Below are 72,089 nucleotides of genomic sequence, written 5' to 3' on the forward strand. Positions count from 1 at the left end.
ATGATCCCTTCCGGGGGATTCAAACCCAGGACATATCAGTCTCGCGCGCAAATGATCAACCTCTAGACCACTGAGCTGGCCGGCGTCCAGAGATGTTACTGTTTAGCCTCAACTAATCCACGAAATTAAGCCACCATCCAACATTGTCTTCAATGAGTTACTATCTCACAGCACACCCGGTTGAACCCCACTGGTCATGTCATCTCACTAGAACTCCAGGAAATACCTCTTGAAGTCAGTCACCAGTGAGCACGTGATGATTATAATGAAAAGGGGTTTGTGGACGTTGTAGTAATTTAATAGTTGAATTCACAAGTCAAATAAATGTAGTCCTGTGTTGGAATCCCGTAAACGGAATCGTGGATGCGTATTGCTAAGGAGTCCCACAATAAGACGAAACGACCGTCCAGTGTTTCCAGATTTTCTATGGTGATATAGCTTCAATTGACTTATGAATTCAACTTCAAAATAATTGTTTACTGCTATTCTGAGTTAAATAATAAAGATGGAAGCTTTCTAGTTGTGAAATTTTCTCTGTGTCGATTTCATCTTTATCAAAATGTGTTGAATAAATTCATTGCATAATAAAATACTGAAATGTGGGCGAGAATGATAATGATTGGTTGTCTGCTTAGACAGACTTGTAGATAGTCCGACAGGTATCAGATGAGTTATATATTCCCCTATCCTCATTATTATTACTCACCTACTTATAATTGATTTTTTATTGTTGTTGGATTGTGTCGGGTTTTGATGTGGACATATATTTACATTGTGGTCAGGTTAATCACGTGTTCTTGATCTGAGTTTTGTTGAAGTCCTGTAGAATAGACACTGAGAGGGAATCTAGTGTAGATATTTGTCTAAGGTAAATTAACGTCCCATATGTGTAAACGTGGAAACCCAACCGTCATAACATTAGACGAAGTAAACCGAACGTTATAACAATTGGCGACAAGGTGAAAAACGAAGAACCAAGGGTACAAAACCACAAGTTATAACAAATACATTAACAATTACACTAGAAATTCATTTTAATACTGACTATTATACACAATTGAATAAGTTTTGAAGCTGATGACCTGAATAAGTAAATCCACTAGTGGGCCGTCTTCACAGGTATAACATTGAATGAAATGAATGTGAATTAGTTAATCTATATATAGTTGAATAAATTAGATTTTCTGATAAGATTAACTGTATAATTGAATGGTGATAGTGATGATGTGGAGGAGTTTAATTACACTTATTTGAATAGTTGATAATGAATGATGTTGTATAGAGAGAAATGAAATTTACTGACCATAATGGAATCGGTAATCAAGATTGAATGATTTTTAATCCTATGATGACATAGAAATTGAGTTGTTTGTTACCCGTTTAAACAAATGGTGTTTGTGCATGTTTTCAGATCATTTGTTAACCAGAAGAAAAAAAACATTAAAAATACTGGTATCTAAGGCTCATTTAAAGGTAATATAAGAAAACATTAAAATTATTAATTAGCTCGATTATTTTATATTAATGGGATAAATGTTTATTTAAACCAGTTCTTATAAATATACACAGTTGTAATAAAATATCATGTTCTTAAATTTAATTTATGTGAATTGTAAGAGTGAGATGAAACTTCCAGAACTACTACAACCATCATCAAAGATGTACAAGTATTTATAAACAATTGTCTATGCAAGATATTCAATATCCGTTTACTAGATATCATCAGCAACAACCCACTGTGTAGGAAAACAAACTAACTTCCAACTGAAGAGGAAATTAGGCGGCCTACTTGAATATCTGGGCTACCTGTTCCTCCGATCTAGATATTTCATCAAGTTGTCTGTTTTGTTGTTTGTTTTAGCACATCATTATGTCTGTTGTGCTCACAATCTATTCAGGCGCGTTTATGAAAAGTTTACAACCTTTCGCTATACGGGATACAAAAAGGTACAATCAGCGACATCATGGTGGCTGGCAATATGCATTGAAACGAATGAACATTAATCAAATGTGGATTACCGAACTCCTAACATCTAACTGGTCATCATTCAAAATTTATCGCCACAATCGATCAAGATATAAGAAAAGGAAACTTGTTGAAATAATTTATGCTGAGAATTCTATGTTGTACCAAAAATATAATGTTGAATAAAGCTAATAATAATAATAATAATAATAATAATAATAATAATAAATAAGAGATTGGAAACGGATTGGACATGCATTATGGAAATCTCTAAACTGCATCACGAGGCAAGTGCTTATTTGGAATGCTAAATGGAAACGGAGAAGAGGAATACGGAAGAATACACTGGATTGATGATCAGAAGCAGAAATGAATAGGGTGAATAATAATTGGAAGTAATTGGAAAGGATTTTTGAAGACAGTTTTCGACGAGGAATGCTGGTGGGCAGCTTATGTTCCTCGACGAGGGGTAACTGGACTAAGTGAGTAAGTAGTTTAAGAATGTTTTTTTTAGTTAAATTCTGTAGAAAAGTATTGTAGGAACATTTCTTCATTGTAATACTTATGATAATATTAGTTACTTTGGTTGTAATACTGGGATATTCATTGATATCCATGCTAAGATTCTTTAAAATAATCCTGATTACTCAATAATATTCTTTCTTCGTTGATTTCTAATCGTTCATTGTGAATTTGTTTACATTATTATCTAATATAAGGATTGGTTTCTTTTTTTTAGGATGAACATAATGTATACACTTCGTTTTTTTCACTTAACATTCAATTACTTCCATTAACTTAAAATACTAATTTTGCTGCAAATAATGATATCATTGTAAACAATTTCAATAAAAGGTATCTATTTGGGAAGTTTATCAGTGTAGTTTGATTGTTTGTTTGTTTTTCTAAAGATTTACACTGTATAACACTCTTCATTACTATTCTTTATATCCTTTCAAATTAAACTATTAAGTTAATGTATTGTTTTTACTGTGCCATGGTTCTCTGTTGTGTTTAATTGTGCCAATTAACTTATACATAAATTTTTAATAGAGATTATATTTTATAAAGTATATACATAACTATGCTAGTTTTCAATGGAATCGCTAAATATGTGTGGTGTGTATTACTGAAGTCAATATATGTATAAATAGAATTCATCATCAATCGAAAGTACAATGTCTGGCGGTAAAAGATTAAGAGGATCAAACAAAACAAAAAAAACGAGAACAAAGAATGATTGCTGTTGAAATGAAGTTTGAGACAATTGATTGACATTTTACAAATTAAATACTTGTTGTATGGTTCTCAGATACTGTTAAAACGTTCTGTAATACATTCGATTATCCCCATTTGTGTTCTCATTCACTACAATATACTTAAACTTCACAACTTATATAACTTGATCACTGCATAATAATTAGCAATTATAATGTTATTCAATTACAGTTGTTGTTGTTTTTTTCTTTTGGCTATCTGATACAAACCCTAATTTTTACATAATGAATAAGAGCTTAAGGCAAATTAAGTGTTCTGTACTTCAAGTAAACTGAATCATTGTAATACATTTAATACTTTCCATAACTAATTAGTATGTAAATTATTGTTTTGATTAAAATGCAAAGATTATTTTATATTTGTATATACCTTATTGATATAGTCAAATAACTTTAATGCATATTTGATCGTATGTAATTGTTTATCTTTATTATTTACGCGTAATACCGATTATTTGATAAGAGTTTCCAGCACTAATGATCAGAGAATGATGTTTGTGTGTGTGTGTGTGTGTATTTATGTACAATTTGTTAAATAGAGCAAGAACAAACCGATTGCATACAATTTGTTAAATTAATAAATAAACACTTAACCAATAGAATAGAAGTTTCATTTACACTGTTTACAGATATTACTTAAAACAGGGGCATAAGTCAGTATCACTTATCAGTAAATTCTTTTATCTTTTATCATTATTATCTAAATTATAAAGTGGATAAAGAGTAATGGCTCAACTTGTTTTTATAGTAAACATTTCATGTTCTCATTTTTATACTATTCATTCTACAGGATAATTTGTGAGCCATATGTAAAGAACTTAGAGCACTTCATTTCTATCTGAAATTTATATTGATTATGTCATTCGAAGCAATGATGAAAGCTCTATGACCAAATCATCCAGTTCAGAGGACAAAACTATAAAAAATAAAAAATAACGATAACAAATTTGTATATAAAAAAAATTTAGTCTATTTTGCTGTATGTGAAAAATTAAAAGTTAAATATGCACCTTAGAAGTAAATTGTTAAAAAAAACGCTCCCAAAGATGGATTGTGGCTAGCAGTGGGATCCTAGATGTGCGTTTCATCCTATTTGAGACTCGTCATTTGGATGAACCCACATCTCAGAGTTGATGTTTACTCCAAGACTCGAATCCAGTACCTTTCGCTTCAAACGCCATCCAAATAGGTCGAAACGCGCATCTTGGATTCCACTGCTAGTCACTATCCATCTTTGCTTAAAAAAGCTTGTGACTTAAGGCTGTATCGAGACAATCCGCACAGGATACACATATGCCAACATGGAACTGGTCAATTACAGTCCTAAATAACAATGGGAAGATACAAGTAAAACAACACCAAGTGAATTTAAAGAGTCCCCATTTTTGCAATTCATCTTCCCTAAATGTCATACACATAGTTCCCTTTATCATTTTGAATAGAGCAAGAACAAACATTCTAGCAGAATAGCATGAAATCATTTTTATTTCGTTGGTTCTCGTCAGCTGCTTACAACCTGTGATATTTAAAATCATAATTTTTTAGTAAAAGACAATATAATAATCAAACGCTTACTTATGCAACTGCATACTCAAAACATTTTATTTTGGATTGAAATATTCCTTAAATGTAGTGTTAAGATCTTGTGTACCTATTTTCTATGTAGTTGATGTGAAGATTTAGTATAAACTAATAATTATTGTCTATTTTGAAAGTGAAGTTTGACAATGAAATATAACACTATAATTTATTACCCTGACTAAGATTATACAAGTCATAACTCAAAATCAAAACCTATTGTATTATATGAATGTAGTGCTTGGTTAAAATGTAACATATAACTAAGAATTTATAAATGAGAATATAGTTTTTGACATAATATCAGAGAATATATATTAGTTAGGAATGAAATAGAAAATAGTACAAATGCTAAATATACAACTAGAAAAGTTCATTCATGATAAGTAAGGAATAGATGAAGAGAATGTATTAAAAACTATAACTCCGCCTGTAGCTCTTCTAGAGTTACTACCGGTCCCAAGCCCCGGTAAAGGAGGAGAGTTGGACATGGGGTTAGTGACCCCATCCTGTAGAAAACTAACTCGCTAAAATAATGTTAACCAGAAAAAATAATTCAAACCATTTGAACTCTGCCCTGGAAGTTAGAAGGTCTTCATTTAGAAGAGTTATGATGCCTCATGATGAAAGCCGAGTTCCTTCAGGAGCCACGAGGACGATGCCCCTTCTAACAACCACAGCAACAATTTTTATAGGTACATGGAACGTCCGAACAATGTGGGAAACCGGGAAGACCAGCCGAATAGCAACGGAAATGATGACATACAACTTGACAGTACTGGGAATTAGATAAACCCATTGAACCCAAGCTGGACAACAAAGGCCAAATACGGGAGAGATGCTGCTATACTCCGGTCACGAAGAGAAAAATGCTCCACACACTCAGAGAGTAGCACGAAATGCACTTGTAGGATGGGAATCAAACTGATCCAGAATCATCAAAACATCACTCAAAACAAAGAAGGAGGAGATCACAACGAATATTATCCAATGTTATGCACCCACCAATGATAGCAACGACGACATTAAAGATCAATTCTACGAGCGGCTGCAATCAATCATAGAGAAGTGCCCAAGAATGGAACTCACCATTCTGATGGGAGATCTAAACGCCAAAGTCGGAATAGACAACACCGGATATGAAGATATTATGGGACGACATGGACTGGGAGAGAGAAACAGAAATGGAGAAAGATTTGCAAATCTGTGTGCGTTCAATAAATTGGTCATAGGCGACACAATATTTCCACACAAACGTATACACAAAGCTACATGGATCTCACCGGACCATACTACAGAGAACCAGATAGATCATATTTGCATCAATAAAAAATTCCGAAGGACAATGGAAGATGTGAGAAGCAGGAAAGGAGCTGACATAACTTCAGATCACCACCTAGTTGTGGCCAATTCATTACTAAAGAAGAACTGGACAACTGGACAAACAGCATTACAAACGTTCAATACAGCCTTACTTCGAAGTACTGACAAACTCGATGAATTCAAGATAGCTCTCAACAACAGGTTCCAAGCCTTACAAGATCTACTGAAGGAAGAAGAAACTATTATGGAGGACAACTGGAAAGATATCAAATAAAGAATTAACTTCAACGTGTCAGGAGGTTCTGGGCCTCAAGAAGCATCATCACGAGGAATGGATCTCTATAGAAACACTGGACAGGATCAAAGAAAGGAAGAACAAGAAAACAGCAATTAACAACAGCGTAACACGAACAGAGAAGTCCCAAGCACAAGCTGAGTACATAGAAACAAACAAGAAAGTGAAGAAGAGCATTAAGGTCGACAAGCATAAACACGTGGAAGAACTAGCAACGACGACGGAAAAAGCTGCAAGAGAAGGAAATATAAAACAGCTTCACGGTAAAACGAAGAAACTAGCAGGGAAATATGGTAAACCGGAGAGATCGGTCAAGGACAAAGAAGACAGGTCAATCACTGAAATTCATCAACAGCGGAACAGATGGGTAGAATACTTCGAGGAACTCCTGAATAGGCCGGCTCCAATGAATCCACTGAACATCAAAGCAGCACACACAGGTCTTCCTATAGATGTCAATCCACCAACAACGGGAGAAATCAGAGTGGCCATTAGACCAATCACGAATGGGAAAGCAGCAGGACCCGACAACATACCAGCTGAAGTACTGAAGTCAGACATCGAAGTAACTATAAACATGCTTTACCTTCTATTCAAAAAGATTTGGGAGGAGGAATAAGTGCCGATGGACTGCAAAGATAGACACCTCATCAAGATTCCAAAGAAAGGAGATCTGAGCAAATGTGAAAACTACAGAGGCATTACACTACTGTCAATACCAGGGAAAGTCTTCAACAGAGTGTTTCTGAACCGGATGAAGGATGCAGTAGACGCCCAACTTCGAGATCAACAAGCTGGATTCCGTAAGGATCGGTCGTGCACAGACCGAATTGCAACACTACGGATCATCGTCGAACAATCAGTTGAGTGGAACTCATCACTATACATCAACTTCATTGATTATGAAAAGGCATTCGACAGTGTAGATAGGAGGACATTATGGAAACTTATTCGACACTACGGAGTTACTGAGAAGATTGTCAATATTATCCGGAACTCATACGACGGACTACAGTGCAAAGTAGTGCATGGAGGACAGCTGACAGATGCATTCCAAGTAAGGAACGGAGTCAGACAAGGCTGTTTACTCTCTCCCTTCCTCTTTCTTCTGGTGGTCGACTGGATTATGAAGACCTCGACATCTGAAGGAAAACATGGAATACAATGGACAGCTCAGAACCAATTGGACGATTTGGACTTCGCAGATGACTTAGCCCTCCTATCACGTACACACGAACAGATGCAGATAAAGATAGCCAGTGTAGCAGCAGTCTCTGCATCAGTATGCCTTAGCATACACAAGGAGAAAACCAAGGTCCTCAAATACAATACAGAGAACACCAATTCAATCACTCTTGATGGAAGATGTAGAATCCTTCATATACCTGGGAAGCATCATCGATGAACAAGGAGGTTCAGATGCAGATGTAAAGGAGAGGATTGGCAAAGCAACGGTCGCATTCCTACAATTGAAGAACATATGGAACTCAAAACAACTTTCAACCAATATCAAAGCCACAATCCTCAATATGAACGTCAGGGCAGTTCTACTGTACGGAGCTGAAGTTCTGAGAACTACGACAACCACCATCAAGAAGGTACAAGTATTTATAAATAGTTGTCCACGCAAGATACTCAACATCCATTGGCCGGATACCATCAGTAACAGCCTTCTGTGAGAGAGAACAAACCAGTCTCCAGATGAAGAGGAAATTAGTAAAAGACGATGGAAATGGATGGGACATACATTATGCAAATCATCAAACTGCATCACGAGGCAAGCCCTAACTTGGAATCCTGAAGAGAAGCGAAAAAGCGGAAGGCCAAAGAACACATTACGTCGGGAAATAGAAGCAGATATGGAAAGGATGAATAAGAACTGGAAGGAGCTGGAAAGGATTGTTCAGGACAGGATTGGATGGAGAATGCTGGTGATCGGCCTATGCTCCTTCACGAGGAGTAACAGGTATAAGTAAGTAAGTAATTAAATACTATCATAATCATTCATGGAAGCAAAAAGTAATTTTCTATTAAAATTTTGAGCGTCTTAAACAATAAACAAAGGTAGTTTCAAAACGTGTTACACATAGTGTTTGAATTTTTCACATGACCTAAAAGTAGTGTTCTTGATCCCAACTGATTCTTCCCTGAGGTATACTTTTACCCGAAATCAAGTTAATAATTAAAAATAGTCAAACTTATTAGCATGTATGTAACCGAAGTGATAGAAACTAAATATGGTGAATTCATTGTGTTCTGTAATTGATAATTTCATTTTAGCTTTGCTTTAAAATATTGGGAAAGGGTTAAAGATACAGTTATATATTAATTCAGTATGTTATTTCTTTCAGTATAACAAGAGAAACGGTAATAAAAAATCCTACATCGTTAACAAATGATTTCTTTAGAATGCATGATACGTTTTGTATAACATTCATTTGTACTCATTTAATGTTATATTTCGTTTTGTATCATTTTGGTTTGACGATTGTTGGTGAATGATCAATGCAAATAAATCTGTGTACACGTAAGTGTATCTGTTGACAATAGGAGATTGTAATGTTTGGTTAGTGAATAAAATCATTTGCCAACAATACTTTCATGAATTGACGTATACCACAATTTTTATTCTCAAGTTCTGTTTAGAGTTATAGCACATTATTAACAGCTTTATGGAGTTTTAGTCAACAGAAAGTAAGTTTTCAATTAAACGGTTACCCTGTAGAAACATACACAATCTACTTCAAATACTGATGGCGCCCACTTAATATTTTGTAGAACAGCGTAAAGTAAATAAACTGAAATGATAAGAATATACCTTTACTTACTTACTTACTTACTTACGCCTGTTACTCCCAATGGAGCATAGGCCACTGACCAGCATTCTCCAACCCACTCTGTCCTGGGCCTTCTTTTCTCGTTCGATCCAATTCTTGTTCATTTTTCTCACGTCTATCTCCATTTCTCGGCGTAATGTGTTCTTTGGTCTTCCTCTTTTCCTTTGGCCTTGAGGATTCCATGTGAGGGTTTGTCTTGTGACGCAGTTGGGTGCTTTCCTCAATGTGTGTCCTATCCACTTCAAGCGCTTCTTCCTAATTTCTTCCTCCATTGGGATCTGCTTCGTTCTTTCCCACAGTAATATACCTTTAATTTCAGTAAATTTATTTCCATTTCACACAAATTGACGAAAATTCCATAAACAGAAAACTTATTTAAGCGGTTTGCATAATAACTCAATGTTTTGCTAAATTATTCATCTAAAAAAAGTATACTAAAATTTTGGTATTGAGTTTACCTTATGTGAAAATTTGTGTACAACAACGAATAGATAAATAAATATTTATCGACTATAAAATGTCAAAAAAACTGATTAATACTAGTTGAACAAGTAATGGTTATTATTGTTGTATTAGTTGAAACCATCAACTTGGAGCATAATTCATAAGAATATATTTTACAGAAGCTCAGTGTTTTGAATGTTATGATCATTCAACTTAATGGCTTCAGTATTAAGTAAAATTGAAACATAGTTCAAAATCTAATAAAATTGTAACGATTCAACAATAATCTTTATCATTACACTTAAAACAGATTTTGGCCACAAAATCCTGTAAAGATGGAATCACTTTTGTCATACACTTGGTAGTTATGAAAAATTCAAATTCATAGTTTTCCAGTTACTCACAATCATACAAAATTATCCAAGAAAGTGAGTTGTATTCTACAGAATGATTTGACAGTTTACTCTGAAAAAGGTGTTTTATGTCAAATATACTTGCCTATCTGGGTTATCAGAGAACAAGAGATGCTCAACGTTAAAACTTTTTCACAGTGACAATAAGATTGAGAGCTGTAGAGTATGGTCGATAAAACACGCAAAAAGTAACACAAAATATAAGATCCCGAAAAGGTGATATTGCTTTAATATCATTGAACGCTCTGAGTTAGATGACTTCATTATGGGACTTTCATTTTCATTCTAGACCATACAGTTAGCAACATCATATAGAATCGAGTTTTCTGGTTATTCCATGGGGGTTCGCTGTCTAATTTAATTGGAGAAATTATTTAATTGAAAGCTCGGTAAAGGGTATACCGAAGTTTTAGGTCCTACTGCTAGTCAACACATTTCAGAACATTTAAAGAGATTGTGGACTATAGTCGCTTAGTAATATCAACAATTTCTGCATTTCGCTTACGTTTATAAAGGGCATTTTAGAAAGTAGCAATGTTAGCCCTTTTCATCTTACCAATGAATGTTATTTCATGTGTCTAAACTTAACATCATCTTTTATTTTAATATATCCGAATGCATTGTTGTTATATCCTTTTAATATAGGCAACAAAAATGTTTCTAAATCTATTCCCTTCACCATGGAATCGATAAATGACTTTATATATGCAGTACCTTTAAAAAAAATCAAACATGGAATGCAATAAAATGCTTTTCTAATGCAACAAAAAACGATGAAGTTTAAAGCAAAATATCTCGTTAATGTACAACGGTGAGACTACAATATACGGACGAAAGAATCACGTAAAAGACAACAGGTCTCGGATTTTGGCATGGTATTCATTCGTCCATTTGGGTAAATAGAGTTATGGCATTAGAGGCTATGTCAGTTCATGAGGAAAACCCTAAATCTAATTCCTAACCTTAACCATCAATTTCAAATCATAATTCTACTTCTTCACGCTGGTTCATAGGACTCGTTTGGTCCTGGTTATTCAATGGACATTCTCAAGGTCACTTCAGCGTCGCTCAAAAGTCATCCATAAATTAAAGTCTCACCATTAATTTTATACTGGACTAGGAATTGTATGTTTTAAAAATGAATATCATAATCAGTGTCATAGTACAAATTTGTTATCATTTGTTAGCCGTGAAGTAGTTGGTTATCTACCGTAGGCAGTGGAAGGTGGTCTCACAATATCATCAAAAGACTGAAGTTAGACATATAGGCTGATGGATGTTGGCCTGATGGTTTGGAGGTCAAGGGTTTGGGACAAGGTAGGAGGCCCTGCGTTTAGTTCCTCATAGTGTGATCGTGGATGTACACCGTTGGGCAGTCGCACACTCGAGTCCAGATAAGTCGTAACAAAGAAAAATAAAATACGCAAAAACAATGTGATAACCACTCTGGATAATGAATTGGCCATTAACAAGACATGTTATGCAGCTCAAGTTGTAATTATTGAAAAGCCAAGGTATACGTTTCACCAAAAACCCAAACAGCACGTAAGTGATTGTGTCACATCCCACTGTGTTTATCAATTCACATATATGTGCAGAAGCACGTACATAGTGAGGAGCAATCGTGATCTGCAAGTAAGGGTGGCGGAACACACACTCAAATGGCTGCAGAAACAAATGGATTCCAACAGTCGAATAAGATAACCGGGTAGACAGACATCTTCAATTGCGAAATATTTGGTTGAGTTCGGTCCTAAGATTGATATCAACTCAGACTTTGTAGTGTTGTACAAAAGCCTATACTAAGGTTTAATGAAGCCTTGGCTATACGGAAACTGAAACCCCCTTTATGTGTTCAAAAACAATTTATTCTTACCCTTAACCTACCCTGGTAATACTGGTTTATTATGCAGAGTGGTTATCACATTGTTTTTGTGTACTTTATTTTTCTTTGTTACGACTTACATTCAATCTGTCTAGTTGACCTTTGAGTTTTGTTATAAAAATGTCTTAACATGTATATGTGTGATCAGATTGTTGGAAATGTATTGCGCAAATATATCACATCATTCTGATAATCTTTATTATTATTATTATGAGTGGTTTCATTCAATATTAGATTTTTGGTATTATATTGAATTCTCAGTACAAAGTACTTCGACAAGTTTCCATTCCTTATTTCTTGATCGATCCTGACGATAAATATTGAGTGATCGCCAGTTAGATGTTAGCAGTTCAGGAGTCGACATCGGGATGATGTATATTCTTTTGGGTGTATATTGCCAGCAACCACAATGTCTCTGATTGTGCCCTTTCCTGACTTGTACAATGAAAGGTCTTGAAATTTTCATAAATGTATCTGAATAGTTTGTACAATTAATTGACACAATGGTGTGTTGAAACGAACAGGAAACGAGATAACTTGTTGGAATCTCTAGATGGCAGGAAACAGGTAGCCCATATATTCAAGCAGGCTGCCTCTATCATAACAATCGTCTTCTCACTGTATGATCGAAATTTATCAAAGGGACTAATTGTTTGAAAAGTCTCATACTAGAAAAAAGTAGCTGGCAGATGTTCCCTGGTTCTAAATGGTGGTCTAGCTAAAATCATTTTGTGATTTGTACTATGATTATTTTTATTAATGAGTTTTTTCTAATTTAGATTTTTTAATAACAGAGCAAAATCTCAGACTTTTTCTAATAAAAATCCTGATAATGAAATGATGAAAATTGAGATTGAATGTAGTCAGTTGCATAAATATTTATTGTGAGGACGGCCCATGGATAAACTCGAGGAAGCTATAAGAAACTTATAAAGAGCTGAAGACATTCCATCTAGTCATCTTTTGGAAGAACATTCCCTATTGGATAAATGCTAAAAACCATTGTATGCGGATTGGATGACTATAATGATGAATTCACTTTGACTAAAACCGATAAATGCCTGAGAGTGTTGTACCATATTTGACACTGTTTAGAATAGCATTCCTTCTCACAAGTCTTCTGTTTTCTCATTTGTGACTTGGAGGCTTCTAGCGTTCGGGGGCTTAAGTTGTACGCGATATATCAAGAATCTAAACTTTAGATATAACATCTATCAAACATGTTCAACTTATCTAGGAAGTATTCAGGTCATTAAAAAAATAATAATGACCTTAATACACTAGAATTTACAAATAAAGTAATCGTATCTTTTTGATAATAATAAGATTCGTCATTTTCGTTTATGAAAAAAAGATTTTTTGAATTTATATCATAAGTAATTCGATATATCAATTATTTTACGTTTCATATTCATTCATCTACCCATCAGGTCAAATTAAGATCTTCCATCAATTATCATTCTAAGGTGAGTAAATCATGAATAAAATCAACTAAAAACTGAATGGAGCTTTACAAATCATAGTCCTAGCTGAGAATATGGCTTCATTATGTCCAATTCTATATTCAATAATGCAAATGAAAGTAGATAAATATCCATCGTATGTCACCTTCAACTCCGTAAATTAATTTATATGTATGTTCTGACTCATATACGTTGAAAGGAGAGGAAGATAAGGGTTCTACTCTGTTAATTGAACATATTCTCAAGGACCTACACCTTCAAGAAGAAAAATGATTCCTATTTCGATCGCTAAACACGGGATACGAAGCAGACTCAACAAATCTGTTTAAGGTATTAAACGTGAGTAAGATTAAATATCTGTCAACAGTATACCCAAGAATATGTCTAAATAGTTCTAGGATAAAGTATACTATTCATTATACATTGATCATTAATTTTAAACTAGAAAATTCAAATTGATCTGAGCTTCTATTAGAAATTTAGGATATTTCATGGATGAATTGAAATTTAACTTCTTGAATCATCTAAGCATCAACATGTTGAAATAAATAACTACATTGATATTAAGTTAATTAAAATTGAATTAGTTTACTAGTCTACAGTATAATTGAATATAAGTAATAAAGTAGTAAATTACATCTATTAGAAAGAAAAGAAGCAAAAAAGAAAAAGAAGTTGATAAGTCTTGTCGACTGAACGCTATATTCGTTCCTAAGCTATTCTGGTAACCCACAAGCTAGAACTAAACAAAGACCTGAACACCAGAGAGAAGATGCAAGATATGAGAGAAAATACTTTACTCCAAGGTTCATTCTATTACAGAAAATATAAGGTTTTTATGATATGCTTAAACGTCCTTGGGTTGCTAGAAGATTCTGGAATGCTACTAAACATAGTAGCAGTGTAGCAACCAACCAATCAGAACCACTACGTGTGACGTTTCGCTCCTTTGCCATTTCTGGTTAAAACTTCAGATGAACGCTGATGGGAGGAAACGCTTCTTAGTGTTTCCTGACCCTTGGCTTGACCCTTCGCGAGAAATTTACTGGGTCATCCCAACAGAAGTGATCTGTTTAGTCACCTACAACGAACTTCAGAATAATATCTGTCAACTTATCTAGTACAAGTTTAATATCCTTGTTTATTTGGTTTCTATTTCAATGGAAGGCAATGTACTGATAATGGTTTTTGATGAAATACGCTAATCAATGTAAGAATTCAAAGTTCATCAATTCTATACCATTTTACTTGTATCTAATTTTAGCTTGTTTAAATTATGAAACTATTAATCTCAAGTTGTTCTTCTTTTAAGTTGATGTTTAAGGAGAAATTAATGTGTCAGATTAAAATGATTTCAAGTTCTCAATCCGTTTGTCTCAAACTTATTATTCGTGTGTATTTCTTTTTGTGCTTTATTAATACTTACTACTTATTAATAGTGAGTAATTCAAGTTAATTTCGATATTTCTATGTTTTGTTCTGACAGATCACAATGAGACTATAATTTATGGACGAACCGATCAGATTTAGGACACCTAAATAGCATCTTGATATTTTGGCTAATGTCAGTTTGTGATGAAAACCCTAAATCTAATCTCTAACCATCAATTGTAAATTACAATCCTTATCCTTCACACAGTTTTAAAACCCTCGTTTATCCCTAATCAGTAGGTGGACATTTTCAAGACTACTTTAGCGTTGCTCGAAGGCCGTCCATAAATTATAGTCTCAACCGGACCAATAACTGCATCGATATATATATATATATATGTATACATGTGTTCGGTCGGTTGTTTTATTTCGAATTTCAATTTTCTTTATTCACTAGGTTTCTCTGTTCAGAATATTTAATAAATCTTTATTTATCTTGAACCATTTCTTTGATTTTTTTTTGGAATTTCAGTACCTTTTTTTATTTTCACTATTTATTGATATTACTGTCTGAGAAGCAGTACACTGTATCTGACTTATTTTATGCTTTTCGACTTTTTCTTGTCTGATTGGTTGAAGGACACGACTTTATCCTGATTTATGTTGCAATTAATCCGCAGACACTGTGATTCAAGTTTTCTATTACTTATTGTTTAGACAGATTACTGAACAATATCGAGAATCGGTCGAAGTTAAGTATATAAACTATCGACTGTTGGCTTAGTGGTTGGAACGTTAAGCTCTTGCTTCGATACCTAGAATTTGAAGATTTCATCCAAGGTGGTGTCATGATTATTGACTGTTGAAAAATTCTACTTCAGGATAAAATAACTATCCTGTGTTTACTGCATCCAGTGGTTTTCAAATTCGTGTCGGTATATGTTATTAACAATGTACTTTATATTTTGTTTTCAATAACAGTACTGTAATTCGAGACAAGCCCAGTCATTTGATTTCAAAAATGACATATAGAACTTCATTGTTTCGCTATAGTTCTTGTACGGACATCAGGAAATTATTAAGTCACTTAACTGGTAAGGAAAACTATAAAATCCCAAAAGAATGTTGAAGTGAGTTATGGAAAATTTATATTAGGAATGTTTTTATTCTTCTTGTATTTTTTAAGATTTTCAGTGACATGGTGGTTTAAGTAAACTTGGAAGATTGATTATACATTTACAAAGGAAATTTATTGTAAGAAAATACTTTAATTTAACATTTCATGAATTCCATAAGATATAAATCAGTATAAATTATTTTTAAATGAACGTTTGATTATGTAATTATTATATACGTGTTGTGTTTGTCTAATCCTTAATGATGATCTAATTCTATGTTTCAAGATGCACTATGGTTATTATTCTAACTAACCCAAGAGCATTTATCTTTTAGTTTCCTGCTGATTTATTTTTAAAATTTGACTTCGTCGGATTTTGGTCGAAATGGTACTTATCAAGTATCCAACTTCAATGAGAATGTTTTATCTAACTTTCAATCTATAAGTGTGGCTTGAAATTTTTTAAAGAATTACTAAGTTCAGAATGGATTTTTATTGGATATTATAGTAGATTTAATAGTTGAGATCATGAGTCAAGTGAAGCCAAACCACTATGGAAAACCTGGAAGCAAATAACGCTGTTTCGTCCTATTGCAGGACTCTTCAGCAGTGTGCGTCTCGCAAAATTCAAACTCAGGATCTATCAGTCTCACGCGTGAACGCCTAACCTCTAAACCACTAAGCCGACATCCAACGGCGTTAGTGTCTAACTTCAACTAATCCATAATATTGAGTTACAGTCAAAAGTTACCGTCAAAAGAAATGTAAGTTTGCAATTTTAAATCTTGAAAACTGTAATACAAAGTTTTTGTGTGGAAATAATATCGTAAATGTTATGAAATTATAATTGAATGGAAACACTTGTTATTAGAACAGAAATTCAATTGTCTGTTCTGCAAAAAATATGATTATGTTTTACGCACAAATTATTATAGCACAGAAAAGAAAGCAAATGTGTAACATCACACAAAATGAGATACTGTCTATCATGCTACTGAATAATTACAAGTAGATAAATAACATTAAATTATTTTTTCACACTTTGGTCGTTGGATAAATATGATAAGGAAATTAATTATCGTCGCATTTTGTAGATTGTAAATTTGAGTCAGGCTTATCTGATGAAGTAGCCTTCAATTTTTCTGGTTTAATCCAATTACGAAAATTTCGATTAGTACCACTTGTATTACTGGTACTTAACGTGAAAATACTTGTCCATTCACACGTTGTCATTGCTTTTCTTTTCAGATTGCTAGTAGTTGTAAATGTGAGAGCAGCTCCTTGAGCACTACTAACTAAGCTAGCTGCACGTCCAATTAATGGGACATCAGGTAAAAGACTGGCTAAAATTTGAAATATCCATACAATTCCTAAAATAATCGATAGATTAAAACATATTTTCAACATTTTTCTACTTTGTTTCGGAAAATCATTTGTGCCTGATTCACTTCCTATACCTGTTGATACATTTAATTCATTTTGACTGAGAAACCATATGTGAGTTCCAACAATGATCAATACAAGACAGTTGAATGCTAATAAAACTGTAGTTGGCGCCAGAAACCATAAGAAAAATGCTTCATTTATTGTAAACCATGGTCTTGTACAATCCTCTGGTGGACAAAATCCTGGTGTCAAATAACTTAATATTTTTTGACTTTTTGTACATATTGATTCATCTACTTCATTATTCAACATTTTAGCGACATGCTGTTCATGTATACATTCATTTGGATAAGTTTTCTCATTGATGACAATAGCCGGTATCACAAAACAGAACGGTAATATGGTTGATAGTAAGGAAGAAAAGACGATACTTTTCGTTGAACCGGGACCAGTACGTTTCGCTGATTGAATGACCATACTCTAAGAGAGGATAAGAGAAAATTTCAATAACAGTTTAGAATTTATAACGACAAATTATAAGTATTCAGTTGTATTTTTCTAGGTTGTTCATGTTCAATGTAAATAAGTAGCTTGTATTTGAAATTCATCCTAAATGTTTGAAATTCAAAATTAACGATTAAAATAATGAAAATAGAATACATTCTAGCTGTTCTACTAAGTAAAAAACTTTTCAATCTCATGGAGAACATCAGGTTCCTGTAAATTGAAGATATACTTATCTAATGAGCTCCAACATGAGATGTAGGTCTTGGACTTTCTACTTTACGATTTAAACAGCCTAACATCCACAATAATTTTTAAAAAAAACTGATTACAGCATTCCAACTATTTCATGATGTTTGAAAACTGATCTTATCATGCGGAATGTTTTGTGAACCTGCAAGTAACCAAAATCTACTCCCTATTTATTTCTCCCTAAATTTGTGACCGTGACTGAATCAGCTCAAATAATGAGTATCGTTTACATATTTGGATTTCGGAATCAAATAATGTGGTTTACATGAAACATTAGAAATATTGGTACATAACGTATCATATGACTTAGTAATATATTATGTATCACAAAGATGTATAAGAGTTACTCAGGATTATACGGAATAAACGTCCTGGATTCCACTGCTAGTCACTATCCATCTTTGTTTATAAAGCTTGTGACTTAAGACAATATCGAGGTAATCCGCAGAGAATGCACGTATGCCAACAAGAGACTGATCAATTGCAATCCTAAACAACAATCGGATGATACAAGCAAACAACATTAAGTGAAAGTCATTGTTTGAATATTTATCGGGACAATTGCATTGTATTTAATTTTAACATGATTTGGTCGTAATTACATAATTAACTAAGTGTCTCAATTTTCTCAAAGGCATCACCATTGTATCAAAAGCTGGATGAACTGGCTATACTAAAGGGTGGAATATTAGGTGAATGGCTAAGTCCAAAGTTTTACTAATTTCAAACGATCATTCACACATTACTGAAAAAACTTTCTTATTGTTTCAGACTAGAACAAATAACGAATGAATGTCTCAAAATTTTTCGGACTTGTTACCAGTGAATAGCAGAAAAAAGCTTAAAAACTTAATCTTCATGTTTGTGTACTGGCTGTATAGCCAGAAACGTGATCCAACATATTATATCCATTGGTTTATGTAATACATTCATAATAAAAACAAAAGAACAAGTAAGAAAGTTGAATAAAAGTTTAATGTTGACAAACAAGTGTAAAACTGCTCAGTCCGAATGTAACAAAGATAAGGAATTTAAATTTCTTAAGAATTGTGTGATCTAAGTACCTGAATGGATCTTTTAATGCTGAAATGAACCTGCACGGACTAGATAAACCGAACGACTGACACAACAATTCAACAACAGTTCTTAACGCGACTGATGTCAGAAAGAATTCGGTAATTCAGAAGTTTGATACCTAAGAAAAAAATCTGTAGTAGGATAACTCTGTATATATAGCAACAAAACATGACATTGAGACATAGTGAAATTAACAAACTAATCATGAGAAGAATCGGTTAAACGATATCAAAGTTCAGTGAGGATATGTTAATTAACAAAACGTTGTCACTGTTATCTTTTACGAAAGAATTAACATTTGTCAAGAGAAAACCTAGGTAATCTGAGGTCTTCTCAACAGGAGGAATAACCATCTACCTTTCTTAGATATAATTTTTAGTCGAAGGAATGATCAGATCTAACTATATAAAGTTTCTTAGATATTATGAACCTTTAGTTTACTTAGTTTCCATTAAATACAACAGAAACTGAACATTATATATATATTTAATAACTTAGTTCTAGTTTTGTATAACTTAGCAGTATTCAGAAGAGGGAAAAGTTTGAACTTACTGCTTTTTAAACAAGAAATGTATATTTAATTTATAGGGAACAGTCCAATCATATTCATTATTCAACTGTTTTTTACATTCATGATATAGAGGGATCACTACTTTATGTTATCATTCGGATGCTGTCTCACTAAAGACTTGAATAAATCTATAGATTAATACCTTTTATTGAAACTGCGAATTATTCATTGGGAAATGAGTCACTAATTAGTACTAGTAACAGAATTCGATTGAGGTTATCAACTTATATGATACATTGAGATAGATACATTGAGACAGGTATTCGTAATGTATAATTTAGGGTGACTGAAAATGTTCTTAATTTATTGCAGATATAAGTGTAAGCAACCAGACACAGAACGCATATTAAAACTAGCTAACGTGGTCATCTAAGAATAAACTTTAGAAGATCAAAGAAAAGTAACGTAAATTTTCTAGAAACAATAATTATATGGAAAGAAAAATGGATCATATACTTACATATTACATAACAATTTATGCATTACATTTACTTTTGTATTAAGAATCTTTCTATTAATGTCAAGGTCAATGTAGATAGTATTGATACCTAATTAATTATTCTTATCATTTTTTTCTGTTCGTTTCCATTGATTCAACTTGGTCATTTTCATTCGTTCACATCTAACCAACATACTGAATTATTACGTTATCCTTTTATTTTCAATGTTGAATGCTAATGTGTTTGATAATTCAAACAAATATTGTATGCAATGATAGATAGTGGCTAGCAGCGGAATCCAGGACGCGCGTTTCATCCTATTTGGACTCAGTAGCTAAGTGAGTAACGCGATGGCGTTTGAAACGAACTCAACATCCATTGGCCGGATACCATCAGCAATAGCCTTCTGTGGGAGAGAACAAACCAACTTCCAGCTGAAGAAGAAATTAGGAAAAGACGATGGAAATGGATAGGACATACGTTACGCAAATAGTCAAACTGCATCACGAGGCAAGCCCTAACTTGGACTCCTGATGTGAAGCGAAAAAGAGGAAGGCCAAAGAACACATTGCGTTGGATTATAGAAGCAGATATGGAAAGGATGAATTACAACTGGACGGAGCTAGAAAGGATTGCCCAGGACAGGGTTGGATGGAGAATGCTGGTGAGCGGCCTATTCTCCTTCACGAGGAGTAACAGGCGTAAGTAAGTAAGTAAGTAAGTTTGAAACGAACGGTACTGACTTCGAGCCCCAGAGGGAACATCAACTTTGAGATGCAGGTACATCCCACTGACGAGTCACAAATAAGACGAAACGCGCATCCTGGATTCCACTGCTAGTCACTACCATCTTTGCATATAATGCCTGTGAATTAAGGCTATATCAAGGCAATACGCACATTATACATATATGCCAACAAGAGACTGATCCATTGCAGTCCTAAACATCAATGGAAAGATTCAAACAAACAATACCAAGTAAATTCAAAGAGATATTATTATATGCATTTATTTGAATGTCTGTTAGAAACATATCCCTGGTATGTTACATATATTAGACATATCTGTTGACAAATTACATAATCAACCAACATGAACATTTAGTCTGAATAATTTACTACTTCAGATATAAAACATACATCATATTCTACAATGAAAACACTAAAAAAAAGTAATTTCTTTATTCCTATTATTATTAGCTTGATACAATATAGAATTCTCAGCACAAAGTATTTCAACAAGTTTCCGTGTCTTAGTTGTTCATCGATCCTGACAATAAATATTAAGTGATCGCCAGTTAAGATGTTAGCAGTTCAAGGATTGACATCTAAATAATATATATTCTTTTCGCTACATATTGTCATCAGCCACAATATCACTGATTAGACATTTTGTATTTTGTACAACGAAAGGTTTGAAACACTTCAGAAACGCACCTGAATAGGTTATGCAATTAGTAGTCATAAAATAAACAAAAATAGATAACTTGTTGAAATATCTAGATGACAAGAAACAGATAGCCCAGATGTTCAAACAGGCCACCAATTCAATATAACAAAAGTTATTTCTATTCATAAATATGATCATAGCAACAACAACAAAAACATCTATCCATTTTGTTGTAAATTTTAAAAAGATGTACAATAATTATTGATTTTGGCAAACTTTTTTTTCCTTTTAAGGTAAATTAGCACTTTATATAGAAATTATATAATAATCTTTTTCTGTCTTAAAAATTACACAAAAGTCGATAATGTTATTCAAACAAAGAATATTGTGTACTTTTACAATAATCAGTAGTTAATGTTTCGAAAAAAAGATGTTCGAAACTTATTTAATAAATGAAGTATACGATTGTTTTAATTACATTAATTTAACAGTCCATAATCTGAAGTGTAAATTTATTCACCGGTGTTATTTAGACAGATATGGATTTTCAGAATGAGGATTTGTAATTTAATGGTTGAATTCATGTGTTGATTTAAGCAAGACCACCATGGAAAACCTGTAAGCATTGGACTGCTATTTCGTCCTAGTATAGGACTCTTTGGTAGTGTGCACAAACAACCCCGCACGCGGGATTTAAACTCGGGGATTATAGTCTCGCGCGCGAACGTTTAACCCCTAGACTGAGCAGGTATTCAACAGCGTTAATAAAAATATATAGCCTCAACACTTCATATACTGATATTAAGACATAACTGCTGAAATATATCTAAACGATACTGTTAGATGTTTTGGTTGATCCTAGAATAGTATTTGGACTATCATTGAACAGAATAGTAATAGATCTATTGGACTTCAAATTTCAATAATCCTAATTTATGATCTACATCTTTTTATTTTCTCTGGAGTTCCGGTGATTACAGGTGTTAGATTTGGATAAAGTTTGTTACTAGTATTTGATATTAGCTACTGTCTCTGATAGGCATAATGATTTTTGTCTGTGGTTGCTGTAGCACATTGTATGTTTCAGCCTTCAATCCTTTTCAGATCCTTAGCTCGTAAGTAATATTAATTTCTTTCATATGATAAGAGGCCCTAAAAATTTTGTTCAGTGAAAATCATACTTGTCAACACGAATCAACTCACAAAATAAATTAAACGATTATCTAGACTCGTCGAATTAAATAAATCTTCAAGCTAATTCTCTGATTATGACAGTGCTCAAAATGAATTTTTCTTTGAACTGGTTATAGGCTTTTATAGGCAAAGATGGATAGTGACTAGCAGTGGAATCCAGGATGCGCATTTCGTCCCGCATATATCTAGCCATGTCAATTTATTGACTAAGATAAATCATTTTATCAGGATAAAAAATCTATTATCAATTAGATGAAAATAACAAACATAATCAATTTGTTTAGTATGCTTATTAATCTCTAGTTATATTAGACTACATGCTCTCTGTTTTCCTTTTACTTTCTCTAGTTGCAGATAGTTATCATTAATTCGTTCTGGTACAAGAAATGATCTTAAATACACCATTCATAAATTAACAGGCTGTCCACTTAAGAAAAATTTAAAAGTTCCCGGCTGATGCATCGGATTGCTTTAATACATGTACTACCTAAACAATTACTGAATTAGTATACTTAAAACTATCCTATATCACATATTTGTTCACTACATCTAATGTTACTATTTATATCAAATTGATCATGCCTGTAAATTGGCATGAATTCTGTAATTATTATTTTCGGAATATAAATGGTATCTAATAATATCTTACAGAAGGGAATTAAAAAGAGGAAAAAATTCAGTGAAATACCTTAATGTACAAATAAAAACATCAACATACATTATTTTTTAACCAATCAAATTCAAGTTACATTGTTATAGTTAAATCATAGTGGATTTCCATGGTGGTCTAGCTTCAACTGACTCATGATCTTAACCACTGAAATTACTATAATATTCACAAAACCCATCTGATATTAATCAACATATGCTCACTAGTGACTGGCTTCGCGAGGTATATCCTGGAGTTCTGGTGAGAAGTAGTGACTAGTGGATTTCAACCAGGTCTGTTGTGAGATAGTAACTCACTTAAGACAATGGTGGATGTGTCGCTCAATTTCGTGGATTAGTTGAAGTTAGACATTAATACCGTTGGATGCCGGTTCAGCGGTCTAGTGGTTAAGTGCTCGCGCGCGGAAACAGTACGTCCTGGGTTCGAATCTCACAGGGGGCGAGGTCGCGGATGCGCACTGTTGAGGAGCCCTACAATGGGGCGAAACGGTCGTCCAGTGCTACCAGGTTTTCCATGGTGGTTTAGCTTCAAGTGACTCATGATCTTAACTACTGAAATCATAGTAGATTTGTTCATTATAAATACTTGTTGACTATAACGTCATTTCATTTATTTGATTTGTTACCAAAATTTTGCTAAATATCAAAAATATTTAAGAATGAAAAAAATTTTTCTTTTTCAAAAACCGTTTGAAATTTTTCAATTGATTTTTTTTCAGTAGTTGAGATCATAAGTCAGTTGAAGCTAAACCACCATGGGAAACCTGGAAACACTGGATGGCTGTTTCATCCTAGTATGGAACTCCTCAGCAGTACGCATCCACGATTCTGTCTCGCAAGATTCAAACATAGGACCTACCCTTAACCTCTAGACCACTGAGCTGACCTGCATCCAACAGTGTTAATGTCTAACTTCAATGTCTAACTACTGCAATCTCCACAAAACCCCTGTTTGATTATATTCATCATTTATGTTGACATTTCAAAGTACATGAAATAAAAAGACATTATAAGTGAGGTAGGTATCATTTACAAGGTTTGGCTTGATAATTTTGAATAAATTGTGCATTAGGTAGATTTTTATCAATAAATTATTATATATTTGTAATATCAGTAGGGAGTTTTGTGGAGATTTTACTAATTTAATAGTTGAATTCATGAGTCAATTGAAGCGTAGACCACCATGAAAAATCGTTCAGTGCTTCCAGATTTTCGATGGTGGTCTAGATTCAATTGATTCAACTATAATATTTGTAATAATCCAATGAATAGAAAAATTTGATTTCCTTATGTTTCGTGATTCAATGTTAGCCACTTCTTCAGAGAATAAATAACCAATACAAAATTAATCCAAAATTCAATAGGACAAAGGAACCACTCAGGAATATTCATGCGTTGTTTATTTATTATAAATGAAAAGTTAAAACCTAAATACCTTACCACTCTATACACAAATTCTGTGTATAGTTTCTAATTAATGGAAATGTGTATTTTATGAATGATTAGACTATTCATTGAATAGTATATTTTGATTTATTTAGCAAAACCGGAAGTTAAATATTTGAAGCATAATTTTTGTACTAGTTTGATATTATAAAGACAATATAATATGGTGGTAATTCAATTTAGTTATAACTTCCGGTTTATTAAAATATTTCACCATATACTACTTGTTATTCATTACCAAATGATTAGTGAAATTCAATGTTTGTTTGTTTCTTTCTTTCTTTCAATTAATAGTTATGGAAACTATAAGGTTCGTAAAAGCTTTACAACTTTAATACATTTTGTAAACACGTAAATGTATGATATTCCCGGAAACTGAAAATTACAAAATGAAAAACAATAACTGTACACTTATTAGTAATATGCTTCATATTCTATTACAGTTTTAAAATTTTGTTATAAGAATTTTCTAATTTTTCTTTGAGTTCTTCTTGACACAAAGCTGTATAACGTAATTACTTGACGTGCAATTCATCTTCCGCTGATAGATTGTAATAGTTTAAGAGTATTTAGTTCATAACAAACTTACTTACTTACGTCTGTTAATCCTTGTCGAGGAGAATAGATGGCCCGACAGCATTCTCTATCCAACTCTGTTCTCTGCAATCTTTTCCACTTCCATCTAGTTGTTATCTATCCTTTTCATGTCTGCTTCTAATTCCCGATGCACTGTGTTCTTTGGACTTCCTTTTTTTCCGTTTCTATTCAGCGCTTCAGGTAAACTCTTGACTCATGATGCAGTTTAATGATTTCCGTAATGTATGGCTTATCCACTTCCAACGTCCTTTCTTACTTTCCTCTTCAGATGGAAGTTGGTTTGTTCCCTCCCACAGTAGGCTTTCGCTGATAGTATCCGGTTAACTGATAATGAGATTCTTGCATAGACAGTCGTTTATAAATACTTGGAAATTTTTGATGATGGTTGTAGCAGTTCTCTAACTTTCAGCCCCGTATGGTAGAACTGTCTTGACGTTTGTATTGAAGATTCTGATTTTGATGTTGGCTGAAAGTTGTTTTGAGTTCCATATGTTCTTCAATTGTAGGAATGCTATCCTTGCTTCTCCAATCCTTTCCTTTACATCTGTATTGGATCCTACTTGTTCATCGATGATGCATTGCAAGTATGTGAATGTTCCCACCTCTTCCAGAGCTTCTCCATCAAGTGTGACTGTATTGATGTTCTCCGTGTTCATAACAAAGTCATATCATAAATAAATTTTGTTACAAACTATTGTTAAATAATCAATATAGATTGGTAAACATACTTAAATCTAAGTTTTTAAACCTACTTAGAATCATTGTATATTAATATAATAATGAACTAATCAGTTTATATACTCACGCGAAACATTCTATACTATTAGGTATATACATAATAGATCTTCAATTATTTTTCCTATTCATTTTGATTAACAGTTAACAAGTTGAATATACTATATGATCAACCTTCTTTTTAACCATCATTTGATGAAAATAGATAATAAAACTTTTCATCAGTATGATGTAACAAACGTATCAAAAGGTTTGTTACAGTAAAATATTTTTAATTCGTATAGAATTATAACTTTAGAAAGAAAAAACAACCACAGCAACAACAGCAGCAACAACAATAACTAATTCTTCATTTCATTTGTCAATTTTCAATTAGTATCTAATGTGGAAAAAAAGTTCTTAGAATTTTCTAGACATTTTTTTATTCTTAGTTAAACAAATAAACTCATTTTTCAAACTTATCTAAATATAAAAATGTACACCTACACACACACACACGCACATACGCACATGCGCATACACACTGTAATTATCAGACATGTTAAAAGAAGGGGGGATGTGTGAGTAATTTTATTTTAACAGCTGATCAAATATTCTTTTGTAGTTTTGTTTACATGAAGTATCATATGTAGTTTTACATTGTAACAGTATTCATTCATCATAAGACTATCTCTTTATATGCGTAATGAATATAAATGTAAAGAATGTATAGAGGTTTATTAATGCACAATATAATTAATAATGATTAAGAGAATAAATAGGAGTGAAGATCAAAGATAGATAGTGATTAGTAGTGGAATTCATAACGCGCGTTTCGTCCTATTTGGAAATACCTGCATCTCAGAGTTGATGTTCACTCAATGTATCACATCAGTGGGAAGACTCAAGTAAACAATACCAAGTGAATTTATTCATTTTGATGTATAACATAACTAGATGTTAGCAATAATCATTTTTCGATAGTTGTCGGTATAAATCTATGCGATTAATGAAATTCAACTTGTTGATCAGTTCTGAATAAATTATGGAACCTTAATTAGCATATTATTAAATAATATCAGTATATGGATTTGTGAAGATTGTAGTATTTTCACAGTTCAATTCATCAGTTGATATCAGCTAGAGCATCATTAAAAATTTGGAAGTATTGGAGTTCCATACTAGGATGAAACGTGCGTCGTTGGTTCCACTGTTAGCCACTATCCATCTTTGCTTAAAATAAATAAATGTTTCAAATAGTTATGTTTATTCCTAATTATGTTAATATACATTATATATTTAAAACAACTAACAGTTTCGATAGAAAATGAACAAGGGAACACCATGAACTTATTAACTGTTCTTTTTAAAAGTAATCAATATTACATTATCACAAATATTATACCATTAAAGAATAACTTATCATTATTGATAATAATAATAGTAAGATCTAATTAGTTGAGATCATGAGTCAATTGAATCTAGACCACTATGGAAAACCTGGTAGCACTGGACGGCCGTTTAGTCCAATTGTGGAACTTCTCAGCAGTGCGCATCCATGATCCCGCCTTGCGATATTCAAACCAAGGACTTGTCAGTCTTACGCACGAACGCTTAATCTCTAGACCACTGAACCGGCATCCAACGACGTTAAAGTCTAACTTCAACTAATCCATGAAATTGGGAGACGCATCCACCATTATCTTCATTGAGTTACTATCTCATGAGACATGATCGCGAATGCGCACTGCTAAAGAGTCCCGCAATAAGACAAAACAGTCGTCAAGTGCTTCCAGGTTTTCCATGGTAGTCTAACTTCAAATGACTAATGATCTCAACTATTAAAATTACTATTATATCTACAAAAAAACCTTTTCTGATTATAATAAAATCATTAACTTTTATTTTTAATAAAAAAAACGGAGGGTCAGACTGTAAAAACATTTTCATTCCAACATAAATATCAATTAGTGTCAATCGATAATGTTTCAAACAAACAAAAAAAAATAAAGAAAATTTTAATAATTTATTATTAGTTTACGTGATAGTTTAGTTTATTTTTTCCATGGATACATCATTATTTATGACAATAAAGTAATAAATTGAGTAGGATACTATTCTGGGAAGAAAAAAAGTAACTGATTAAACGATGAATATCTAATAAAGAAATATGAAAATTATTTTATTTCAGCAATAATTAAGGTATAACATTTTAAATTATATTTTTATTTCAATGGTTAAGATCATGAGTCAATTGAAGCTAAACCACGGTGAGAAATCTGGTAGCCCTGGACGGCCGTTTCGTCCTATAGCGGGACTCCTCAGCAGCGCGTATCCACGATCCCGCACCCCGCGGGATTCGAACCCAGGACCTACTGGCTCCGCGCCTGAGCACTTAACCATTAGACCACTGAGCCGGCATCCAATGGTGTTGTAACCTTAATGGAAAAATTCAACAACAACAACAACAAAAATAACACATTTTATGGAAGGTGAATTATGAAAGCGGTTTGCTTGAATATTGGGCTACCTGTTTCCAGCCATTTTGATATTTTAACAAGTTATCCACTTTATTGTTTGTTTAACAGATCATTATGTTAATTAATTACACAATTTATTCAGGTATGTTTGTGACCTTTCACAGTGCAAGTTAAGAAAGAGCGCAATCAGAGACATTGTGGTTGTTGGCAATATACATCCAAAAGAATATGCACTATTTAGATGTCGATTCCTAAACTGCTAACATCTAACTGGCGACCACTCACTATTTATCGTCAGGATCGATCAAGCAATAAGAAAAGGGAAATGGTTGAAATACTTTGTACTGAGAATTCTATATTGTACCAAAAATATAATAGCGAATAAAGTTAATAATAATAATCATAAATCAGTGTTTTAAACAATTTTTTTCTTCTAAACACTAATATCATTTGTATAACTATTGAAATCACAGAAGTATTGAACAAATATATTGAAACTATTGAACAGTTCATACTTACCACTCTATATCACATCAAATCCAAAGTATTCAAGTCTTACAATATGCATGATATTATTTATTCACTCAGTTAAAATACAATTATCTCCATCTAACTATCGTAGATAAATAACATAATGTGATTACCATTCAGTGTTATCGGTAGTCATTCACTTTACTTAAGATTGGATTGTATTCATAGGTCACACTTTTTTATTATTAGACAGAACTTGGAGATAATCACTTTTTCCGTTGTTAATGTCAGTTTGTCATTAAAAAACTGTCCTTATAATGTAACATTCATCTAATTTATAGTTTTGATTTCGAATATGAACAGGTTCTTGAACTATTATCTATCTATAACTATGAATTTCTGAAAAACTAAGCATTCAATGAATGAGAAACTAAATCAATTAAACTGTGATCGATTTTAATTCTACAAGGACATGTTTAGTTAATACTTATAAATCATTTCGAAAATTTCGACCACAAATTCCTTTTCTACCTAGTAATTATTCATCAATATCTTTCAGCAGAGACTAATTTTACTAATCAACCATACTCATTTTAATGTGATCGATAAGAACCAGTTGAATAAATCTGATTCACGCCACATTTACTGACTTTTTCCACTCTGCTAGAGTTAGTCACGTTGTCCCAACCAAGAATTTGTTTAATGATTATTACAGTTGGATATGCTAATTCTTCAGTTTATGTGAGGTAATTGTTTAACAACTATCATTGTAACTAATTTAACTATATCGCTAGAAATCCCATGCATATAGTTCTTGAAAAAGACACGAATAAGGATTTGAGCACTATAAAAAACCAAGTCAATGTTGTTAATTTCACAACCAGCGGCGAATTCCGATTTAAGGCCTTCAAGTGACGCTGCTGGGTAATAGGGGCAATTTCGTTAGCTAAATTGGACAGTCGGTGGGGATTGGATAACTTGGATTAACTTAGAGTTCCTTTCGAGACACTAAAAATAGTAAGAGGTTGTCCTTTCGGTATGCTTGTACATATAAGTTGCATGAGTTCCGACCTCTGTAGTTTATATGTGTAGGTATATGCAAAGGGTACGCGCCAGGCTTGCCTGCACCGTACCTAGTTGTATAGTCTGCCTTATGATCAAATCAAATTAAAAAAACAGATCTGTTAAAAAGACTGATAACAAATACAGGTGTGTACTATGAAGTGGGTAAGTAAAAGTATACGTACCAGTGGTATGTATGTAAAACATAAGCGCCGGGTTTGGAAGTAGCAAATACGTGTGTAGCGGCAAGTATACCTATATGTTTGTTATGGGATGCATAAGTGAAAACTTGTGTTACAGGCGTGAATGTAAATCATACTTATCTTCTGTATGACGCCCGCGTGCCAAGTTATTACGGTCCCCCACTAAAACCATGCACTTTTGGCTGGTGCATATGCCTAAAAGACAGATATCCGATATCGGGAAAGTGAACAGACATCAACTAAGAGACTTAACCAACCCCGATAAGCTGGGACGTCACCAGAAATAATCACTATTACAATTTCGCAGTACAGAATATAATTCTGTATCTCTCAAACCAACTGATAAATTCTCTTGGTTCTTGTTTCATCTAATAGGTGAGGTTGCCAAACTCAGGATAAAACAAGAACCCGTCTAGATGATTCACGTCAAAAAGCACGATGACTTATTTCCGAACGCATTTCTACACGTTACAGCGGATTACATTATGTACTAATCCCATTTTAAATTAAACCCACGAGATGTTACATAATTTCATTCTAATCAGTTAAGAAAAAAACAATGACCAAAATCATATGTTTCTCATTTGAATTATATTTTTTATAATGTACAGTTTAAGAAATTACGTTTAACGATTTCAATTACTTATTTAATCAACATTTACTTAAAGGTGAACCAGACTGTTTCATGTTTTCTGTAAGTATAAATATTTACTTCTCCCAACAACAACAGGTGTATTGAACTTGTTCATGTTTACATTCCATTTGCATTTTAGTAACCAACATAATCAGTAAACCTGATATTATTTTACAAGTTAAATTGTTTGTTTAGAAATCAATTTATTACTATTCTATGGTACCATTTCATTCTTTTATTAATTAGTGATTATATAGTTGAATTCATGAGTCATTTGAAGCTAGACCACTATGGAAAACCTGGAAGCACTTGACGGCTGTTTTGTCTTATTGTGGGACTCTTCAGTAGTGCGCATCCATGACCCTACCTCACGAGATTCGAACCGAGGAACTATCAATCTCGTGCGCAAACGCTTAACACCTAGATCACTGAGTCGTCATCTAACGGCGTTAATATCTAGCTTCAACCAATCCAAGAAATAAGTGATTATTCAGTAGTAGTAAATTAAGTATATTTAAATATGTATATTAGCAAATATAGATGGTCAATTGAATATGACATTGACCTGAAAAGACTTATTACTTTCTCACATCCATAAAATATACTTTTGTACCTAATTGATTAACATAAGCTTTTATATCTAAGAAATCATTCTATTAAATGTAATCATCCTTAAATTAATGATTGAATCGAATGTTATACATTACATTATTAATTGTCAAAACACTAACCATATTTGACATTAATAGCCGGTTCATAAAAATTTATTCACTTTAATTATCAACACTATGAACTGATATCAACTTTATTACAATTGAAAATTGAAGAGCACTAGACAATGGCTCTTTTTATCTTGGGACCCATCAACAGTGTGAGATCACAGACCTACTTGATACTAAACATAGGAGCTTTAGGTCTTTTATCCATCATGAAAGCTTTAGATCAGAGTCTGAGGCAATTGGATCATATTTCCAACTTAAGTCGATTCATAATGTGGTGATACAATCATTCAATTCTACTGAAGATTAAATACTTCACTTTTAATATGGTTAACCTTCCTCAGTCATGACTTCTTACTAAAACATAGAAAATTCCTAGTAGTTATTGACTACTGTGAACACAATATTTATATAGTTAGATGATATTTAGTGTTTTACTTGCTAGATTACATTCTGGGCTGCGATGAACTATAAGATTTTACTAGAAGTACATATCTCTCAAATGGTTATTAACTCTATTTGGTTACATTTAAGAATAATAGAAAATAAGTCCCTATAACAACACTTGAAACTTGTCATCGACAATGACTCTCAATTTTTTTACGAAAAGACGAATGGATAACTCCTTTGTATAATAATTACCATATAACCAATAAAGCTTTTATAACGTGAATGTAGTAATATGACTAAAATGTTTTTGTTACAATAATTAAAGGTCATAGAGGTATCAAAACAAATAAAGTGATATGATAAGTACTTATGAATAAAATAATGAGAATATTAGACATGAATAAAGGGGGAATGCAGTAATAATAATAATTATTATTATTAGGGCCAAGGTAACGATAAGACGCACTTCTTAGTACGCATAGTTCTGGCCTGAGCTCATGGATGGTAAGAGCTTCGGCTATTTTTAGAAGTTGGATACGAAGAAATCTAGGTAGATTTGAACGAATCCTATATATAACCTTAAAATCAAACTGTGGATCCGTAGAATGATTACAGCCGATTAATTGTTCAGGTATAGAACTCCTAACTTGTAGAATCAAACTGGAACGTGTTCCCGTATCCAAATCGAAACCAATCGCTGACTACAGCCAATGTACCATGCTCTACAAGAGCAGATCAACTGGTAGATGCACATGGAGGTGACAATAAGTACTCATCATATCACTTTATTTATTTTTATACCTCTATGACCTTTAATTATTGTAACATAATCATTTTAGTCATCTTACTACATTCACGTTATAATTCATTACTAACTTATTAAGTCTATTGTTATTATTCGTAATACGTAATCTAGTATTATAAACTTCCAATAAAGCTTTATACAATCCTATAATAGAAATGATTTTTTTACAGAGTAGTCACTATAGAAGATCACTAAAGGATAATCTCTGAGTTGCTTAAGAAGTAATTTCAACTTTCTAGTAATTGGTAACTAACCTTTAGTTCTTATAAAAACTATCTCCAAAAGTATTCTCGAATTGTACACACAAAAAAAATAATAATGATAAATGTAACTGTAAGGAATTTGAAATATTTCGAACAAACCTTTAGAATTACTGGTTAACTTGTTTATAGACAGGTAGACAGTTAAAAATTAGCTTTTTTTTAAAAAAACAGTTCATAAAATTTATTTCAGTTATAAACTATTTTTCAGTTTCTATGTCAATCAGTAACCTAGTAGATTATTAAGCTTTAAGCATATATTATTATTACAAGAATGAATGAGAAATTATTTAAATAGTTCAGTTGACTACTGGGTAATGTTGATTCATTTAATTGACTTGAAAAAATAACTGATGTGAACAGAGAAACAAGAAACCTTGACAAACTATGGAAACTATTTTTGGGGACGTTGTTTTATTTAATTCAAAGCTTGTAAAGCATTAACATTTATTTTTGTCCCTAGTTTATTCTAGAGATCATAAGCTTTCGTTTGATGTATGATTCACTGCCATAGCTCTATTTGTTCCAAAGCTATTGTAATTTAAACGTATTATTTTGTACTCTATTTTCTACACTAATCCCCAGTTTTGAACATAATTGTATTTTCCCAATTATTGTACGTTGTGGTCGGGTTAGTCATCTATATATTCATGTATCTTTTTACACTGATCTTAAGTCGGGAACCATATCGGAATTGAGAATAAATCGAGTAGAGTTCCAGTTGACTTATCTCCTCTCGCTCAGATAGTAGAATAGTTTTCTTCTCTCTACCTCACATCGAACTCACGCGTACTAGCCTCAAAGTTAAGCCGGTCAGCCTATCGCGTCAAGGTCTTAATCTAGATTAGACAAGTTATCCTCAGCACTAAAAGTGGGTAGACAGATCAAGGATGTAACAAAAACAAAACAATCGGCTTTGGTACTGCTGTGTTTTCTGATTGTGTTTTCATATTCAAATAAGTAATTATTTATGGATCATAACAGATAGAGATTACGAAATTTATATAAATTTAATAAAATTTGAGAAGAATATATTCAATCTTTAGTAATAATTACAGTTTTCATACATTTTAATAATGTTAATAGAAAAAGTATAAATATTTTAGTAATTACCAAACTAGTCAAGTACATCAGTTCATCTAAACTTATATCAGACTTTATTTTAAATGTTCTAATTATTTAGTTTGTAAAGTCTTTTAACACTTCTCAGTGTATTTCATAGTTAAGATCATGAGTCAATTGAAGTTAGACCATCATGGAAAACGTAGAAACACTGGACAACTGCTTTGTCTTATTGTGGGACTCTTTAGCAGTGCACATCCACAACCCCACCTGACGAGATTCATGATCTCAACTGTTAAAATTACTACAATATCCACACACAGAAACACCCTTCTGATATTTTCTCATTGTGTTGAATAATATAAATTGGCACGACTAATAAGTATGAGCAAAGATGAATAGTGGTTAGCAGTGGAATCCAAGATGCGCGTTTCATCCTGGATATACCTGCATCTCAAAGTTGATATTTACTCTGGAACTCGAACCCAGTAACGTTCACTTGAAAGGCTATCGCCTCATCCAATTGGCTGGGTTCGAGTCATAGAATGAACACCAACTCTGAGATGCAGGTACATCCAGATGACGAGTCTTAAATGAGACGAAACGCGCATCCTCGATTCCACTGCTAATCACTATCGACCTTTGCTTATAATGCTTGTGAATTAAGGCAATATCGAGGCATTCTGCACAATACAACACATATGCCAATGAGTGGCTGATCAACTGAAGTCTTGAACCTTAATGGGAAGATTTAAGTAAACCATACTAAGCTACTAAAAAGTATGTTTATTATTTCATCTGATTATTATAATATAAATGATCAGTGATTTTATACAGAATTAGAAACTTAAAATTATTTCTGAGGAGTTGTATACAAATAGTAGTTCAATTATTATGTGGTTTTATCACTAGTCGATAATTTGAGACTAATACAATTACCATAATAAATGAGAATATAATATAAATATATAACAATAATTTATCTTATTTCATCCCGTTCAATAAAACATAACTAATACCAACTGTTCTATGATATACTTTTAATTCATATAACAAGAAAATATACAATTCATTGGAAACATAAAACCTTTCTAGTCTTCTTTCCCTAAATAACTGTTTATATTGATGTTTAAGATAAATATCTAGACAGCTTAGTGTTTTCATGTTTAAATGTCATCATGATAGGGTAAATATCACATTTTATTATTCACATGATAGAATTGTTTTCACTATTTGTTTTAAAAGTAATTAACAATAGATACTTATGTTAGATAGACAATTGGTGAAAACTAAGAAAAACAATAGGAAGCTATTTCATCTTAATGTGGTAAAGACTTTTAAACTTTCTACATTGATCATTTATTAAAATATTAAGACATGGAAATTTATTTAACGTTCCATAATCCATGCATTGAAGTTTTTGTTATACAATAGGTTATGGAGAGTGGACTTACAGCGATAATTCATCACAAAAATATAGAAAGCTAAAGATTCATAAGTGAATTACATCTTAGTGATATATGGAATACGAGTGTTTCAACGATTCATATGAATAACTAAAAAACGTTTTTCTATTAAAAAGCTGATTTTTGAAACATCGCCGTCTCAAAATCCTCTAATTGTGAACAATAAGCTGTATTCAAACACGATTTAGTAAAACAATGATATCATATTAATTTAATGGTTGAATTCATGAATCAATTGAAGCTAGACCACGATGGAAAATTTGGAAGCATTGGACGGCCGTTTCATCCTGGTATGGAACTCCTCAGCAGTGCGCATCCACAATCCCTCTCGCAGGACTCAAACTCAGGATCTTTGGGTCTCGCGCGAGAACGCTTCACCTCTAGACCACTGAGTTGACATCTAATGTTGTCAATATCTAACTTCAATCAATCCACGAAATTGCTCCACCGTCCACCAACGGCCATTCAGTGCTTCCAGATTTTCCATGATGGTCTAGCTTTAACTAACTCATGAATTCAACTATTAAATGACTAATGATGTGTGGGCGAGAATGATAATAATTAGGTGTCTGCTTAGTCAGACATGTAGATAGTCTGACAGGTATCAGGTGAGTTATATATTCCTATATCCTTATTATTATTACTCACTCACTTATGATTGGTTGTTGATTGTTGTCGAATTGTGTCGGGTTTTGGTGTGTAAATATATTTAAATTGTGGTCAGGCTAATCACGTGTTCTTGATCTGACTTTTGTCGAAGTGCTGTAGAAAAGACAGTGGGAGGGAATCTAGTATACATATTCGTTCAAGATAAATTAACGTCCCATATGTGTAAACGTGGAAACCTAACCGTCATAACATTAGACGAAGTAAAACCGAGCGTTATAACAACTAAATTCTTTATAAAATCCCCTTATCATATTACATTAAGTTTGATTTCAAATTTTGAAGATAAAACGAAAATTCTAGTAAAAATGTTCCGAATTACTGACATATTATAACTGCTCATATCTCAATGACAATAATCTTTATGTATTCATTATTAATACTTTCAATTAGTTTGAATATATGTAGGAATTTCTTTCTCAATAAACTGTGAACTTTAAGTAATCTCTTCATCAACATTAAGTAGTCTATATGTAATTTTTCTTAATATTCACATCCACTTGGGTCTATAATGCGAAGATAATCAATAGAATTCATTCAGTAATGAGAATCGAACAACCGTTTTTCCTGAATGAATTTTATAGCTATTAAAAATTACATTTCAAAATAGAAGCCCCTATTAAATGAATCTCATACACATGATACAATATAAAAATTACAAAAAAACTTAATGGTTAAGATCATGAGCTAACTGAAGTTAGACCATCATAGAAAACCTGAAAGCACTGTACGGCTATTTCATTCTAGTATGAAACTCCTCAGTAGTGCACATCCACAATCCCACCTTGCAAGATTCGAACCTAGGACCTATCAGTCCCGCGCTCAAGCGCTTAACCACTAGATCACTAGGCTGTCATCCAATAATGTTAATATTTAACTTCAACATATCCATCATTATCATCATTGAGTTAATACTTCACAACAGACCCAACTGAACTCCACTAGACTCATCATCTGAACTATTAAAATTTACCATATATACTATCTAAAATATCCTTTCTAATACAAAAAAAAAGAAACAAAACTTACATGCATAGCATTTGATATAAATTGATGATTTATAGAATTGATAGTTTCTTTTGATTTTGTTATTTTTAATTTAATATATGTAATACATAATAAACATGTATGAATACCACCGAATGTATTCAGTAAATTCATACCAAATATTAACATCCATATAAAACTACATAAAAAGAAATAATGTATTAAAAATGCTATGAGAACACAATATTGACGATTGAATATATTCAATTGTTCAATAATTAATGATAATGTTAAATAAATCAATAATAAACATAAAATCGATAAAGATAAACCCATAATTAATTGATTGGATAATTTTTGATATATCGATTTTGTTTTACTATAAATGATTAATAAAATACATAAACATATAGCCGATAAAATAGTAATAATAAGTTGTAAAATATCAAATATTGATTCAATAAATTTCAATATTGTAGATTTATCATTATTATTAGTATTATTATCATTATTATTATTAGTTAGATTAAGATTAAAACCTAAATATTTTGATGGTAATGCAACAAATTCATGCCATTTAATACGTTTATTCATTATTGATAATGGTGTTATATTAGTACGTAATAATGATGAACATGAACGTGAATAACTAGGTGGTAATAATGTATCTAATAAACAAATTCGATATTGATTATTTATTAAATGACAACGAATTTTCACTGTATAAAATTTTAAATATTTTTTTAAATAATCATTAAAATTCATTCCTGGTATTGTTTTAAATTCACCATGACATTGAGCACAATCAATATTTGCATAGATACGATTTGTTTTCAATGATATAACTGGTGCAATAGCACGTATATCAGATAGTTTAAAATGAAATAAGATATTATTTGATATAATACCTGAAATATATTGATTTGTTATTAGATCCCAATTATTTTTATCTATATTAGATAAATCATTAAATTCTATTTTAATATATTTTGCTTGACTACATTTTGAAGCTAATGCTTTTGAAGTATTGAATGGACAATTTGAAATCGCATAAATTTCTTCAGTAAAATCTTCATATTCTTCTAGAATATTTGGATTATCAATGACATAATGAAATTTTTTAATACATGTTGTTGTTATAATATTATTATCATTATTATCATTTAAACTATCATTATATAATGGATAATCTATACAACAATCAGATTTTTTAATGCATAATTCATCACAATAACATTTTGCAATGAATGAATTACATGTATTATTGATTGGTAAGTTCTTGTTTAGAATGATATCGTTTAATTGATTTATTGATGTATTCGATTTATTGATTATAAAATAAAAAATGATTGAAACGATGTATTTCCACATCACTTTTGTTTTTTTTGTGTGCGTTTTTTTTGTTGTTTTACTTTCAATTTTAAATTACATAAATTTGTGCAAATAAATTGGGAAAATATTTTTCTCTAGTCTGATTTTTATTACACGAATATGACCTTGAATTATAATGAGCCAATCATAGTTCTGGAAATTTTGACGATTCATTATAAAATATAGAAAATAATAGGCAATGGAAATATTTAATTTTGTTTTGATAAATGATGTTACTTTTTTCAACAATTATTCCATTATGAAAATTTTCAAAAGATTATTTTTATTACAGTCAAATCTCAACTAGAGAAATTTATAAAGACTAGACAATTACTTAATAGTAGAGATGGATAATGGCTAGTAGTGGAATCCTATTTTGGCGTTTGAAGTGAATGGTACAGGGTTCGAGACCTAGAATGTACATCAACTCGGAGATGAATGTACATCCAGATGAAGAGTCTCAATTAGGATGAAACGCGCATCCCGGATTCCACTGCTAACCACTATTCATCTTTGCTCATACTTATTAGTCGTGCTAATTTATATTATTCAATACAATGAGAAAATATCAGAAGGGTGTTTCTGTGTGTGGATATTGTAGTAATTTTAACAGTTGAGATCATGAATCTCGTCAGGTGGGGTTGTGGATGTGCACTGCTAAAGAGTCCCACAATAAGACAAAGCAGTTGTCCAGTGTTTCTACGTTTTCCATGATGGTCTAACTTCAATTGACTCATGATCCTAACCATGAAATACACTGAGAAGTGTTAAAAGACTTTACAAACTAAATAATTAGAACATTTAAAATAAAGTCTGATATAAGTTTAGATGAACTGATGTACTTGACTAGTTTGGTAATTACTAAAATATTTATACTTTTTCTATTAACATTATTAAAATGTATGAAAACTGTAATTATTACTAAAGATTGAATATATTCTTCTCAAATTTTATTAGATTTATATAAATTTCATAACCACTATCTACCTTTGCTTATAGTGCTTGTGAATTAAGGCAATATCGAGGCAATTTACACGATATGCACATATGCGAATATCAGGCTGATCAACTGCAGTCTTAAACCATAATGGGAAGATACAAGCAAAACTGTACCAAGTGAATCTACTTAACAATAGTTTGGATTATTTACATAACTACAAACCCAAGTGCATTATAACAGAAACTGAATATCTTTTGCTTGACAGCTGAAAAATTATATTTGGTTATTTTTTTCATATTAGCAAACTATTTAACAGTTTATCTTTCAAGTATACAATAGACTATCAACAGATTTTGTTAATTGTGTAGTTTGCCAGTATAAACTGATTGGTCATTCTCAGATTAAATAGTAGTTTTGCACAATGCGTAACTGAATCAAGTAATTCTAAATACTTCCAAATTATTTATACAACGTTTTGTTTTGAAACAATGTACGGTAGTTTAAGTCACGTATTCAAGACCCTTATCACAATATCGAAATGCATTAGAATTGAGAAATAACCTCTATATAAAACACATGAAGTTTTGGCTTATAAGTTTAATTTCTAAATATTCTATCATATACTTTTGTAATGAACGAGAACACAAGTAGGAACAATTGAATGTTTTTCAACAAAAAATTACAGAATCTCTTAGTAAAATTTGAGAACCATACAGTAGATATTTAACTTGCAAACTGTCAATCAGTTGTCCCAAACTTCATTGTTCTTTCGTTTTCATACCAATCATTCTTTGTTCTCGTTCTTTTTTCGATCTTCTTAACTTTCTTCCACCAGACATTTTCACTTTTTATTGATGATACATACTACTTATATCTATCGACATCAGTAGCACACACCACATTATCATTCTTCTTTTATATTTGAAATACTCTCTGATGTTTTATAGTCAATGTATGTGTAGTTAAAATTTAACGTTCATTACAATTTTTATAGTTAATTTCGATGGTAAGTGTTTTTTAAATCACCATGTTACTTATATCTTTTATTTTTCATATGTTGGATTGATTTTTCATCTTTCTGGAATAGTCTGAACTGATTAAGTAATTGACCCAAACCTTTGACGTTAAACAATACAATCATGATTTTAGAAGCTAATTATATTTTCAGATTTTTACAATTAAAATCTTGATTCTCAAGGGGGGGCACTATTATCCCGTTTGTATTTCATAAATGAACTATTTGTTATAATGAAGCATGTAGTCTTGAATAAAAGGATTGTATTTTATTAATTACAATGATTAAATTTCAAGTGAACATGGAAATCAAACACAGAAACAAAGAGAATGAGGCTTAATCTGTAAAGAGTAATCACTGGTGTATTACTGTCTAACAACAATGACTAGTACAAAAATTGCATTTTACACAGCAGACCAACTTTAACCAGACAATAATTCAGAACTAAGACAAACTTGAGAGCTATTTTAACTTAATATAGAATTTCTCATGCATAACCCTACTAATGAGCAAATTCAAAACTTTCAGGGATTGAAAAGTGTGCGTTACCTCACTAATCACCTTCCAAGCTAATCGAGACTTGTATGAGATTAAAACTTTACTGAAAAAAATTGAATAATTTGTTGAACCACATCACTCACATTAACTCTGTTATATTCTAGGAAGTAAAATGTATTATATCATATATGAAAATACCAGTTCTAAGTACTAATAATAATGATCATTTAATATTAATGCGAAAGTGTTGAGAAATATCAAGTTTGTACTGCAGTGAAAACGAAGGTGATCTTGTAGTTACGTCACCTTCTAAGCTTATTTGATTTTCATCTACTACTTATTCAAGACAACTTTATACTTACAGCATTTATGAATGTGACAATGTGCATTATATCAATAATTCTGTACTCTAAACTGATGTCATTTGTGACTATGTATTTTGTTTATAGTTTATACCATGCATTATTATGAGCTCTATGACAAATTTTTCCATGAAAATAATTTATAAATTTGTTATAGTCCAAAGCCGCCAATTAGAAGCAGCGAATTATCGATCGGACCAAGAACGCGTGAAACACGTGCGAGCAGCCTAAAGTCCTGATTGGTCCTGCTTTCCACCTAGCCCAGCCAGTTAAGTCCCGAACACCAGTGTCAGCCTCTGCAATATGAATCCTTATATTCCAAACATACTGAGTTTATATACCAATCAAACAGACCACAACGTGCCATAAAATAGAAAATAACATTTGTACAAAATTTGGTCAAATGTGGCTGTGAATGTGTGAGGTAGTGACAAGGGCGGCCTGCTTGAGCATCTGGGCTACCTGTTCCTGTCATCTAGATATTTCAACAAGTTATCTATTTTTGTTTGTTTTAATATATCATTATGTTTATTAATCACATAACCTATTCTGCTGCGTTTCTGAAAAGTGTACAACCTTTCGTTGTCAAAGTTACAAAAAACTCAATAAGAGACAATGTGGTTGCATAAAATATACAGCGAAAAGAATGCACATTATTCAGATGTCACTCCCTGAACTGCTAACATCTAACTGGCGATCACTCAATATTTATCGTCAGTATCGATCAAGCAATAAGAAAAGGGAACTTGTTGAAATACTTTGTGCTGAGAATTCTCTATTGTACCAAAAATATAGTATTGAATAAAGCTGATGATAATAACAATGATAATAACAATAGACAGGGCATAATTCAAGAATGGTAAAACGTATAATAATGGTTCATAGGTCAAAATAAAGCTTGTAATAAGAAAGACATGAATATGAATGGTTTAGTTATTTAACAATTATACGATAAGAATATACGTTTAGTATTGGTCCATAAAAGGATTCCAAAGTTACCATTCATTATGTTTCTCGAGACCTAACAAAATTGCACATTTTCGAATAATGTACCATTATTTGTTTTAAGTATTACTTTTTTAAATAATTGAATTCATGAGTCAATTGAAGCTAGACTATTATGGAAAAGCTGAAAGCACCGGAAAGCCGTTTATTCCTAGTATGGGACTCCGGCTCAGTGGTCTAGAGGTTTAATGTTCTTGCGTGAAACCTATAGGTCCTGGACTCGAATCCCGCGAGCGGGATCGTGGAGGTGCACTGCTGAGAAATCCTATATTAGGACGAAACGGCCGTTCAGTGTTTCCACGTTTTCCATAATGATCTAGCTTAAACTGATTCATGAATTCAACCAATAAATTCCTATAATATCCACAAAACTCTTCTCTGATTATTACTTTTCTATTTTGTATTTGTTTAGTCATGACTGTAGAATGGTGTATATCGAGTAATTACTACGAAATGTCGAATCATAAGAATCATTTCATTAACTTAAGATGATCAAGATCATTTATAAAAATCATTCTATTTTTTTCTCTATCTAATAAACGTGACAATGTAAATGATTAACATTTACGTAGGCAATATTTAATGCTTAGTTTGGAGAGATTTTATTGGTTAACTAATAATTAAATAATATAATTGACTAATCCATTGAATAAGGTAGCTTACAATAACTATGCTAAGTATTTAATTAGTAAATGTTGTCAAATAATGAAATAAATTACAAAAGATAGTTTAGTGTTGATGACACATAGTTACGAAGGCGTATAGTATAAGAAAAAGTACCTTTTTGTTTCTTGACTGAAATATCAATTAAAACTATCCAACTGCAGTATAAGTTATAGTGTAAGAAATGAACATATATGACTGTATAGTTTGTTAATTGTTTTAGTCACAAACATATATTACTTAAGGAATCATTGAAAAATAGAGAATAGTGAATAATTAAATGAGAATTAGTCAATTCTTCTTTTTCATTTTTTAATTCAATAAATCAGAAGCATTATGAGAGTCTTAGTATCTAAAGGTTTTGAGTCAGATTCCTAGTAAAACTATAGATACACACTGTTGTAAAGTTCAAGACTAGAATGAAACAGCTATGTAATATTCCATCAATCTCAAATTTTTGATTGAGATCGTGAACCGAATGATGTTAGACCACCATTGAAAACCTGGAAGCACTGGACGGTCATTTCGTCCTAGTATCGGACTCCTCAGAAGTGCCGATAATTATTGATAACCAACATGTTCTCACTAGTGACTAGCTTCGTGAGGGAATTCTTGAAGTTCTAGTGTAAAGCTATTTCGTGTCGGGTAGAGATAGGTATCCACCTCAGTACATGGAAGATAGTTGCTCAATTTCGTGGATTGGTTGAGGCTAGACATTAACACCGGTGGATGCCAACCAGCTCAGTGGTCTAGAGATTAAGCTTTCGCGCGCGAGAATGAAGGCCCTAGGTTTGATTCCCGCCAGCGGGATCGTGGATGCACACTGCCGAAGAGTCCCACAGTAGGACGAAACGGCTGTTCAGTGCTTTCATATTTTCAATGATGGTCTAACATCAATCGGTTCATGATCTCAGTCAAAATCTTTGTAATCTCCACAACCCTATACTGATAATTTGAATTTTATTCTCCAGCTAGTTGTTGTATTCCGAAGTAAAATATGCCTAATAGTCAAATGAAAAAATTGGTTTCAGTTAGTTGAAAATAAATGACTTTCAATTCTTACTTGGTTGACAGAAATTATTCCACAAAGACAATAAATCATAGTTCCATTAAAATGAGGTTTTAAAAGGTTAGTAATTATTGAAAAATGTCAATTGATTCTTTTCTCATTGAATAATAGTGAAATTTTTAACCAAAACTGGTGACGATATAAAATAATGATTCAATGCTTCTTTTATCACTGACACTTGTAAGTTATACAGGGTATTTTAAGTAGTACAGTGAAATAATTTTGAATAGAGCAAGAACAAAGATTGAAACCCTATATAAGATTCAAGAAAGGGAGAACAAGAAGACATTAATGAACAACAGACGAACAAGAACAGACAAAGTCAAGGCATAAGCTAACTACACTGAAGCAAACAAACAAGTGTAAAAGAGCATTAGAGCCGACAAGCAGAGGTATGTAGAAGACCTGACAACGAAAAGCTGAAAAAGCTGTGAGAGAAATAAATGTGAAACAATTACATGACACGACGAAGAAACTAGCAGGGAAATAAAGTAAACTAGGGAGACCTATGAAAGACAAACAAGGCAGGCCAATCACTGAAATTCAAGGACAGTGAAACAGATAGGTAGAATACTTCGAGGAACTCTTGAATAGACCAACTCCATGGAATCCGCTAGATATCGAAGCAGCAGACACAAATGTTCCTATCAATGTCAGTCCATTAACGATCGAAGAAATCAGCATGGCCACTAGACAAATCAAGAGTGGAAAGCAGCAGGACCCAACAACATACCAGCTGAAGCACTGAAGTCAGACATAAAAGTAACTGAAAAGATGCTCCACGTTCTATTCAAGAAGATTTGAGGGGAAAAACAAGTGCTGACAAACTGGAAGGAAGGATATCTGCCAAAGAAAGTAGACCTGAACAAATGTTAAAACTAGGGGGATATCACACTACTATCAGTACCAGGAAGCGCTTTCAATAGAGCTGAACGAAATGAAAGATTTAGTGGATGCTCAACTTCGAAATCAACAGACCGGATTCCGTAAAGATCAGTCGTGCACAGGCCGAATTGCGACACTACGGATCATCGTTGAACAATCAGCTGAGTGGAACACGTCATTATAGATCAACTAAGAGAAAGCGTTTGACAGTGTGGTTAGGGGAACCTTATGAAACTTGATTCTCAGTTACGGTGTACCTGAGGAGACCGTCAACATCACCCGGAACTCATACGACGGACTACACTGGAAAGTCAGGCATGGAGGACAGCTGACAGACGCTTTTCAAGCGAGGACCGGAGTCAGACAAGACTGGTGACTTTCGCCCTTTCTCTTTCTTTTGGTGGTTGACTGGATTATGGAGACCTCCACATCTGAGGGGAAGCACGGCATTCACTGGGCAGGTTGGATGCGACTAGACGACTTGAACTTCTCAGACGACTTGGCTCTTCTATACCATGCACACGAACAAATGCAGATGAAGACAACTAGTGTAGCAACAGCTTCTGCATCAGTAGGCCTCAACATACATAAAGGAAAAGCAAGGTCCTCAAATACAACTCAGAGAACACTAACCGAATCACACTCGATGGAAAAGCTTTGGAAGATGTGGGAACATTCACGTACCTGGGAAGCATCATCGATGAACGTGGAGGATCTGATACAGGTGTAAATGCAAGGATTGGAGAAGCAAAGATAGCATTCCTACAATTGAAGAACATATAGAACTAAAAAAACCGTCAACCAATATCAAAGTCAACACAGTTCTACTGTATGGAACTTAAACTTGGAAAACTAATACAACCATCATCAAACATGTACAAGTATTTATAAACAATTGTCTATGTAAGATACTCAATATCCGTTGACCGCATATCATCAGCAACAACTCACTGTGGAAGATAGCAGACCAACTCCCAGATGAACAGGAAATTGGGAAAAGACACTGCAGGTGCATAGCACATACGTTACGGAAATCATCAAATTGCATCACGAAGCAAGCTGTAACTTGTAATGCTGAATGTAAACAGGGAGGAGTAAGACTAAGGAACACATGACTTCGGGAATCGGAGACAGACATCAAAATAACGAAAAAGCAACTGGAACGCATTGCTCAGGACATAGTTGGTTGGGGAGTACTGGTGTGCGGCCTATTCTCCCCGACGAAGGTTAACAGGCGTAAGTCAGTAAGTACGAACAAAGATTGGTGCAGTAATGCGAATTCATTTTATTTCGTTAGGTTCTCATCGGTTGCTTACAACCCATAATATTATAAAATCAACGTTATCACAGATATTGACATACTTATAAACACGAAAGTGATTAGAGATGTGTAGTGAATATTCCAATAGAGTTAATAAGATCATAAAAAATTGTTTGTTTGGGACAAATAAATAAAGTTTGCGAGGGAAAGTTCTAAAACGTTGAATTAGTGATTAGAACTCATGGAGTTAACAACATTAGAGGATTATGTAATGGAGTAACCGAAGACAAATTGATGGTAATAAAGAAAGATATGAATTGAGATCAGTCAATTATAACTTAAAGCAAAATGACAATGATGTAATCAAACTTCAGAAAAAATTGGAATCATAAATAATGTAATAAAAAGGATGTAATGTTACCAGAGTAAAAAAAGATTTATTACTGCTTCTTTCTGGATACATGGATCTGGTTTTAGACGTTTAATCGCTATCACCTCAGTAAATTTCAGATTATTGGAGTTTGATTGTTTGTTAATCAATTTAAAAGACTTCAATGTATTCACTTGATGTCCTGTATCAAGGAGGTGTTTCGACATCGCACTGTTGAATGTTTTTAATCAACTTTATCCTAGACTTTTTGGAATATGTTCTTTAAATCAGATGTAGGCTCTCGTTTCTGTTCTACCGATGTAACTACTTTGGCAGACACATGCGAATTTGTACACACAGTCGATGGTAACATGAAAGGGATACCTATCGATCTTTGATTGTGTTAAAGAACATGTTGTTTTGAACAAGACAAATAGTTCAGTTGCAGGGTAAGTTCGTTCCAAAGTAGTTTTTGGTCTTATGTTGATTGAACCTGTCACACCATGACCTTTAAATTTGAGTTGAATAAAAATAGGTTTTTTGTTTACTGTAGTTTTGCTGGGTTTTTATCTTCTCGTTTTGAATATTTCTCAATGATTTTCTATGGTTATTTGTTGTTTTTAAGCAGCTTTTCATACTCATCAGTTCCTCTTCTAATGTATCGGCAGTACATATTCTTTCTGTTCTGTAAAATAGTGTTTTAACAGGTGCCTTTTGTAACTGAGTGGACAAAAGCTATTGAAATTGAGATAAATCCCATTCCATTTGTCTTTTTTACAAACCGAACATTGGACCGTGTGATATCGAAAAAATGGGACTTTTTTCCTTTTCATGTTCCATAGTAAACTGGATATTTTTGGGGCTTCGGTGAAACGTTCCAGCAGATTTGTTGCATGTTGCTGATTATTACATATGATGGTGTCATCAACATGCCTTGAATAATACACCATTTCACCGACCGCTCCTTTGAGCTTGGTTCCTTTGAGATTGGCTATGAAAATATCTGCTAGGACAGAACCTAACGGACTTCCGATTGCTACACCATCCGTTTATCAGTATATAACATCACTGAATTAGAACTGAATATATTTTGTATACATGATTAACAGCTGTTTGAATTATGATGCTGGTAGAGGTAGAATATCAAAATGCTGGCAAATGATGTATATGATTTCGAGAAGTGGCATACTGGTAAACAATAATGTTAGATCAAAGGAAACCATAAACTTATCAGCAATATTTATGTGGTTCATACTGCTGGCAAATTCAAATGAATCTTTTAATGTGTACGTGGCTAATAGTTAACGGATTGGTTGTAACTTATCCTCTAACCATCGTGCAACATTATGGTAGGGTGAATTGATCATTGACAGAATAGATGTAAGTGTAACACCTTGGTTATGTATTTTAGGTAAACCATACATGTGGGCAAAAGAGACCTATGAGGTCGTAGGTTATTGTAAGTGGAATTACCAGTCATCTTATTCAGAAGATCCCTGAGTACATTCGTGATGCTTTTCTCACTTGAATCAGTTATGTCCTTGTTATCTTTATCTAACTTAAATCTCATATAGTCAAATAAAGCGGACTTCCTCTTAGAAACATAATCTGCTGTGTTCATTAGAACAACACCTGAACTTTTCTGATTGTAATATCATTACATCATCATTTCCCTTAAGATTTCACAATTCTGTCAGGTGGTCTTTGAAAAGTTTCGGCTGTTGTAAGAGTAAACCAGCCTTTTTTCTTTTCACTAACTGGATGCAAATTTTTTAACTGATCAAATAGATTCTAAAATTGAGTTTTTCTGTCAATTCTGTCTGCATCTATTTTTGGGATATGAAATTTAAGTCCAAACGACAAAGCTTCTGTTTTTATCTGATTCAACTTCAGTTTTGAAAGATCCGGATAACTATTGTACAAGTGTTCATTTGACAGGAAATATATTTATTGAGTATTAAGTTGTTATGATAACTGGTAGTGAGTAGTAATTTTATGGTTTACGTTATGAACTGAAGTTTATTAAACAATCATCGGAAACCAGTGAGTAACGGACAGATGTTTCGTTCCAGTATGGAGCTCCTCAGTCTTGATCATTTACGATCCCATCGGGGATCGAGCTCAGGACCTCCATGTCTTAGGATGAGCACTTTTTAGTCCCCGATGTTTGTTTAAATAAGACCAGTCTGTAACGTAAAATGAAGCTCAGCAATTCGCTTACACTAATGAATAATAAATTACTGATTGTTTATTTGTTAAATTAAAAGTAATTTATAGTCATTCTATTTTGGTCAATATTTTGTATATACGTTACAGCACTAAATTCCGTTTATACATGTATGTTATTGACAATATGTTCGGTGGTTCTGCACTTCTAAATCCATGTTATTTGAACAAAAATAATGGGAATTTAGCGAAGAAAATTTTCTTTTTGACGAAATCTAGACGATTATTCACAAAAAAGCATAAATCCCAATTATCTGATCTCCGGAGAAGTCAGGATTCAGTGCTCTGTCGCCCAGACAAATGTGCAGAAATTATCCATAAAGATCGTCATGATTATGTCAACAAACTATCCTCGACATTATCTAATCCTATCAACTTCTCCAAATAAACCATTCAAAAGATACAACTAAGAAAACGGAACAGATGTTAATTAAAATCCCAAGAAATATGAAAGATAAGTTTATGATCAATTGTGATCTCTACGAACATCTTAGACCGTCGGGTTCCGTTATACCGAGACTAAATGGACTCCTAATAACTCTCCGTATCATCTGATTGCTAAGTGGCTAGCTGATATTTTACAATCCATCAGAAATCACATCAATTGATATAACTCTCGACTCATCTGACTTTATCGACTTAATTAGAAATATCAATGCAAAAATCACAAAACTGATCTCATTGGATGTCACTTCTCTCTTTACAAATGTTCCATCCACAAAAACTATATGATTTTTATGTGACTATACTAAAAATAACAACCTTGATATTTGTATTCCAAAATATTATCTAACAGAACTAACGCTACGATGTACTCTCAATGTACAAACTAGATTTAATAATGATTTCTATAGACAAACAGATGGGGTTGCAATGGGTCCACCATTGGGTATCTTCTCGGCTGATTGTTTCATGGCCAATCGGAAAAATAGGGCAATTTAATCAATAGTTGACGGATTACATTTATATAAGAGATATATGGATGATACTTTCACCATATGTGAAGAAGATATGGACGTCAATGAAATTTTGAATCGATCCAGTAACTGTGATCACTCAATTCAATGGACGATGGAAGCAGAGGCGAACGGAAAATTTCATTTTATTGATGCCCGGTTGAAAAGAAGGTCCGACTGTTCCGTACAGAGATTTATATATGGAAAACCAACCTGGAATTATCAGTTTAGGAATTTCTATAGCTGGAAACACAAACTTAATTCACTCACTATCCTCAAGGGTCAGGTGAGTATGTTCTAACAACATGATGGATGATGAACTACTTCAGAGTCGACAGAAACTCATCACAAATGGTTATCTACCAAGATTTGTCGATAGGTATGTAACATCACTCATCCTTCCTTGACCCTAATCCACTTTTGTAGTACGTTTCGGTTTTTTTTATTTTTTGAATTAACATTTTGTACTTTTAAACCGTAATCAGTTATTATTACCTCTAAACAATTTTCCATGATTATTTTTCAGTTTTTATTGTTATGACCTTTACGTTCTTCGTTTTTCATATCTGTCAAGCGAACTAGTCAGCTGAAATTTAACAGAATTTAACATGAGTAGTTTAACTACTAACAAGTAGTTAAAATGGTTCTAACTATAAAACAAAAATTTAGGGTTCGCAAAATATTTAAGATTTATAGCAAACAATTAAAACTAACGGTTCCACGATCATAATTTATAAATTAAAACCAACTTTTGGTTAAGAATCAGTTCCCTAATATTTCAGTGACATCAGTTTCCCCAGTTAATTTTTTAGGAAGTCGACTTTTTAAAAATTACAACAGAACAAATAAAATGGTTTGAGTTGAGCATTAAATAAGATTATGTCGGTTCCAGTTCTTAGAATTAAAAAAATACAGGAGGGATATGAAGTAAAAATAACAAGAGCAGACGTAGCACTCAGAGATATCGAATGATAGAGTATACAGAGTATACAAGAAGAGAGATGATCAATCGGCCATTGTGATTAAATTTTAGTCATATCACTATTTCATTTACATTTATGCTCCGGTGAAGAAGCTTGTTTCTCCTTGCAGAATTGGAGTGACTGTCGTTGACTCAATTGGTTAGTGTTATATGGCTGTCTATCCATGGATATCTTTTCTTTAGATCATTTCTAATAATCATTTAACATTTTTGAACAATTATTTCTGTTAATGGGTTTCATGGAGATAAGTATGATTTGTTGCTGACTTTCGTCACATATCGATATCCGTCCTAGTAGCATCCAGTCACCAATTTTTTTTAAAATACTAGATTCCTCAATTGTGTCCAGTACATGGCAAATCGTTCGCTGTGGGATTTGAAGGTGTCAGGTTCGAATCATATCAACATTGTTTGTATTTAGTTATTAAGAGTCCCATACTTGCATAAAACAATCAAGCGTTTTTCTCTGTTTTTAATTGTATCCTAACTAATATAAATTCCTTAAAAAGAACTACCTATAATGAACTGACATCTTGTATTTTTATCATCTGTAATCCAATATTTAATTCTTATGACATCCACATTTTTATTAGTTGAGATCATGGGTCAACTGAAGCTAGACCACTATGGAAAACCTGAAAGCACTGGATGGCCGTTTCGTCCTATTGTGGAACTCCTCAGCAGTGAGCATCCACATTCAAATTTCCTAAAACAATAGTATCATATTTTCTTATTTATTTATCAATCCGTCATTAAATACACTGGTAACATTCACTTACATCGATGTCTTAAAATTCATATATTTCAGGAACAACAAGAAAATTTTTGCACTAGTAATATCTGCATAACATTTTCTTCAGAAGAGTGCAACCGTTCACCTAATTTTAAACGTTACCGTTAAGAAAAATGTCTAATTCCAAAATGATACTTATTCACTCATAATTACTTAATGGAGGATAACTAAAGAACATTCGACTAAGAAGAAGGTCCCAAATCTATTGTTCATTCATTGAATTTTTAATGGTACTCAATTGACTAAGCCAACTGTTACATGGAAAGCGTCGCCAATAGATTGAACAATATGGTTCTATATTATATTATTTTAGTATACTAGAATTCGTAAGTTTGATCAGTATAGACTCCTAGAACTGAGTCGTATACTTGTTAACCCATTGGAAACTCCACTCAACCAGCTGTTAGAATCGATAGTTAGGTTCTCCTAATTTTGTACTTATTTTGTCTCTCACTGTTATCGATCCTTTTTTATTATTAAATTAAGTGGATCTTGCTTGCTCATCGAATCATTTGCTCTTCCAGATTCGCTAACACGCCCTACCCTCGACATTCACCCAGCACATGATATACTTTTAGGCTAGACACAAGCCCATTTGTCAATAACATACTACTAAAACCTAACTGAATATCGTCTCTTTTCACAAACTCAAACCATTTAAGTAGTACTTTCGTCGTAGACTCTACTATTATGCTTCTCAGAAAGAGATGGAACCTTAACTACTATTAGATTTTTGATATTTTTGATTGATGTGATCATGATTTGAATTGCCAATCAATATTATATTAAGAACTATTAGTACGTACTTTATTTTATTCTTATACTACTTTTTAATGTATTTTACTTTCAGAGTAATTAATTCTGAACTTTAATAGGAAAACAACTTAATAGTTGATTTCATGAGTCATTTGGAGCTAGACCAGCGTGGGAAACCTGGAAACACTGGACGGTCGTTTCGTCCCGGCATGGGACTCCTCAGCAGTGTGTAACCACAACCCCGCCTCGTGGGATTCGAACCCAGGACCCACCGGCTTCGCGTTCGAACGCTTAACCTCTAGACCACTAAGCTGCCTGGCATCCAACGGTGTTAATGCCTAACTCCAACAAACCCACAAAATTGATCCACTCTCCACCATTGTCTCCAGTGAGTTACTATCTCACAACAGACCCAGTTGAACTCAACTGGTCACTGCTTCAATCGACTCGTGACGTCAACTATTAAATTACTGTAATATCCACAAAAAAACAATTGTAAAGTTCCCCAAGTATACTTATATAATAGTAATTGATCTGAGATGACCTAATATTATTTTTCAATTGCAATGAATTTCAGATGACATATTCACTGGTTGTAATACTTACTTTCACAATAAACAAAATAACAATAGAACTTTAATGATTGATAAAAATCAACAGTAAACATAATCTTTACTTTTATAGTTTGTATAATATCATGTATTATCATAAATAAATAGTTTAGGCGAACTTTTGAGATAAGATGGTGGTTGGAGGTAGTCAATAGGAAACCCTGGACCTAGGTTTCGTACTACTTGGTACTTGTCAGCAAGGTGTACGTGTAATCTTGAGAGAACTGATGCCCCCTGACAGATTCCATCCCATGTCACCCAGCTTGTTGACGAGTTTCAAGTAGCACGAAACCTAGGTCCACGGTTTCCGATTGACTACTTCCAACCACCATCTTATCTCAACATAATGCACGCAATATGGAGTCACCTAAACTGGTGACTAAATTGCAACTTGATCGATAGGATCCGATCTGCACTAAGAAGGACCTGACACACATTACATTGATCACCATCCAGTGACCAATCAATTGTAAAAACTTTTGAGATTTTTATTCTACAGAACAAGAAGTTTGAGAACTAAGTTGAGTTGTGAAACCTGTGTATAAGTCTTTGTAAATCAACGAATCACAGAACGCTATCTGACATCATTTTTATTTGAAGTCTGTAATAGACATTGTCACTAATGAAAGCCTTAAAAATTATCCAGAATCATAATTATAGAAAGAATAATACTGATATCTGTAATAATATTCATTGTAATATAATATTTAAAGTCATGTACATGTATATATACTAAACGATTTCACTATATTTTTGACAAGATTTAAAATGGATACAATTCAGTGGATACTAACTTTCATGATTATTAGTAGTACCAGTACTATTATTATTATTATAGTTGTCATTTGATTGGTACATCATAGTGTGGTTTAAGTGTTGATATTGACGATAATGATAATATTCATTTTGTATTGATGTAGCAATATCAAAGGGAAATTTTTTTATCGTCTACTATCCTACAAACAGTTTTTTTTCCATTGCCCTCTTATATTTTTCTTTATTAACCTTCCGCCCCCCCCCTCTTTGTGATAAATACATACATTCTCTTAAGCAACAAGTAGTTATTATCGATATGGTCAAATGAATTTGAAAATATTCTGTCTATTTTTTTTTGTTTGTTTGTTTGTCAATTTCATAGATTTTAATACTCATGGACAAGATTTAGTTCTATAGAGAGTCAGTTACATGAATAGTTATTTACTGTATACATTTATATTTGCGTATGTGATATAAAGTATCTTTATCATTTTGAATGTTCTATATGTATATACCGCTATACTCGCAAGTTTGTATGGGAGATTAAAGAGGGAGAGGGAGAGGGAGAGGGAGAGAGAGAGAGAGAGAGGGAAAAAACAATGTGACTAGAAAAGAATCAAAAGTATTTAATCAAATCTATTTAGATTAAAAACGTTACATCAACAAAAATATGCACTCATATACACAATGACTGTGTAGATGTTAAATGATGTATAACGAACAATTTACAAGAAGAAGAAGAAGGAGGAGGAGGGAAAAAAATAGAACTTTATTTATTCATTCTCTTTTTTTTCCTTAGCAAAAGTGAATTACATTGATTAAAACGTAAATGAAAAGAAAGGAAAAATTACATCTTTACTAAGTTAAATAAAAATTTAAGTATTTCTCTTTTTATATTGAAGAATTTGTTAGCTTAATGATAAATATATAATTATAATAATGTGGTATTACTGTAGTGAATGAGAACACAAGTGGGGACAGTCGAATGTATTTACAATTGATTGGTCACTGGATGGTGATCAATGTAATGTGTGTCAGGTCCTTCTTAGTGCAGATCGAATCCTATCGATCAAGTTGCAATGTGGTCACCAGTTTAGGTGACTCCATATTTTGTGCATTATGTTGAGATAAGATGGTGGTTGGAAGTAGGCAACAGGAAACCGTGGACCTAGGTTTCGTGCTACTTGGTACTTGTCAGCAAGGTATATGTGTAATCTTGACGGAATTGACGCTCCCGGATGGACTCGATCCCGTGTCACACAACTTCACAGTCAAAGACGTCACCATTGAGCTATCCGAGCAGCGACCGACCTACTGTATTTGGACACGATCCCGCACCCCGCGGGATCGTGGATGCGCACTGCTGAGGAGTCCCATACTAGGACGAAACGGCCGTCCAGTGCTTCCAGGTTTCCAACGGTGGTCTAACATCAATTAATTCATTATCTCAACCAAAAAACTTAACAATCTCCACAACCCCCATACTGATACTTCACTTTCGATTGATGACACATACGACTTATATCTATCGACATCGGTAGCACACACTACGATAGTATTTAAGATCTCTGAAACTCAGGTAGTGCGGATGTCAAAGATCTTGCCAGTAAATGTGATGAACTTAAGTTTGTGATGTATTGATGATTATCTTTAATTATTAGTAAGAATTTGCATTGTAGTGTCGGTTACTATGTTAAGCCCATATAACTGGACAGGCCATTTAATTTATTTCTCTTGAGTCTTGTTAATTATTCGCTTGTCAACCTTGACCGCTTTTATCTAAGCGTATGTATGTGCATTTCTTATCTTATTCATCACATATCTGTAACTTATTTTCGTCTGACAGTAAATATCAATTCACGCTCGATTAAATCAAGTTGGCTCACATGCCGTCGAAAATACCCTCATTTATATATTGATCGTACACTCACTTTGATCATTAATTAGGGTAAAATCAAGTCTTTGAAAATTGCCAAGAGTTATAACAAACTATATGCTGCATGTCATCCCACGTATAGTTCATGTTAATTTAATACAAGTATATCGTATCTTAAATAAACATTACATTGAAGTAAATCAATGTTGTAGTGAATAAAACAGCACACTGGAAAACAGAAACAAATACTACACTGGGTAATTATAATACTGAATTAAAAATGAAATTAATGTTAAAAAAGAAGTCACAACGAGTAAAACAATGTAAGTTTGCCTTTTTCATTTCGTCGTATCACAAATTTTATAATAATGAAGAATGACCATTTTTAAAGACAAGTAAACTATAGTGGAGGCCCGTTATTTTGTCGTCGTTTAGATCGGACGATGTTTGTTGACGGGCTCTCCACTTTAGTGGCCTAAGATCTGACTCCTATTAAATCGTATGAATGTTTGTTATCACCTATCCTCGTATATAATCATTGACTTTAATCGCGTTAGTCAATAACGGAATTAAATATGTCGAATAACGAGAATGGACTTGTGAGTACATATATTTTGCATATAAAGCGATTGGAATAGAGAGAAGAGAAACGACGTAAAGTGGAGATGGCTCGTAAGCCAACTCCCCTTTTAATCAATATTTATAGTTACACAAAAGTGAGTTACAGACATGTGATCAGTAATGGGATAAGAAGTGTACACACACCTAGGCGCTCATATAAAAACAGTCAAGATTGATAAGCGAATATATAGCAAGATCAGAATGTGACTCAAGTAGAATGAATAGAATGAGCTGTCCGAAACCTTGAATAAGGTATGTGGGCTTAACATAATAACCGACACTGCAAAACCATGATATTTTATATAGTTTATAACTTATTTTAAGTTCATACTATTTGTTAACCATTGTGTATGAGCTCATGATTATTATCATTACAAAAATTATGCTTATTATTATTAGCTTTATTCAATATTATATTCTTGGTACAATATAGAATTCTTAGCACAAAGTATCTCAGCAAGTATCTTACTTCTTAGTCGATCCTGACGATAAATATTGAGTGATCACCAATTAGATGTTAGCAGTCCAGTCAACCAGTAACTAAATAATGTACTTAAAATAACCCATCTTATTAAATAATTTACATTGTTTTCGATGCATATTACCAGCAACTACTATATCTCTGGGCTTGTTTGCAACTTGTACAGCGAAAAGTCCTAAACTTTTCATAAACACGCCGAAATGAGTTGTATGATTAACAAACATAATGGTGTGCTTAAACAAACAAAAATAGATAACTTATTGAAATATCTAAATGGCAGGAACAGGTAGCCCAGATACTCAAGCTGGCCGCCAAATTATGTTCAATACATATTTGTTATATAAATTTGTATATAATAAGCCTAGATATGTATTGAAGGATATAGCATACTCTCGTAATTAAATGTTCAAGGAAAAAGTTTCAATAGAAATATGACCATACATTTTCTTTATAAATACTGGCAATGATTAATTCAGATCTGAAAAAATGAAGTGCTCTTTATCATTATATATATATATATATATATATATATATATATATATATGGATTTTTAACACTCACACACACACTTGTTTTCCCTATGTGCTTGCTTCCTGTACGCTTGCGGATTTTACCCATCTTTAACAATAAACTCTCTATAATTGGTGTCCAGGTTTTTTAATAATCTCGAGTAAATCCATAATTTTATTAGGAGATTTAGCCTGCATTAAATAATCAGTTAATGGGATATTATTTATTGGAGTCAGATATAGAGGATACCAGCCTCTACAATATAATAGATGCAATGTGGCTCGCAGTGGAATCCATGATATTCGTTTCAGTCCTACTTGAGACTCATCAGTTGAATGTACCTGTATTTCAGAGTTATTCACTACGGAACTCGTGTCCAATATCATTCTTTTCATATGCCATCATATTGTTCACTTAGCTACTGAGTCCAGAGAGCCGCTCACCTGTGCAATGAGTATGAATTTTAATTTATTGGTAATGATTTTCATTATTCTGTTGTCGATATTTTGAATGAAATTTGATCAATCTTAGTTGGTATGCATGCCTTGTATACGGATTACGTCGATCTAGAATGAATGGAATGCGGTTAGTATTGCAATCCAGACAATTCTAAATTAAATTAATTTAGGGAATTGAAATATATATAGAATTTCAACAGATTAATAAAGAATTATGAACCTGAGGAGGGTAACAATGAAATCATATAAGTAGGTATATGATTCGCTTAAAATTACATTGAACTGTGTTGATATACAAGTCATAAAAACAAATAAGAGTCCAGTATGATTGATATATCCTTCAGTACATCGTACATTCAAGCACACATCAACTTGTCTTAAAAATATTTCAGTGTGAGATGCTTCAGGTGTATTTCCATTTGTTCAAAGTCGGAAATGTTTCATTTGATTAGAAAAGTACTAATAAGATTAACAATTCAGGTAAGGAGTGATATAATGATTAAACTGTTTGACTTTCAACCAGGAAACTTAATCTAACCCTCAGTCATTTAGATAATATCACTAAACTTCATATTACGAAATGTTATTCAACATTAAATATGCTAATCTGTACTCGGTAAGTAATTTAAGCTGGAAAAAAATTACACAAGCAATAACAACAACAACAACAAAAAGAGACCTTGTTTATCACTCTTTTTTCCAAATCCCGAGATAATAATATTATGTCTAAAACACAGTCAACACTTAATAAAAAAATTTTGATAATAGAATCTAAATGGAAAATTTAGATATTTAACGTTCTCATAAATCAGGCGCGAGACTGATAGGTCCTGGGTTTGAATCCCGTGAGGCGGAGTCATGAATGCGCACTGCTGAGGAGTCCCACAATAGGACGAAACGGTTGTCCACTGCTTCCAGGCTTTCCATAGTGGTCTAGCTTCAATTGATTCACGATCTCAACTGTTCTCATAAATATTTCAACGATTTAACAAGCTATTCAATGGAAAGTTAAAAAAATTTAATTTTAATTTTAATTATACATATTTTTAAAATAACCCAAATAGAATATCATTATTACATTAACACTTGGAAAATAGTATGGGAGTTATCTGTTTTCTTTTCTTAGATAAACTGAAAGTAATAAAATCCATCATTGTCATTCTTTAATTTTATCTATCGAATCGATGAATCGTTTTTTCTCAAATTTTTTTCTCTTTTTGTTTTACAAAAAAAGCTAATCTTTCATCATTTACGATTTTTCTTCTCTTTTTTTAAATTTTGTTTTGGAAAAAAAATGCTGTTTTTTTCAACATTATTTTTCAAATAAACATCACCATTAAAATTTTAATATTCCCTAGTGACTAGCACCACCACCACTATCATCATCATTATCACCAAAAGCAAAAATTGATGTTCATTATTTAATCATTAGGAATCAGAACATTTAAAATTAAACTATTTGGTTACATTATTTTTCAGTTTATTTTTTTATCCCTTTTTTTCCCTGTCCCCCCCCTTTCTTCCCATTTTATTTTTTTGTCATGGATTGAATAGAATTAAACAAACAGTTAATGAGGAATGAATTGAATATACTGAATTTTTTGATTGTTTGTTATTATTAAAACAAAACAAGAAAATAAATAAATAACAATTGAATTTCTCTCAAATTTTTGTCTGATATTTAACTAATATTTTCAATGTGTCTATTATCTATGCAAACAATGATGATGGTGATGATATTGGTGATAGGATAGTGGTAGTAGTAGTAGTAACAGTTGTAATCATGACTTTGATACTACTGATAATTACCTTCTGATTACAAATTTATGAGAGTTATTATAAATAAATGTAAATAAGTGAAGTAGAATGCCCATTATTAACATTAGCAAAGTATAAATCTAATCATATTTTAATAAAATAAAATAGGAAATTACATCATAAAACCTGTTGACAATAATATTTGCTTTTAAAAATAAATACACACAGTAAGTCAGTTATTACTAATTTTAAATGAATATCTCTATCTAAATTTAATTCCATTGGGATTAAAAAGGGGGAATAAACCATGAGAGAGTGAGCGAGTGAGTGAGTTAGTGAGTGACCGAAGAACATTTATACTTTATTATAAAATAAGTATAATTTATCCCGGATTCCATTCGAACATTATTGTTCATTTGTCAGTTCCCAATATTGTAGATAATAATAATAATAAAATAGAACATTGTGTTTATGTACAAAAATGATGAGTATTTAATTTTGTTTATTTGTAAAATGTAAACATAATTATTTCCCATTGAGAATCAAAATCAATATTTTGGTCTATTTTAATCGTTATAGGAGATAAAGGAAAGAAGAAAAAGAAGAAGAGGAAGGGGGTGAGGGTAAAATGTAAAAACTGGACAACACAACTACATATTTTTTAGAAAGTAAAAAGAGAAAAGAAAGCCGGAATTTAATCAAAAATAGTAATAAAATAACTTTTTTTTCAATTCTCATTAGTGTTTTCTTTTCTTTTAAGACACAGATTGACTTGACGCTATCATTTAAGCAATAATGAATAACCAATGTGACTTGATTGATATACTGGATGTTTTGGTGTTATATAGAAACCATCAAATGTTATTTGATCTGTGATTGTGTGTTGTGATTTTCTGTGCATTTTAATTCTTATCCAATTCTTAACACTTCGCCAGTTTTCTTATATCTTCTGATTTTGCGACTATGGGGTTGTATTTATTATTTATAATATTATTATTATTAATGCCTTTATTCAATATTACATTTTTAGTACAATATAGAATTCTCAACACAACGTATTTCAACCATTTCCCTTTTCTTATTGCTTGATCGATGCTGACGATGAGTATTAAATAATCACCAGCTAGATGTTAACAATTTTAGGAATCGACGTCTGGGTAATGTTTAGCCTTTTCAATGTATATTTCCAACCGCCACGATGTCTCTGACTGTATTTTTCTTTGTAATTTGTACAGCGAAAGGTCGTAAACTTTTCATAAACATGTCCAAATAGGTTGTGAGATTACTAGACATGATGATGTTTTAAAACAAACAATAAAACAGATAACTTATCGAAATATCCAGATAACAGGGACAGGTAGCTCAAATATTCAAGCAGGCCACCAATATATTTTTGAGTGCCGTAGTTGTATACCGTATTCTGCATTGATCAACTAGCGAACATAACATTATGATGAATTTATTATTTGACATTAATGTAATTGTTTACATACATTTCTGATTATCATAACATAAAACAATTGAAAATGGTTGAATGTTATTTACTGCTTGGTTTACTGATAGAATTAATTATCTAAAACAATTATTCAAAATATTTAGCAATGTAAATGAACATTTGTAATGGAAAAGCTTTACTTCATTCATTAAACAAACAACTGAAAATGTTAATATCTAATTAAGTCCTTTCCTATCAGAGTGGTTAATTCATAGGTTGAATAGTATCATAGTTTCGGTACTGAATTCATCTATTTAATTTTATGACGTATTTAGGATTTTCACTACTTATTGACTAAATATTAAAAAATGTCTTAGTTCATTTATGTATGTCTACATTATTGACTAAATTGATTATAATCAGAAGGGGCTTGTGGAGATTTTAGAAATTTCGCAGATAGAAATCATGAGTCAGTTGAAGCTAGACCACCATGGAAAACCTGGAAGCACTGGACGGCCGTTTCGTCCCAGTATGGGACCCCTCGGCAGCGCACATCCACAACCCCGCACCTCGCGGGACCCGAACCCGGGGCCTACCGGCTTCGCGCGCGAGCACTTAACCATTAGAGCACTGAGCCGGCATCCAACAGTGTTAATGTCATCTGCTCACTAGTGACTGACTTCAAGAGATACTCCTGGAGTTCTAGTGGGAAGCCGTTACCAGTGGAGTTCAACCAGGTCTGTTGTGAGATATCAGCTCACTGAAGACAATGGTATATGGTGGCGCAACTTCGTGGATTGGTTGAATTTAGACATTAACACTGCTGGATGCCGGCTCAGTGGTCTAATGGTTAAGTGCTCGCGCGCGAAGCCAGTAGGCCCGGGTTCGAATCCCGTGAGGTGCGGGGTCGTGGGTGTGCACTGCTGAAGAGTCCCGCAGTACGATGAGACGGCCGTCCAGTGCTTCCAGGTTTTCCATGCTGGTCTAGCTTCAACTGACTCATGATTTCTATCTGTAAATTGATTGTAATCTAGATAACGGGGTAGTGGTAATAAATCTATCAGATGACCATAAATTTTGTACTCTTTGCTTAGAAACTAACTGAAATCTGTAGTCTAGGAAGTTTATATTAGTAAATAAATTGATTGAGATAGGTTTTTTGGTGTTCTTTGTGTATGAAGTTTGAACCAATTAAATTGTATACTGATACTTACTAACCCTAACCTAGTGGTTATATTATTTAGGGTAATTATCTGTTTAATTAACGGTTCACATTTCTTTATGTATATTTATGTGTCCACTTATTATGGTATTTTATCAAATCGTGGACTGCAACTGTCACAATAATCTAATAATTACTATGACTGAAGTAATTGGCGAAGTTAGAAGAGTGAATAATACCCGGTTTATTGTCGAGACACCACAAACAAATAGACTGTCTACAATGATTTATTACTTGAAACCAACAATTAGAATAATTGTCAATAAATTATGCTAAACACTTTCACAAGTAATTTGAATTATTGTTAAGCATGTAATAATTATGATAATTCTTCGTACTTCTGATTTATATTTCACCGAAACTGTCCTCAATGCGATCTTGTTCAGACACAATGAAGTTATAAAGGTTAAACAAGCGGTTTCTAACTTGATCAAACAATGATTAATAGTATCATGGTGCTGAATCTCTATACAACAATTTCTTCAAAAGATCAGTATATGATTGAATATTAGTAAAATGTTTAAATTCTGCACTAAACGATCATAGTAATTTTTCCATGAAGAAATTTCAATGTTTAAAAATGTTTAGATAAAGTAAACACAGAAAATCGATTTCATTGTCTAAAAATGGTTTTACATCAAAGGCGGAGCTTCCTGTATTCCATAAACAACAACATGATATACACTGATGACAATGACTATTATATGTCAGTAAATTTCTGATAATCATGGATGTGACTACAGTTTTGGTTGTTTACTACAGTTAATGTTAAAAATGAAATCAGCAGAGGTAGCTGTTTACCTAAAAGGTCATACATACATTACATGTTTCACTTTACATATCTAAAAATAAATGAATACGAATAGAGAAAAAGATTAAATTTCACGTTTTCTCTAACGTTTTTTCCAACAAAAATGCTTTACGCATCTCAACACTAACTGTAATAAAAATGTTATTAAGAAAATTAACATTCAAAAACCAACTAGCTGTAACATTGACACCTAGTGGTTACTTTTAAGTTGTGTGCGAGGTCGTGGATGCGCACTGCTGAAGAGTCCCATACCAGGACGAAACGGCCTTCCATTGCTCCCAGGTTTTCAGTGGTGGTCTGACATCAATTAATTCATGATATCATTAGTTTAATTGTCTTTCATCATATGCTGCTATTTCCTTGATGAAAATTTAATGATAGGAAGTTCAATGAGCGTATAAATTACCTCAACTAATATTTAACAACAAAAAAGATACTTTTATGTTATTAAAATTCTTTTCAACTGAATATATTTCTAGTTAGTTCTATTCAGCGTAGAGATATATACTGATATCAGTTTATCATCAAGATTTCATTTACACTAATAGTCTATAAATCATTAGTGAATTACTTCAACAGAAATGAGTTAATTTTTTGAATTTTCTTACTGAAAAGTATGATATAATTTAAAGTATTTAAATGATTCTACGATTCTTGATCAAATTAAGTTTACAAATTAGAATCATTGAATTATAAATTACTAACTTAAAGGTTTTGATTTAATTTTTGTTCGGATCAAGATAGTTTAGAATTAGAAAGATTCAGTTTCATATATGAAATTCATTCGTTAATTTCAGATCTTCATTAATATTTCTATTAGAATTATTAAGTAATAGATGCTTTAAAGAAGTCTTGATTTGTAATTTCGTACTTATTATTATTATTATTATTACATTTTCCTGATATGTAATATTCTAAACAACAAACTTATGCAACATAAGCAAAGATGGATAGTGGCTAGCATTGGAATCCACGACGCACGTTTCATCCTATTCGGTACTCTTCAGCTGGATGTAGCTGAATCTCAGAGTTGATGTTAACTATGGGACTCTAACCCAGTAACGTTCGCTTCAAACGCTATAGCGTTATCCACTTAACTACTGAGTCCTGATAGTCACTTTCTTGTACATCGGGGTAAAGTTTTAAATTCACTTGGTGTTGTTTGCTTGGAAGATGTAAAAGCCTTTACATATCTGGACAGCATCATTGATGAACACGGTGGATCTGATGCAGATGTGAAGGCAAGGATCGGAAAAGCAAAAGCAGAATATTTACAACTGAAGAACATCTGGAACTCAACACAACTGTTAACCGACCCCAAGGTCAGAATTTTCAATACAAATGTCAAGACAGTTCTACTGTATGGCGCAGAAACCTGGAGAACTACAAAAGCCATCATCCAGAAGATAAAAGTGTTTATTAACAGTTGTCTACGCAAAACACTTCGGATCTGTTGGCCGGACACTATTAGCAACAACCTACTGTGGGAAAGAACAAACCAGATCTCAGCGGAGGAAGAAATTAGGAAGAAGAGCTGGAAGTGGATAGGACACACATTGAGGAAAGCACCCAACTGCGTCACAAGACAAGCTCTCACATGGAATCCTCAAGGCCAAAGGAAAAGAGGAAGACCAAAGAACACATTACGCCGAGAAATGGAAATAGACACGAGAAAAACGAAAAAGAATTGGATGGAACTAGAAAAGAAGGCCCAGGACAGAGTGGGTTGGAGAATACTAGTCGGCGGCCTATGCTCCATTGGGGGTAACAGTCGTAAGTAAGTAAAGTAAGTTGTTTGCTTGTATCTCCTTATTTTTATTGAGGACTATAATTAATCAATCTCTTAATGGCATATATATCCATTTTTGCTTATAAAGCTTGTGATTTAAGGCAATAACGTGACAGTCCGTACAGGATTTACATATGCCAATAAGAGACTAATCAATTACAGTCCTAATCATCAATGGGAAGATTCAAGTAAACAATACTAAATGAATTTAAACTTATGCAACATTTGGTAATTCAATTAACCACACAAAAAAATTTGAAGAAAGAAAATCAAATAAATCTCGTTAGTTTACGTTTGTTCAATGCTCATTATTTTTTTCTCTTTTAAACAAAATAGCGAGTAATAATTCAAATGCAAAGTGTAATATCAATAAAAAAGAGCGCAAATTTAAAATGTATTTGGAAATGAACAAGAACTCCACATTTATTTATATACATATACATATAGGTATCAACGTATATTCATTGTTAAAAAAAAACATTTGGAAATTCAATTATAAGTTATGAAAAAGAACTGGCAACTTGAATAATAAGTACAAGAAGAAAAAAGAGGAAAACAACGAGAAGTATTTCCTAATAGAGAAAAATAAGCAAAGATGTATAGTGGAGCAATAACGACGACAACAACAACGACAAAATGAATGTTTTACTGAAGTGTAATTTTTCTTTGAAGTGATTATCAGTTCTTTATTTTCATGTTAATTCTATCTACTTACTACCAAATTATTTATTTATTTATTTGTTTATTACGTTTTCAAGAAATGATCTTTCTTATGTATAGAAGGTTTTCTCTTCAGAAGAATACACATACATATACATATATAGTTGTGATAAATTCTCAACGTGTCTTTATGGATTCTATGCTTGTAAACATGCCAATAGATGAAAGAAGGAAAAAAAAGGGGAAAAATTATTTAGTCAAGAAATCATTTTATTACAAATTAATTTATATTATCAAAGTAGATTGTAAAGGTGTGTGTGTGTGTTTATTTTTCTAGAAAATTTAATTCATATTTAATCAATAAATATTGATTTAATTTTGTTTGATGATCACTATTATTCTCTTTTATTCCCTAAAACTTTCTCTTTTTATTTATTGTTAAGCCTCTTTTTTTAGTGTTTAATTTCTTTTTTTCTCATCTTCTTACGTGTTGGTGTTAATAATTGTCTTTGATAAGTAAAAGATGAAAAGATAAGAATCTGTGATGTAATTAAGTGGTGATTTATGAGGTTATTCACTAATTAAGGACTAATTTCTGTTGGTTAAGATATTTATAAACTAATATACACTGAAAGAATCTCCCAAAATATTCTACTTATATCATCTATATACACAAGCAAATAGGACGGTCAATTGTCTTTAGTTGATTAAAAATATTGATCAAAAAGGATTAATATGTATTCATAATTTTGGAATTATTTACAGGCGATGAAATTTAAAGTCAGTTTTTATCATGGATTGATAAATTTCGTAGTGAAATCAAGTTGAACTGGATCGTTGTTTTGTTCTATTTGGAACTCATTTGAAGTGTATATTCATAACTCCACAAGAAATCAAACGCAATGAATATAGGGAATAGGTTATCTTTAGACCACAATTCATAGTGTATCAAACGAGATCACAAGTGGGGATAATCGAATGTATTTGAACACAAAATTAAAGAATCTCGAAGTAAAATCTGAGATCCATACAGTAGATACTTCATTTGCAAAATGTCAATCAACTGTCTCAAACTTCACTGTTCCTTTTGCAAATATCAATAAAATCGTTTCAGACTTCATTGTTCTTTCGTTTCCATACTGATCATTCATTGTTCTCCTTCTGTTTTCTTTGATGTTCTTAATCTTCTGCTACCAGGCACTTCACTTTCGATTGATGACACATACGACTTATATCTATCGACATCAGTAATACACATCACAATAGTTCCGCTTTTTACATTTCTGACTTCACCTGATTTGAGATATTGAGCTGTAGTCAACGAATACACTCCATGATATGTGTTTCATTCTCTACGTTGTTGAATTTTACCATCAACTGCTTCTCATTAAAATGTCAGTTCTTCTCCAAGGTAGTCACTTATGAACAGATGATCTGTGGTAAGGTATATAGTTTATGTAGATTACTCGAATTTAATCATAAATTAACATGGAAACCAAAACAAACCAATGATATTTTTAGATGTTCAATCAACAATATTCGCACTATCATTTACATATTTACAATCCACCCAAGTGACATGTATCTAATAATAAATTAGTAAGTTTGTATAACTGATTTAATCAGATTCATTGTACACAAGTAGTAGGTAACGTTTGACAGCTGGTAGACACTGTTTCATAGTTTGAGATATGTTAAGTGTTTTGTCGCATATTTAAGAAAATGATATTAATTGAAACAATCAAAGAGGTTTATAACTCGAGTAAATGCTTTCAAGATTGGTGAGTTCTTTAAATGAGATTGTGTAATTATAGTTTTCACTGTCATTCTGGAGAACATTATCGGCCCCTGCTCCATGTAAAAATTGCTATTTCCAAATATAAATGTAGTAAGTCTATAATAATAATTGAATTACCTAAAAAAATACGGGGTTTACTACATGTTAATACCATAATTTGGAACGTTAGTTTTGTTAGTATTAATAGCTGTTTGTCTTGATCTGCACATCAACAAATGTGGATCAAGGCAAACAGTGTAGCGGCAGCCTCTGCCATAGTAGACCTCAACGTACACAAGAAAAAAAGCAAAATTTTCAAAAACAACACAGAGAACACGAACCCAATCACTCTTGATGGAGAAACTCTGGAAGAGGTAGAAAAATCCATGTACCTGGTCAGCATCATCGATGAACGTGGAGGATCTGATACAGGTGTAAATGCAAGGATTGGAGAAGCAAAGATAGCATTCCTACAATTGAAGAACATATAGAACTAAAAAAACCCGTCAACCAATATCAAAGTTAACACAGTTCTACTGCATGGAACTTAAACTTGGAAAACTAATACAACCATCATCAAACATGTACAAGTATTTATAAACAATTGTCTATGTAAGATACTCAATATCCGTTGACCGCATATCATCAGCAACAACTCACTGTGGAAGATAGCAGACCAACTCCCAGATGAACAGGAAATTGGGAAAAGACACTGCAGGTGCATAGCACATACGTTACGGAAATCATCAAATTGCATCACGAAGCAAGCTGTAACTTGTAATGCTGAATGTAAACAGGGAGGAGTAAGACTAAGGAACACATGACTTCGGGAATCGGAGACAGACATCAAAATAATGAAAAAGCAACTGGAACGCATTGCTCAGGACATAGTTGGTTGGGGAGTACTGGTGTGCGGCCTATTCTCCTCGACGAAGGTTAACAGGCATAAGTAAGTAAGTAAGTAAGAATGGCTACTACTACCACTATTTCATTGAAGTGTAATTATTTACTCCAAAAGTGTCTTGCTACATTTCTATCTACTTTCATTACAACTAAACTTGTTGTGAACAGAATTATCTTTTATTTAATAGGACTGAAATGAAGTTTCGGGGAAACTACCAAAATCGTGATGAATAATTATATATTACTAGGACGTAATAAGTACACTGACATCAATAAAGTACCGTGACTGCTTTGGTGTAGTTATGAAACGTAACAGAATATTTTCTTGAATTCACTGTTTAAAATGTAGTCCTATATAACGAATCATTAAGTAATCCATAGATCGATGTGCTCTTTTCTGCTGTAGATTTCTATAAAACTTAATTCACCTACGGTTTCAGTGTTTCATTTCATCTATAGTGGATTTTGTGATCCAAAACAAAATCTTAAGATAATGTTCATACTTTATTACAAATTATTTTTTGGTTCATTTTACGCTTATAATTTTAAAAGTGGTATATTTATCTTCTTTTAAATTCGATCTTATTTGTATTTGACGATTTAGCTAGTTGTAATTAGTGTAAATTAAGAACAGAATTAAATTAAATTTCTAATGGTTTGAGTCATTCCGTTGTTGATATTTTTGGCTGGATTTCGATAAATTTTAGTCAGCATATGTTTATTTTGTGTAGATTGTCTTAATAGAGCTATTTTGTTGCAAGTTTTATCGAAGACATGAACAGTGGCTAGTAGTAGAGTCCCAGTGAATACTTAGATGAAGGTACATCTATCTGATTAGTCCTTAAATGGGATGAAAAGGCCATTATAGATTTTACTGCTAGCTACAATCTATCTCTTCTATAAATAAAACTAATATCATTACTTAAGAATGAATTTAGTTTGCAAAAATATAAACAAACTTATCTGCTTTCTAATTCAAACTATGTTCTAGATAATAGAAAAAACTAATTTGCATACTCACACATTTTACTACTTTTTATTAATAAAAAGTAATATAGTTGTATACACAAACATTGTAGAGTCACCAATAGTATCAACAGCTGCCATCTATCATGAATTCACTGAAGCTGAAAGTACTGACCATTGAATTCTGACTCAGTGGCTGAATGGTATATTGCTTATCGTTGAAATATATGATCGTGGATTAAATCGCAAATGAGATTTTAAGCGTACATTATCAAACGTACCTAGTCTTGAGGCTAGTAGGATTTCGTTAATCCACTCAAAGTCTAGTTAGTTACTGTTTCATTGTCAAGTCGGTTAGCTCTACTACTGCTTTTATTTTTACGATAGTCGAATTCACATTGGATAGGAACAAAGGTAGGTAATAACACAACATTTTACAGTATTCATTTGATTTATTGAATAGATATCACTAGTCACGAAATAATAAGCACTGATTGTTGTAACTATAGCCACGTGGTATCACATAGTAAAAAATTCTCATTTTTTTCTCTCTCTCCCTCTCTGTACATATAACATTTATCGTTCAGAATTTTCCCCATATTTCAATATCTTAATATCCGGGTACCCTTTCATTAGCTGCAAGAGAGAACACGGAAGTTCACATTGCCGTGGAACACATGTTTATACCCATGTCTGTTTTCATGATTTTATTTGCGTATGTATATCCGTGAATGATAAGAGTGCAAACAATAATGGGTCAAATACAAAGGTCAATTTAATGAATCAATCAGTTTAACCCGATTCTTTTCAGAAAAAATCTCAGTAGTTTATCATACTACACATTCAGCTATTCAATTTATTGAATATCAATTTTAATTAAGAATAAGTTGGATGAGATAGTGGATAGATGTTATAACCTGAAGCGACATAAAAAGTTTAGAGAATAGAGGGAAAAAATTAATGACATTCTTTTTTTGATGGCAGTGATAAGTGTGATAATGAAATGGTGATGTGATACACCGTTGTTAACTCCAACACACACACACTGCACATACAAAGGTTCAATCAATATAACCCGGATAAAAAAATCAAATGATGTATTCACAACGTAATATTGTTGTGATCGGAGTAGTAGTAGTAGTAGTAGCATGACAATAGCCCATATGTAAGTCAGTTTCATAAATCATGGGGAGATAAATGTGTGTCAATCTCATATACATATCTTATCTATACTATATATCAACATTTAAAATGAGACAATTACATTTATAATCCTTTTTTTAATAATTAGCGATTTGTTATGTTTATGTTCGTCTGTACAAGAAGAAAATATCTAAACAGGTGAATAGTAGATGAGTTAAAAAATAATATTGATTATGGTTCATCTACATTAGATTGAATGAGCCTTTACTGAACACGTTATTAAAATGTAGCTTATTAAAAGATATATCATGAAATAAAATATTATTGACTAAATGATTAAAAAGATAGTTGAATTCATGAGTCGATTTAAGTTAGACCACCATGGAAAACCTGGGAGTACTGGATGGCTGTTTCGTTCTAGTATAGGACTCCTCAGCAGTATGCATCTCTGATCCCACATGCGGGACTCAAACCCAGGAAATTCGGTCTTGAGATGTAGTTCCTGGAGTTTTAGTGATAAGTTGTAACCAGTAAGGTTCAATCGTGTCTGTTGTGAGGCAATTACTCACTGAAGACGATGGTGTACTGTCACGCAATACTGTGGATTGGTTGAAGTTAAACATTAACACCGTTAGATGCAGGATTAGTGGTCTAGAGGTTAGGCGTTCGCGTGTGGATGCCTCCGAATATCAAAAGAAATTTATTATATATCAAGTTTATTGGCGACAAAATCAGGGCGTGATGAGAATCCTTTTCATAATCATAACTAATATTTTTTATAGGTTACATCACTGCCTGAAATTAGTTATACGATTATTGAAAACTAGGGATCGCTAAATAGCCATTTCATCCTAGTTTGCGACTCCTCAACAATGCACTTACAATCGTTTACTGGGGATTGAATACAGAATCAAATCTTACGGCAAACCCTTAATATTTAGCCTATTATTCTATTACCAACTGGTGTAAATTTCTAGTAACAGTCAGTTCGTGGCATTGTGCCACCACCTGATGCCATTGATGTGCCTCTCATTTAACGTAGCTGAACTTCCCTGGTCACAGTTTATCGCTACAACTCCAGGAATTATCTATTAAAATTAGTCACTAGTAAATAGAATCTTATTATTAGTGCAAGGATTCGATCCCCGATCAAGTCGTGGATGAGTACTGCTGAGAAGTTTCATACTAGGATGAAACATCCATCTAGTGCTTCCATGTGTCCTTTGATTGACTAACTGATGTTCGTCCATGATGCGAATTATAAAACCCACTGACCGCAATAAATACCTCTTCCTAATAATGTAAATTTATTGACATAGCATGCATACTACTTATAAAAAGGCTCATGATTGCTCTGTTTACACGGTTTATTTCCAAAAATTATTCGGTTTTCAAGCGGTTTTGTGTTGATGAGTTTAATACATGAAAATGTCACACGCAAAAAGAAAAAATAACGGAATATGCTCACCAATTTAAGTTTTATAAGGAGGTGAAAACTAAAATCGGAATAGTTAAGAAATCAGTTTGAACAAAAGTGAGTTAAATAGGATACAAAAAAATAATCTATAACACTCAACCGAAAGTCATGATAAACTATACATTCGTTTATTTATATCTTCTGGCCAATAAATTATCGATTGTTTAAAAAGTGAATTACATTAAGGTCTTTAAAAACGCATTGGTTACTAAGACATTCACACTTCAATCAGCTGTGAAGCACAAACTACGCTGTAGATGTCAGGCGGTT

General features: G+C 32.6%; 1 protein-coding gene across 1 annotated transcript; it reads right to left on the reverse strand.

Moving 5' to 3' along the window:
• Nucleotides 1-16,003: 16,003 nt before the first annotated feature.
• On the reverse strand, nt 16,004-38,834 carry MS3_00010814 (uncharacterized protein). Its single transcript, XM_012942802.2, has 2 exons — nt 37,456-38,834; nt 16,004-17,835 (listed from the first exon to the last, which is right to left on the reverse strand). Exons 1-2 carry the CDS (start codon nt 38,782-38,784, stop codon nt 17,041-17,043), a joined length of 2,124 nt encoding a protein of 707 aa, XP_012798256.1. The 5' UTR covers nt 38,785-38,834; the 3' UTR covers nt 16,004-17,040.
• Between the last annotated feature and the right edge of the window lie 33,255 nt (nt 38,835-72,089).

The sequence above is a fragment of the Schistosoma haematobium genome, chromosome 2 (assembly GCF_000699445.3).
Source record: "Schistosoma haematobium chromosome 2, whole genome shotgun sequence".
In the NCBI taxonomy this organism is placed as follows: Eukaryota; Metazoa; Platyhelminthes; class Trematoda; order Strigeidida; family Schistosomatidae; genus Schistosoma; species Schistosoma haematobium.

What these genes read in the sequence shown, in the direction of transcription:
- MS3_00010814 (XM_012942802.2), bottom strand. Translation starts at nt 38,784, where the DNA reads ATGTGGAAATACATCGTTTCAATCATTTTTTATTTTATAATCAATAAA. An exon ending in TTATATCAAATGCTATGCAT is followed by an intron (nt 17,836 to 37,455) that starts GTAAGTTTTGTT and finishes ATCCTCTCTTAG; the next exon opens with AGTATGGTCATTCAATCAGC.